This window comes from Populus euphratica, unplaced genomic scaffold, assembly GCF_000495115.2.
Source record: "Populus euphratica unplaced genomic scaffold, PopEup_1.0 scaffold11.1, whole genome shotgun sequence".
Lineage (NCBI taxonomy): Eukaryota > Viridiplantae > Streptophyta > Magnoliopsida > Malpighiales > Salicaceae > Populus > Populus euphratica.
In genome coordinates this window covers 490995-560087 of record NW_011499878.1, presented here as the reverse complement: position 1 = coordinate 560087, position 69093 = coordinate 490995, and the positions used below count along the sequence as shown (strand labels likewise).

General features: G+C 34.0%; 9 protein-coding genes and 1 long non-coding RNA gene across 22 annotated transcripts in view; 4 read left to right on the top strand and 6 right to left on the bottom strand.

The window, feature by feature from the left end:
• LOC105128741 (protein SCARECROW-like) overlaps nt 1-1489 on the bottom strand; it is a 1577-nt gene extending 88 nt beyond the window's left edge. The window contains exon 1 of the mRNA XM_011030538.1: nt 1-1489. This exon is cut by the window's left edge and continues 88 nt beyond it. Within this exon, the coding sequence (XP_011028840.1) occupies nt 1-1489 (1489 nt within the window).
• Nucleotides 1490-6451: 4962 nt separating this feature from the next.
• Nucleotides 6452-14066, bottom strand: LOC105128739 (serine/threonine-protein kinase 38-like). Of its 2 annotated transcripts, XR_842939.1 has the most exons (15): nt 13723-14066; nt 13352-13624; nt 13093-13267; nt 12427-12510; nt 12096-12337; nt 11753-11975; nt 11325-11404; nt 11059-11143; nt 10330-10461; nt 10121-10234; nt 9978-10025; nt 8525-8609; nt 7397-7453; nt 7008-7245; nt 6452-6888 (listed from the first exon to the last, which is right to left on the bottom strand). XR_842939.1 is itself a non-coding variant. In XM_011030537.1 (14 exons), the coding sequence occupies exons 2-14, from the start codon at nt 13573-13575 to the stop codon at nt 7109-7111; spliced, it is 1686 nt and encodes a 561-aa protein (XP_011028839.1). In that variant the 5' UTR covers nt 13576-13624; nt 13723-14066; the 3' UTR covers nt 6457-7108. The 2 variants fall into 2 exon arrangements, 1 of the variants encoding a protein (XP_011028839.1); XM_011030537.1 differs by having other exon boundaries at nt 6457-7245.
• Nucleotides 14067-15608: 1542 nt separating this feature from the next.
• On the bottom strand, nt 15609-18684 carry LOC105128738 (ABC transporter I family member 19-like). The gene is made up of 6 exons (XM_011030536.1): nt 18405-18684; nt 18166-18326; nt 17636-17687; nt 17361-17497; nt 16694-16780; nt 15609-16285 (listed from the first exon to the last, which is right to left on the bottom strand). The coding sequence occupies exons 1-6, from the start codon at nt 18577-18579 to the stop codon at nt 15998-16000; spliced, it is 900 nt and encodes a 299-aa protein (XP_011028838.1). The 5' UTR covers nt 18580-18684; the 3' UTR covers nt 15609-15997.
• A 3342-nt stretch (nt 18685-22026) lies between these two features.
• On the bottom strand, nt 22027-23805 carry LOC105128737 (uncharacterized protein At1g03900-like). The gene is made up of 3 exons (XM_011030535.1): nt 23144-23805; nt 22739-23026; nt 22027-22323 (listed from the first exon to the last, which is right to left on the bottom strand). The coding sequence occupies exons 1-3, from the start codon at nt 23630-23632 to the stop codon at nt 22258-22260; spliced, it is 843 nt and encodes a 280-aa protein (XP_011028837.1). The 5' UTR covers nt 23633-23805; the 3' UTR covers nt 22027-22257.
• Nucleotides 23806-23943: 138 nt separating this feature from the next.
• LOC105128736 (H/ACA ribonucleoprotein complex subunit 3-like protein) lies at nt 23944-25776 on the top strand. Of its 2 annotated transcripts, none has more exons than XM_011030533.1 (4): nt 23944-24049; nt 24182-24259; nt 24651-24693; nt 25358-25776. In XM_011030533.1, the coding sequence occupies exons 2-4, from the start codon at nt 24206-24208 to the stop codon at nt 25453-25455; spliced, it is 195 nt and encodes a 64-aa protein (XP_011028835.1). In that variant the 5' UTR covers nt 23944-24049; nt 24182-24205; the 3' UTR covers nt 25456-25776. The 2 variants fall into 2 exon arrangements, with proteins under 2 accessions (XP_011028835.1, XP_011028836.1); XM_011030534.1 differs by having other exon boundaries at nt 23965-24049; nt 24186-24259.
• Nucleotides 25777-26409: 633 nt separating this feature from the next.
• LOC105128734 (dolichyl-diphosphooligosaccharide--protein glycosyltransferase subunit 2-like) lies at nt 26410-34805 on the top strand. 2 transcript variants are annotated; one of them, XM_011030527.1, is made up of 19 exons: nt 26410-26762; nt 27119-27311; nt 27410-27499; nt 27827-27889; nt 28168-28237; nt 28610-28674; nt 29391-29445; nt 29860-29987; nt 30095-30210; nt 30722-30791; nt 31103-31207; nt 31344-31433; nt 31515-31657; nt 31859-31970; nt 32044-32127; nt 33217-33297; nt 33390-33614; nt 34179-34301; nt 34515-34805. In XM_011030527.1, the coding sequence occupies exons 1-19, from the start codon at nt 26611-26613 to the stop codon at nt 34629-34631; spliced, it is 2082 nt and encodes a 693-aa protein (XP_011028829.1). In that variant the 5' UTR covers nt 26410-26610; the 3' UTR covers nt 34632-34805. The 2 variants fall into 2 exon arrangements, with proteins under 2 accessions (XP_011028829.1, XP_011028828.1); XM_011030526.1 differs by having other exon boundaries at nt 26411-26762; nt 31515-31660.
• Nucleotides 34806-35610: 805 nt separating this feature from the next.
• Nucleotides 35611-40199, bottom strand: LOC105128735 (probable methyltransferase PMT3). Of its 4 annotated transcripts, none has more exons than XM_011030529.1 (8): nt 40024-40199; nt 38911-39354; nt 38623-38787; nt 38327-38509; nt 37574-38168; nt 37097-37209; nt 36795-37015; nt 35611-36202 (listed from the first exon to the last, which is right to left on the bottom strand). In XM_011030529.1, exons 2-8 carry the CDS (start codon nt 39154-39156, stop codon nt 35881-35883), a joined length of 1845 nt encoding a protein of 614 aa, XP_011028831.1. In that variant the 5' UTR covers nt 39157-39354; nt 40024-40199; the 3' UTR covers nt 35611-35880. The 4 variants fall into 4 exon arrangements, with proteins under 4 accessions (XP_011028831.1, XP_011028832.1, XP_011028833.1 ...); XM_011030530.1 differs by having other exon boundaries at nt 38911-39349; XM_011030531.1 differs by lacking the exon at nt 40024-40199 and adding an exon at nt 39776-39794.
• A 2187-nt stretch (nt 40200-42386) lies between these two features.
• Nucleotides 42387-46852, bottom strand: LOC105128733 (probable methyltransferase PMT8). Of its 2 annotated transcripts, none has more exons than XM_011030524.1 (8): nt 46721-46852; nt 45723-46161; nt 45436-45600; nt 45135-45317; nt 44384-44978; nt 43846-43958; nt 43551-43771; nt 42387-42942 (listed from the first exon to the last, which is right to left on the bottom strand). In XM_011030524.1, the coding sequence occupies exons 2-8, from the start codon at nt 45966-45968 to the stop codon at nt 42621-42623; spliced, it is 1845 nt and encodes a 614-aa protein (XP_011028826.1). In that variant the 5' UTR covers nt 45969-46161; nt 46721-46852; the 3' UTR covers nt 42387-42620. The 2 variants fall into 2 exon arrangements, with proteins under 2 accessions (XP_011028826.1, XP_011028827.1); XM_011030525.1 differs by lacking the exon at nt 46721-46852 and adding an exon at nt 46524-46692.
• Nucleotides 46853-50109: 3257 nt separating this feature from the next.
• On the top strand, nt 50110-54045 carry LOC105128732 (uncharacterized). Of its 6 annotated transcripts, XR_842938.1 has the most exons (9): nt 50110-50415; nt 50508-50570; nt 50804-50879; nt 51035-51051; nt 51601-51727; nt 51882-51977; nt 52243-52408; nt 52917-52975; nt 53658-54045. It is a non-coding gene; the product is annotated as an uncharacterized LOC105128732 (long non-coding RNA). The 6 variants fall into 6 exon arrangements; XR_842936.1 differs by lacking the exons at nt 51882-51977; nt 52243-52408 and having other exon boundaries at nt 50789-50879; nt 51601-51652; XR_842933.1 differs by lacking the exons at nt 51882-51977; nt 52243-52408 and having other exon boundaries at nt 50113-50415; nt 51601-51652.
• A 13088-nt stretch (nt 54046-67133) lies between these two features.
• The window catches only part of LOC105128731 (NAC domain-containing protein 21/22-like), a 3798-nt gene continuing 1838 nt past the window's right edge, over nt 67134-69093 (top strand). The window contains exon 1 of the mRNA XM_011030523.1: nt 67134-67551. Coding sequence (XP_011028825.1) covers nt 67383-67551 — 169 coding nt within the window. The 5' untranslated portion in view covers nt 67134-67382. The remainder of the gene's footprint in view (nt 67552-69093) is intronic.

Genomic DNA, 69093 nt, shown 5'->3' with positions numbered 1-69093 from the left:
TCCAACCCAGCCTCAAAGTTCCATCTCCTTGCACAAGGTTATAGCCATGAGCAGGAGGGAACATGTTCAATATAAGTTGTGCTTGAGCCATCGAGTTTCCACTCATTGCCAACTGCATAAAAGAGCTCTTAGCTAGCTCACTTCTCCAATGCCTGAACTTGTCCTCACCGCTTCGTGCAGGCCCTCCGATTGCCAATATATTGTTGATTTCTCTGTAGAGAAGGCAATGCTCTATCCTGTGCCTGCCTGGATCATCGCAAGGCAAATATGCACCAAGGGAATCAAACAGTGTTGAGTAGTAATGCAGAGAGCCCACGAAACGGTCCAAGAAAGATCCACCATGCGAGATGTCTTGCTCAACTAATGTGATAACTCTTGGGGCCAATGCTTCAAGAAGTCTCAATGTCTTCCAATCAGGTCCTGTGGCATCATAGAGGGAATGCTGTAGCCAATGCACGGCTAGTGTTTCACCCCTCCTGAGTGGCACCATTGACACGTCAATTTCTCCAAATTTCTTTGCAATTGGGTGGAACTCAAATGGCAGTCCAAGTCGCCTAGCGAAATTGGAAAGTTGTTTCCCTGTCTCCACCAAGACTTCCATTGATGAGCCCATGCCGGTCATTCGAACTTGGGGTGGACCCTCAATTCTGGTGGCCAGGATGTGAAATAAGGCCGGCCATTGCAAGCCTTGCATGATATCAAGGTCGATTATGTGAACGCAATCGCGGCGTTGAAAAGCTTCAAGGATTGCTTGGTTGGAGGTGAAGTGAGCAAATTTGATAAAAGGAGAGACATTGTTAAAGACTTGGAAGGAGCTATGAACGCTCTTGTGGTTGATTAATGGAGAACAAATACCTAACCACGAGTTTATAACCCTACTACCCATGGCCTTAGAAAAATAAGCCACAACCCTTTCAGCACTAGAAGGGCCGTAAGGAGAAGCCATCTGAGTCAGCTCAAGCAACATTCTGTGAGCTTCACCAAGATTATCAACTGATATAGCAACAGCACACTCCAACAGTAGGGTTATTAAGTTCAAACCGTTTTCATCTATCCTACTCATGCTTGATCTAGCACTCCCTTCTTTTTCAGAAATGTTTGCCTGGTGTACTCCAAGCTCATGGCTCCATTGGAGCTCTTCCCCATTTCCATCAAAATAGCTTCTCCTCATAGATTTCTTCGGCCTAAAGTGATCACCCAAGAGTGACGGGACAATACTGTTGTCCCCATAGACCATTCGTGTGCCTGTTTGCAAGCTGTCATGAGTTTCCGTATCCGGCAAGTCATCAATGAGCTGCTTTGTTACATGTTCTACCCACTCAGAGAGCTCATTCCTCTCCAAGTTCACGCAGCGATTTTCAATCACTGGCTTTGGGAAGGGGTTAGAAATTGGAGCTGGAAATCCTACAGAGGCACAGTGATCCCATATTGGTTCATGGGGCTGTATCAAATCAAGAGCCCCATGAGCCATTTCATAGGCTCCTTTCATCACTTTAGCCCCTATTTAAGTGTAAGCTTAAGCTATATGAACTACAGAGAAGGGGATCAGAGAGACAGTACTGGAGGTGGTGGGAGGGTGAAAAGGGGAGTTGAAGTCCATTTTTAAAGAGAAAGTGAAGGCAAAGGTGACCAAAGAAATGGTCTCTGATATAACATTTTTTTCTTTTTCTTTTTTTGCAGCCCTAGTTTAATACAACAGGAAGGCCGGCATAGTCGGCCATATAGATAAAGCTAAGTAATTAGATGCCAAAAACACGTCGGTTTGGTAGTGATTTCCTCATTTAATTTATCAGATTACGTATGTATTCTACAATTATCTTAAATTTAAGATCAGAATTTGTGGACATATATTGCAAATTATTTAGTGAAATAGCATCGGTACGAATAATTAAGAGGAGGGATTGAATAATACTATCTTGTGAGTGCAATTAAAAAGATTATGAATTAATTACTGTCAATTTAAAACAAAACCACATCATTTTAAGATATTAAAAAGTTAAAACCGAAGTAAAATCATGAATTAATCCATCATATGAACTCCTCTTCAATTTAATTTGAAACCTAACCTTAGAGTTTGCCAATCTTCAAATTAACTAATTATCAAGCTAGGAGCTAGGTTAGTTTCCACTGGATCTTAATATATATGGTTGATATTTTCCAGCTCTATTTAATCTTGATTATATGTAGAACTCGTAATTGGCTGCGTGTATATATGTATATTTGTGTGTGTGTGTAGAACTCGTAATTTTATACAGATTTGCAATAGAAAATACATGCATGTTGCAAATTGTTGTGCACATGACTTCAGATTTGAAACCCTTTATGTTGAAATTGGTTTCGAGACCCTTGATCAGTAAGGCTGTGTTTCTGAGTGAGTATTTTTTTTTTATGGATTTAATTTGTTCACATTAAAAATAAAAAGAAATTATTTTTATAAATTTTCAAATAAAATAATAATTTTTTTAAAATAATACTTTCAGGTTTGCACAAGCGGCAGGTATTAGCTCCATGGTGAAAGTTTTGCAGGAAATTATAAGATTTTTTTTTTTTTTTTCTGATAATGGAGAGACAGCCTTGTTTCTCTGACATTGATATGCATATGTGGTGGTCCAAATCAAGCTACGACACCATGAAACTACTTTGTTAAGCCACAATGACTGTCAATATAATTAATTAATTAATTAATTAATCTTGATTGATGATGCCTATTAGAAACAAAGGAAGGAGTCATCAAGCACCGCTGATCCAGTATTTTTAGTTAATTTCTACTGCTGCCCTAATTAAGTTTGAAAAAACAGGGAGAGAAGATACATGGTATTTAATTAATTCATTGTGTGTCCACACACACACACACACACGTGTGTGTGTGTGTGTTCGCATGTTAGGATTAATTACATACATGTGTGTGTGTGTCTTTCACTTTCAATCCAGACAATTATATCTGAACCTACGGATGTGCCCATAACTGGTTCCTGAATTCATACGTACTGCTTCTCACTAATTAACGTCATGGCTTCGCTGGCCATTTTTTTACGGAGTTTGATATATATACAGAAGGCTTGCATTGCTTAATTAGAGTTTGTTTAGAAGTACTGTGATGTTGTATTTTAAAGTTATTTTTATTTAAAAATATTTTAAAATAATATTTTTTAATTTTTTATATTAGTACATCAAAATAATTTAAAATCATTTAAAAATTAATTTGAAATAAAAAAATCAAGAATTTTTAAAATCACAATTATATTGCAATGCAAAATAGGGTTTTACTTAGTGAAGAATAAAAAATAGATATATACTATTAGCTTTCAAGTAAATTAATGAGATAGTTAATGATGTATGTCCATCCCCAGACATGATAGGCTCCCCAAGAATTATTGTCTTAGTGAAACCATATAGTAGATTTTGTTTTTTTAAAAGGCATTTGTTGAAAAGAGATGTGCATTTTCTACTTATAAGTTATTAAGGCTATTGTCTCTTAGTCGAGGTGAGATAATAATATTACTATAGCTTTCAGGTGAGGGACTTGGGTAGTCACACATGGCTAACATTTTCACATATGATATTAATAATGATGCGTGTCTATATTTATATATGTAGGCCTTTTCAAAAATATTGTTCAACTAAAACAACATAATAATAAAAAAATCAGCAAGATTTTATGATCAAATATGAGATTTAGAAAGATCATCAATAATATATTTAACGAGGCATGATGTGTAATTGAGTTATGTGATGTTGGGTTTAACAATTTACTAAATTCATATATAAGTAATTTTAGTATATACATAAGTCTATAATTATTAAATTTATATGTATATGGGTTCAATTGATAGCCAAGTTTATGGACAAGGACATTCACCTTGCCTGTGGTTAAAAAGATTTACTTGCTATATTAACTTATTAATTTCAGATTTTTGAGTCATCATTTAAAAAAATAATTCCGAATGCACCATAGAGTCATGCTATTAAAACCAATTTTTTTTAAGTGTTAATTATACATGAAACTGAATTAATGTATCGAACCAAAAACAAAAATTATTCTTAATCACTTAAATATATTTAATTCTGAATATTAAGGACTAAGACCTACTAAAATATCATACAATCTTCAGTTGATTATTATTGCCGGAAACCAACACCAACCTGTAGTTCAAATGGAATAATGTCAAAGGGGCCTGTCAAACCTTCAAAACTTGCTCTGATTAAAGGGCTGGTCAATCGGTATTGGCCTGCTATATGAGTTTTACAGTGAATTCATCTTTGCTTGAAACCCTAACACAAATTCCATTACTCTATAGCCACACTTTCACTCCGGGGCTTGGTGGCTTAACCTTGGAAGATCACCGGCATCGCATCCGAGCATGCTTGTTGTTATAACTATTTTTTAAAATATTTTTTATTTAAAAATTTATAAAAATAATATATTTTTATATTTTTAAAATATTTTTTTATATTAGCGTATTAAAATAATTTAAAAATACTAAAATAATATTAATTTAAAATAAAAAAATTAAATTTTTTAAAAAGTATTTTTGAAACCAAAAGCATATCAAATTATCCCAAATTTTGTCCACTTGCTTTGTCAATTAAACTAAAGTATATTGATAGAAACATGAAACAATAAATGTTTTTCCATGTTAAAAAAACATATTTAACGTTTTGTGGTCTCGGAATAATGATATTAATTTCTTAAATTTTCCTAATTCTAACCTGACCCTTCGCAAAGGCAAGTCCTTGTATGCTAACGTATGTAGTTGGCCTCTTGAATCTCCATCGACCCACACAGACATGCATCTCAGCGTCTTGTTGACACCAAGCTGGTAGAATTGAATCCAGTTTTGTTTATTTTCCCGTGGCTTGAACGGTCCTGATTTTTCTAAAAGAAAATACTGAGAAATTATCTGCCAGAATGGCCGATCAAAACGCTGAAAGTGTCTGCAAAAAAGATCGGTCAAAACGTCAATGTTGGTCAAGAATTAATTAATTATGCAAATTACAGGGCCAAGAGTGGATTAAAGTGGAGTAATTAGTATACTTAAAGCGATAGATGATGCGACATTCGATTCCAAATGGGCATAATATCGTGACAGATGGCACTCATGTGGTGTCTCTAGACCCACCACGGCGACGGAGGCAAGTCATAAGTAGGGGATTAATTATAAATTGACCTGATGACGCATAAATCGATATCCAAACTTTTTTTTAAAAAGGGGCCTGACAATCATATTGTCACCTAGCGGACGCTTTTGGAATTTACCTTTACGTCGTTCATTCCTATTTAAAATAAATTCTCAAAAAGTAAATTGTTTTTAGGTATTGAGAAATGTTATAAAAAATAAATTAAAAAATATTTTTTAATATTTAATTATATTATAAAAATAAATTAAAAATTAACTTATTAATATTTTTTCATCGAATTTATTAAAATAACAAGAAACAAATCTTACAAATTAAAAAATTAAAGGTGAATAAAGTTGAAAAAAGTTTAAATTCATAAATTATCTTAAATATAGTTGAAAAAAGTTTAAATTCATAAATTATTTTAAATATAATAAATAATAAAAAAAATTAAATCTATAAATAATAATAAAAATTAAATTTAATAAAAAAAATAAATAAAATATGATAAAATTAAAATAATAATAAGTAAAATTTCATAACTTATTTTAAATAAAACAAGTAATAATAAAAATAATAAAGATCGAATTTAATAGATAAAAAATGATAAAAGAAAAGCAAATAACAATAATAAAAATAGAAACTAAAGTTACTATAAAAATTAAATTAAAAAAAAAATTAAGGGATGAAATTAAAAAAAATTTAAATAAAATATATATCAATCAAAAGTTTGAGAGCTAAATTTGATATAATTAACAAATAATACAATATTTTTAAATTTTTTATAACATTTAGAAAGTATTTTCTGCTCAAAATAAAAGAAAAATATTTTTTTTAAAATCAAGTAATTTTTTTTATTGTAAAGTATTTTTTGTTGACTAACTTTTCTAATAACAAATAAATATAAAAAAAATTTAAAAATAATTTTTAAAAAACCACTTTCCAAGCAAATAAAAACTTTGTTAATGTGAGAATCTATTACTCCGCTTCTTACACCCTATGTTTTTTCTGATTAATATTTTTTTGTGTTTTAAAACTATTTTTTAAAATAATATTTTTTATTTTTTAAAATAATATATTTTTTATATTTTTAAATTATTTTTATATACTAATATAAAAATAACTTTTAAAAAATAATAAAAATAATATTTTAATATAATTCCAAACTAAAAATTCCACAACATCTCTGAACATCTTTTTGGAAAGTTGGCACCGTCATTATCATGTCCTCCTTTGGAGACTAATTTTGTTGCTCTCCATCCAGTTTCCAACAAACTCAGATTGATTGTCCTTGATTCACCGAGTGAAGAACACATGTAGGACCTGTTATATTGGACAAACAGCAATAAGATTAAGGCCCTTAAAGTAGAACAGAAAGTTATTCAATACATTCATTGTTGTTGTTCTTCCATGCATTCAGATTTTATGGCTCCTCAAATCTATATATACACTCGAGCCTTTGTAGCAAACAGCAGTTTCAAGGAAGTAGCCACTTGGGCTCTAACTACACTGGCAGCAACACTACTCGTTTAAAGGAGAGGTCACGGGTTTAACTCCTCCAAGAAGGCTCGGCCAACTCTTTAAAAAAGGGTTTCGAGGAAGCTCAGAGGCGAAAGTATAGCTTGAATCATTAAGAAGAGGAGCTGGAGCACATTCCAGGAAGGAATAAAGCAAATTTCTGCAACAACTGAGCACCCATCACTCATTATGCAGTGCAGCATCTCAGCAAATAGACTACACAGATGTTTTTTTTTTCTTCCTATTATCAACCTGAAGAACACATGTAAACATATACATGGTACGTGTTAGCGTGGATTTGTACGTCCTGCTATATACTGAGTGAATTCTTATTTACTATTTTTTTAACAAATAATTAAAAAAAAATGCACCGCTAATTGCCTAAGGAGAGCTAAAGCTGAAAGTTGCCTCAAAACCCAGCACTTCAACTTCAAATAACTGTCAACATCAACTGCGAATGCAGAAGGTACCATCAATGAAATCTAATAATGGTTTCATTCTGGTTTCGAGATACTTCTAGTCGTGGAGGCAAGAGGTTCAGAAAGCTCCCTCGAGAAGTCTCATCACCAGGGGCTGTAACTGATGATTCTATTGCCTCCGACTCGCCTTCTGAAAGAGTAGAGCCAAAAAGGTTGAACAAACAGCATTACAATTTACAATACACAAAATTATCTGACAGTCAGGCACATGAGAAGGGAAAATAAAGGGTGATCATGATGCATGTTTCCAAGAAATAGATTGGGAATAGGTATCAGCCTACCAAAAAGCGACTTGATAGATGGTCTCTTCAGCTTGGTGTCTTTCTTCTTCAAGTCAGCTATAGATGAGAACAAATTGAAATCAGTAGCCACTAGAAACAATAGAAGAACTGGAAAAGCAATCAAGCAAGATAGCTAAACTAAATTCCAGGCATCTTTTGTAGGAAAATTCCAGTCACTCGGTGCCCTTGCTGTCTCTAAGATGATATAATTTGAAATATAAGAGGCGCATCTTCAAGGCCAACCTATTTGCCTTGCCCTTACATCTGGCGCTGCAAAAATTATGCGCTGTGTGTGTCTGCGATTTGCTAAGCACTTTAAGATTAACTCAAGCATAGAGAGACGTGCAGAATCCTTGCAAAGTTTGGCTAACTTTTATTAAGAATAGAATAATGTAAAAAAAAAATTAAGAGATACTTTCTGAAATTCAAATCCCTTTATGAAGTTTGTGTTGCCAAATCACAAATTCTCTTAGTTGTCCTTGGATGCTTACTGATCCAGTGAGATCCCACACTTGAAATGAATCAGTTCACCAAGAAAGTCGGTTCTGCGTGCTTAAGAAATCGTGTTGCTGGTACTTTAGAAGTGCCATTAATGACTTGGCAAAGCTTCAAAAGATCCAGTTCAAGGCCAAGCAACAGTTGCATAATTTTTAATTTGCAGAACATGAAATGGATATAGGTACAAAATGAATGTGTACGTACCATTAACTTATCTAAGTTTAAAATCCCGTTCAAATAAAATCCCATTCTAACTTAATATTTCTTACCACATTTATGTACAGAACATATATGGCACCATTCCCTGAAAAGTTTAGTGCCTTTTTCCTCTTGCTAAGATAATGTTTGATATTGTGATTATGATTGTTTTTCAATTTATTTTTTTAATTAGAAATATATTAAAATAATATTTTATTATTATTTTTTAAAATTTATTTTTGACATTAGTATATCAAAACCATATAAAAAAAATCATTTGAAAAAAAAATCAATTTTTTTAAAAGCGCAACATACCGTATAAACAAACAAGATCTAAATAAAGTGTTAGTTTTCATGCACATAATTCAATAGATACCCAAATCAAAACCATAACCAAGTGTTGCAATGCAGTTGAAAATGTTAGAGAATTACCCATCCCCGGAACTTGATAGTCATTCACAATTTCGAAGTTCTTGTATGTATAGCCCACAAAATTGACGTCCTTAGATGAGAGCATCTGCAATATAGATGTCAAAAAGTGAGGGAAATATAGGTCATCTATGGTTGGGTAATTCATGATGGTTTAAATTAAATATCACTGGTTGAGAAATGAGAAGCACATGTGGTTCCAAATATAGATCATTTCTCTTGCACCAGTTGCTGCTTTAAATTAAAAGATTAGATCATGATGGTTTTAGCTGTCCTTCCCGATTTGCATTGCTGCCATAAACATGAACATCTCACTGCTTCTCTATGTATTTTTATACGACGGGTCCGATGTTGTCTAGTTTATTCGGTTCCCACTTTTAGTACCTACTATTGTGTGTATGTAATATGCATGCCAGTCTCAGGGAGAGAGAAAAAAAGAAGGAAACAATATGAAGGAAAAAAAAACAAAAAACCCCCCATCTCTTATATTTCTTTTGATTCCTCTTGGTGTGATGAACATATATAGTTGGAAATATTCTAGGCTTATGAGTTGCCAGTGGTTTTTTATGAAATATAATTTCTCTAAAGTTTTGTAGTTGTATAGTAATTAATTACGAGATAGGGATATAAATAAGATCTTTGAATTATCTGCCATTATCGTGCATGCTTGGTTTAGCATTAATTACTTGACATTGTCCAAAAGGACTGAGAGTTAAGAATTTAATGTCGTTTACACATTAAAAGTTATGCGTCCAAAATTCACAAATCCTATCCATTGATTCCATTCTTATATTTTAGACTCCAAACTTTTAACTTCTAGAAAAGCAACTTCAGTAACAGCTCCTAACTATGAAAAATAGTTCCCTTGCCCTACTATTAGCCTGGCACTCAAAGGACAAAGCTTGTGCATGCTGTCCTTTACCAATAACAGAAAGTCACAAAAGACTCAAGGAAAGACTAGGGAGCATTGCATTTTGATCCCCATCAAATCTTGCCTTCAATTTCTTGACAATCAGAAAGGCCTTCTTAAACAAATAAAAAGCCCAATGCAAAGATGGTAAAAATTAAAAAGCAACTAACTATGACAGATCTCCAAAAACATACCAGCAACTTAACTTGTCATTGCCCCACATTCAGATTCCAATGGGGAAAAGGAGAGAAAAAAACAGAGGAACCCTAGACACAATCACATGGACTACATGTGGCTAGAATTCTTCACCATAAGAACGCTAAGTTACCAAGAACAAAACTCATATGACACTTGGAGCAGAGAAAAATACAATGCCTTTGATTTTCTCTGCGTGTAAAAATGAAATTTTCTAATTTGCTGAAGAGGAAAACTTTTTCATATTCAAGAATCAACCACTTCACAGCTTGAAGCAACAAAAATAAATATACTGAGAGATAATGGCACTAATAATCCCATATGTAAATACTCTCGAAGACTTAATCTGACCTTTCTCCATGGACCAGTTTTTGATGTAGTTTGAGGTTGGTTCTCAGACTGCAGAGCCAAAAGCACGCAGAAAATATAAGTATACTGAGCAACAAGCACAGATAATTCACAAACCCTGATAAGAAATTAAGAGACGTCAATACCTCTTCAAATTTTTCAAAATTTTGGGTATCCAAATCATCCTTGACCTCAGGAATAAATGCAGCTTCCATCTGATAAAGCTTATCCCATTCCACACCATTAAACCATGGATGAGCCTGTAAAAGGAAGAGGCAGGAATGTAATTCTTTTTATTTGCAACTAGCTTACTTAACATATTCAAGTATTCAGAAAAGGACACAACATACAACACCTTTATTTCATCTGCGCCATTTGTTCCCAATCTGTGGTCGACATTACATAAGAGTTTGCTAGTAAGATCTTTTGCCGCTGGAGATAATTTTGCTTCTTCTGGAAATTTCAAATGTGTTCTCCAGTTTACTATCTGCATAAAAGGGAAACTTCACAGCATTAACTTATTACCGAATTGATATTTACTTACTATTCTTAAAACCCATAATATTAAGTATATATCAGTAGCGCCCCATTAGGATATTGATCCAATCAGGAAAGCACCCACAACCTATGTAGCGTAAAAAAACCTGCATTCATATTAACCAGATTTAAAAACAGAAAAATCATTGGCTACTTTAAATATGCTAATTAAACTATTCAAAAGGAAAAGAATGATTAATGGTCGAAGATGTCTATGCCCCAAACATAGATCAACTGTATCATGCAACCTAAAAGATTTACCCGAGTAAAACTATGGATCTTTATGATACAAATGAGATCCCAATGATAAACAAGTTGGGTCAGAAACAATAAAGTACAGCTATGGGTTCAGTTTAAAATTAACCAAAACTAACAGCAGAAATTCCTAATCTATTGCTGTGTGAAATTTATCTTCGAAGAAATAGTACAGGCAAGAGACTTAATAAGCATGATCTAGAAAGACATGCAAGAAAGAATTGTACAATCAAAGACAAGTAGATGCAAGGTTGAAAACAAAAACACCAATCACCAATATATCTCACTTTACCTTCCTACATGTTGACAATGGTTCATCTGAATAAAAAGGTGGATAACCCACAAGCATTTCATACATGATAGCACCAAGTGACCACCTGCAAATAATAACTGTAAGTCTCGTAGCCTAAACTACCTTGAAGAAAACTAGTGTATCTCCAGATATGCAGCAAGCGTTGGTAACAGTTGAAGGCTTAAGTTATTTCCCACCATGGAGTCATCAAAACTTTTTGTAAGTAATTTATTTCCATGCCCATCAGAATATACAGAACTACTAACCAATCACATTCCATCCCATAACCTTTCTTCAATAGCACTTCTGGAGCGATATAGTCAGGTGTACCGACAGTAGAAAAGGCCTGCAGGACCCAACAACAAAATTTAGACAAGGAAAAACAAAGCCATATCCTTTGATCTTCAAAAAACATGCTTAAAGCTCACACACCACTTTATAAAAGCCAAAATAAAGAAGCAAATTCTCTTCTAGAATTTTATTCCATAATCCACTCAGGATTCATATCTTAATTGAGCACAACTAACATTCTTTCATTTTTTAAAACATGTTCTTCAAATCACCAAGGAAGAGACAAGGCAAATCAGAGAGACTAAAGGATCCATTTAAGATTTTAAATTGATATGCCAAGTTGGAATAATCAGACACACATGCATAGATGGAGATTTCAGACATGCGATGGCAGAAAACTTACAAGCATCCTCCTATTCTTTTGCCAATGTTCCAATTGCTCTTGCTGTGTGCGCCTTGGAGCTGCTGGGCGTTCTTCATTCTGTGTAGTCCCATTACTATTGTTGTTTACTACTGAAAAGTCTCCTTCTTGGATGGTACTGCAGTCCAATGGTTTACACAGTCCAAAATCAGATAGCCTCAAGTGCCCATATCTATCAAGTAGCAGGTTGTCGGGCTTAATATCCCTATTACATGTGATGCAAAAACAAAAATAAAGTTAATCCACATTTAACTGGCCAATACATTCTCATTGGCCTAAAACACCCCAAGATAAAATTATTATTATTTGACATTTAATTACAAACCTATGGATGTAATTATGCTTATGGATAGATTCAATAGCCAAAACTGTTTCTCCAACATAAAATCTAGCTTCATCTTCTGTCAAGGTATCTTTTCTCATAAGTAAAGTCATCATATCTCCACCAGGTAAATATTCCATGATAAGGTAGAGAAACCCATCATCTTGAAAAGAACAGTACAGTTTGACAATGCAATTGCTGTCAACCTCAGTGAGCAGATTCCTTTCAGCTTTAACATGCTCAACCTAGAAAAGATTGTGATGCCAACTCGTAATAAACAAGGGTAATAAACCTTAGTCATATATATCATCAAGCAGGCCAGATAAATGTTTACCTGGCCCCTGCGCAACATCTCTGATTTCTTAAGCTTTTTCATAGCATACACTTGGCCTGTTGTTTTTTCTCTACAGATTCTGACCTGCCCAGGAAGCAAACTTTATATCAACCATAAGCTTATAGCAGAAAAGCAACTGGCACTTGTAGTAGTTCCTATAAAAACATGAGCAAATGGACGTAATAGTTAAGAGAATCACTCATTCTCAAAGCTTGGACACAAAAGAGAAAAGGAATTACACAGAATATATGACTTTCTATGTTCTTCTTGACTAACAAATCGCATTTACGAAACACAAGCATAACACGCAATCACAGCTAGGAAAGAAAAAAAGTAGCTATGGAAAGCCAAGAATTTCCACATCTTCGTCTAATTCATGAAAATGCCTAGTGTACATAACGGGACAATGTGATTATTCACAGAGCAGATTATATAAAATACAAAAATAACACAAAAAATGTTCATTTTCACAGAAAATCATACCGGCTACAGCTTTTGAAGCTCCACAAAGAGATGCCTCAGATATCATCACTATCCTAACATGCCAATGGCAAACACATAAAAATTCTAAATCTAACACTAAAAAATTCAGTACAAATAGTGCGAACACCCATTAGCAAACCCCTTGAGAAATTACGTATAAAAAAAGAATGGCAGTATGCATACCTCCCCAAACGCACCCTTGCCAATCATTGTCAACAATTCAAAATCATCAACACCCATTTTATGCCTCTGGAGGCGCATGTATTCAGTTTCCTTCTTCTCCAGGAATTTAAGTAAGTTGCTCTGATCTTCCTCAGACACATCAGCATCCGCCAACTTCTTTTCCAATGTCGTCCGTCTATTAAAACAAAAACACATTCAGAAATTAATCAACTACATCATCGCATCAATGTAAATCTTCAGTCAATCCATTGCATCATACCGTTCCTTCCTCTCTTGTAGATTCTTCATCTGCTCTTTGTAATGATTCTCAATATACCGCTTAGCCGCAGCAACTTTCTGCTTGGTGACATTGGAATGAGCTTCCTCATCCATTTCCAATATCGTCTCTTCATTATCCTCATCACCTCCCTCCTTCCTCCTCGAAGGAGTCCTAAACTTCTCTCTCGGTTGAAATTTTTGAAACCAACTCCGTGCTGAATCCATTTCACTTCTCTCTGCTACCAGTCATCCCGCAATTAAATTAAAAAAACATCTGCATCACAAATTTAAATTACAATCATTTCAGAGAGTTAACAATTCAATTTAAAGAGAAGATAAAAAAAAAAAAAAACAAGGCCGAGATCTATAGACCTTAAAGAATAGGAGTCGATCAATGGAAGAGAAAACGAAAACGATTTCTAGCAATTGTTCTGCAGAATTCTAGAAAGTACGGGGGAGAAAAAGAAGAGGGAAGAAACAGAGAAATCGGATTACAGCCAAATTTGAGAGATATGAGTGATCCGCCAAGGAGAAGAGCGGCATTTACGGTGTAGTAAAACTCTATTTATCGATCAATACATTTATTTGATCCTCTTGCTTTGCTTTGTATAGATAAATATTTTTCATAAATCTTGATTGCAATATTTTCTCTAGCTACTGTGAGCAGTTTCATTGCATTTGCAGCAGGCCAGGCCTCACCAGACCTTCCATTTTATATACCTTTCCTTATAATATGTTTATTTGTTTTTTTACACGGTTTTGTCAGGGCGTGTTGATGGGTTAGTGTTTTTTAATTAAAATTATGTTTTTTTTTTTTTTATAATTATTCATTTATTTTTAATTATAGTGCATTCAAATTACCAAAAAAAATTCTTAAAAATAAAATTTTAAAAACACTTTAAAAAACATAACCATAAAAAAAAAAAATTCTTAAAAATAAAATTTTAAAAACACTTTAAAAAACATAACCTATGATAAAAAGAATATAAAAAATAAAAACAAACGAATAAAACATAAAATAATAGAGACATTTTAGAACAAGCTTTTCTATATCAATGTTACATTAATTACTTTAATTAGATCAAATATAGGCTTTAATCAATGATGATGTCCAGCTATTATACTCATAATTGCCTTATTAATGCCTAGCTTTCCTCCCTTTAACTTCATGAAATGCTCATTATTATACTCATAATTGCGTCGTCTTCCTAACACGCACTCTCCACATGAGATGATGCGAAGTGAGTCGTAAACTAATACATTAAGCGGACATAACAGGCAGTTTCCCCCCCTTCTTTCAGCGGGTACATCGCTGTATTTAAAGGATATTCGAGGATATGATTATTTTTAAAAATATTTTTTATTTAAAAATATAATAAAATAATATATTTTTATTTTTTAAAAGTTATTTTTCATATTAATATATTAAAACAATTTTTAAAAAGTAAATTCAAAATGTAATCAATTAAACTATAACTATTAAAATTAAAAATAATTTTCTTGATATTGACTTGGTTGGATTTTGTGGCCGTGCAACCGCATCACTAAAACCCAGATTACTCAAGAATATTTGAGTATCCTAGAATTTTTGAGTCAACCCGTTAGCTTGACTGATATTAACAACTAAGTTAGGAAAGGATGAAACCGCAAGAAATAGAGAATATTCCGAACCTTAAGCTTAGTTTTGGAAAGTGTTGCTGTGGATGGGGTAGTTGGGTGGGGAGTTGGAGAAACATGGACATCAAAAATGACCGCGACCAATAATATGGCAGGAAAAAGGATAGCTCTCTCCTTTCCCGCCCCAACCTTTTTTCTGCAAGCATGCTTGCCAGAGCTTCAATCTTGATTCTTCGGCCCACCCTTGCTGCTCTCGCTCTCATTATGCCTTCTACTCCACAGCCTAGAAACAGGGATCCCACTTCAAGCTTGAAGTTTCACCTAAAGCACAACTACTACTACTACCAAACTCAAGACAACTAAACAATTGCAATGGCTGTCTGCATCATATTGAATCGACACCTACTCTTATTAAGATCTAATTTCCAGATATTCCATTGTTAATTTTAGGCAGTTCAAGATACAAATGAATTCATCTGGATCAAAGAAGTTCGTGAAACTGAGGGTGTCGAAGGGTCCCAAGCTGAGGCCAAGGAACATAGAGAGGTATAATTACCACCAAGATTTGTGTCCATAATCCCATCGTTACTGTCTCTACTAATTCCTTCAATTGAATAAAGCGATTACGTTACAACTATGTATTGGAACAAAATCAGGAACAGCAATTTCATAACTACATTGAATTGCAGTGGATAAATCTCAGCCGTTTAATTGAGAAGATGGCAACAGATTACAAACAACATTTTAGCCCGCATATTATGAGGCCTTTACGGTGCAGAGGGGGGGTGCAAACCAACAGGATGCCCTTCCTTTATCATCGTTAATACAGGGAGATACAAGGGAAAATTTATATTTCATGTAATCAATCAAGCAGTTTACAAGCATGTACCAAAAATAACCAGCTTAAATAGCTTTCACCACTTTCCTTGCGAGCTCATGGGCATCTCTAGCCTTTTCATTTATTTTCTTCTATATCCAGCTTTGAATTTGAATTTGAAAAAAACGACGGAAACAATTGATCTGGGAAGGATCAACGGTAGTATGCCATGTGTCTAGATGACATGAAAGGAGAACTACCAAGGGGAGAGGTCTTTTGATTTTGGGCAGGAGGGTTGGTGGGTTTCTTTTTCTCACTCTTGGTTTCATGACGGAGCCAAGACTCAACAACAGAAAGCAGATTGGCTGAGCTTTTCAACTCATGAACCTCCGTTAGCTTCTCAGCCCTCCTCAGCTCACCGTCTTGAATGTAAGCTAGATGAGTTGCCCAAGTCTCTAACCCATCAAAAATATGAGTAGCATATACAATTGTAGCTCCTCTCTGCACAAAAAAAGAAAAAAAGAAAAAAAAGGAGTCCCGTTATAATATGATGAACTTCCCTCGGGGACCCTAACCATATTGATGCGCATGTCAAGAGAATCATAAAAGTTGACCCTTACACTTTCTAAGCACTCCATATCTTCAAAAACAGACAACAGATGTGATTCCATGCAAAATGATTTTCACTCAAGAAATCAGAAAAAATAGCCACAGTGATGCAGAAGGATCCAAAATCTAATAATCAAAATTCACATGGTGGTGATGATTCCCTTTCAGATAATACAAGCAGGGACCCCTTGTTCTGTGCCCTGCTACATTATGCAAATCCACTGTTTCTAATTTTTTAGATCATCATTCGATCAGATCTGTTAGTGTGCATGTGAATTCAATTAAAAAAGGGAGTCATACCTGATCACACTCTTCCTTGAAGAACTCAAGCAAATCCATCCTGGCAACAACATCTAGATCGACTGTAACTTCATCAAGTAAAAGAACCTGCATTTAAAATTTTTGGATCCTACTCAATAAGGAAGTTTAGATATATATGGTCTTTCAGCAACATCATCCTAAACAACCGAAATGCAAAATGATAGCCATATTGCCACCTCCCAATCCCTAAATCCCCACCCCTCCCAGGGATTGAACCAAGATCTTCAAACAAAAATCCCAAGTTCCAACTGATGGGGTGTGCCCGTGAAGCAAATTGATAGCCCGTTAAAGAAGGAAAATGGGCAACTTTGCCAGGTTTGGGTTATTTTAGTAGAATGGATGCCCACGATGAATCGATCTCTCAAGTAGGTGGCCCAAGACTTGCATGTTGAACCCTTTGGCTTAGATTACTAGCCAGACCAGTAAGAAAATACAAATAGTATCTCATAGATGCAAGCATCTCTTAACAAAGAACAATTTTGCACAATATAAAAGAAAAGCTACAGAATAAAATGTTCCAATGAGAAATGCGTGTTCTCCTAGATGACTTTGCTTTGCTAAATTTATAAAAACTGACTCTGATACATTCCAACACGCCCCATTCTTATAGGTGGTCACTGACCAAGGCTTCATAGCTTCATCATACCTTGAATGGATGGAGAAGACCCATGCAAATCTGGACTCTTCGCCGCTGCCCATCAGATACCTTGTGCATTCGCCATTGCAAATCAATGTCAAGCAGGTCAATCAACTTTTCTCTTCTAACAGGATCAGTCCCTTCAACTGCCAGTAATACAAAGAACAGAGTGCAATCTCAATTCTATTAAATCTTAACAAGAAATCATTGACAACGAAAGAGCACACAACACCTTCACACAAAATAAAAGAAAAAGAAACAACTCTTAAGAGGTCATTAGTTACCTCCAAATATCATATGTTCCGCAGAGAAGTCTCCCTGTAGTGGAATCTCTCCCTGAAAAACCACAAGGCAATATTCATCCAGAGTGAATTTCTTTACAGTTCGTAAAAATGCACTCATCGGGAACAAAAAAAGAGCAAACCCTAACATCATCTGAAAATTAGATCCAAAAACTTTTACTGTAATTATGGTACTCAAGCTGTAACTACCAATACTCACAAGAAAGAGACAGAGACATGAGAGAAAAATTATTATCACATTTTTGTGAGATCGGATGGGATTTTTCTCCCCTTCCTGTGTCTATTTTTCTTTTAATGCTGTAATTATTGGAAATTATAACTTGAGCATGAGTCAACCCAATGCATAGTAATTTATTCGATAATTAAGCTAATTAATCACTTCTAATCACTTGAATTTAAGCACAAACCCTAGACATGAAAATGTAACCACGCAATGCTATGACCAAAAACGCAAATATAATAACAAATAAAATTACCATACAAATATAGCTTTAACAAGAAACAAAACTCACAGCAGATCCAACAGTTTTACTCCAAGAACCTCCTAAATAAGCCAAGTCACCACTACAAACCAATTGAGTATCATGAAAAGCCGAACCATTTATCACTCGCACCACATCTCTTCCTCCTACCATATGCTTCCCTGCCATTATTTTCAGCAAAGTGGTCTTCCCTGTACTACAAAAAGGTAATGAGCTTAGAATATATTATCACTAGTAATGCTTCAAAATCAACGAAAAAATTGATTTACCAGATCCGTTAGCGCCAACGAGAAGGCAACGAGATCCGGGAGAGATGTTGAGATTGAAATCGTAGAAGAGTGGATGTTGTCCTGCGTATGCGAATTGCATTCCCCATATACTGATACTGTTTGCCTTCTCATTTTCTCCTCCCTTTTCTATTGATTGAGAAGCTTTCTCCGCCATTTTTACTTTTTTTTGCTCTGCAAATTGAGGTGGTTGTACGGAGATATTGTGTTGTCGTCGGTGATTCTATTATACACGCCTTTCTCTTGTTGGTTTGGTTTGTTTCGCGGCCGCGAGCTAGTCAGCGGGTTTGATGGCCGTCACGTTGGATGCACCAATTTTTTACACGTGGTCATTTTTTGGTGCGTCACGTCTCTTGTTAAAAGAACCCGTGTATTGGTTTACCACCACAAAAACAAACAGCCTAAATAAAACAATTTTTCATGTTAACCACGTCGGTTTTAGATTATTTTATTTTTCATTTTTTCCACTGGAAAATCCGTTTATTCTTGTTAAAGAAGGCATTTTTAGCAAAATTGTCAAACCTGCTTTGAAAATTTATCTAATTAATGAGTTGATTCCTGAGTTAAAAAATTGATTTGGGTAAATTTAAAATAAAATAAAATAAATATTTAAAATTTTAATATTTTATATGAAAAATTAAAAAATAATCTATATAAATATAAATTAGATATTTTATCAACAATAAAATTTAAAAAAGTATTTAAAAATAATTTTTATTTCATGTTAAAAAAATATATAAAGGAATATATATGATAAAAAATTTCAAGTTTCATATTTAAAAAATATTTTTTTATGAACATAAAATATATATACGCTCTAAATCTCATATTAAAAAAAATTAAAAATTATTCTAGTATTTTTATAAATAATTTTTTTTAAAAAAAGATTAATAATCAATTAAAAAATATATATATAAATGATTTATGGTTAAGATGGAAAAACATATTTTAAAAAAAATCTTTACAAAGTTTTGTTAGGTTGCTTAGATTACAAGTTGAACTGGAAAGTCAAACATGTTTTGTTAGGTTTTTGCTTAGTTTGATCTTAGTTATTTAGTTGATCAGGTTTTCAATCATTTTATTTAACTAAACTAGATTTAATAATTATAATTTTTAGTTGGGTAATTGATATGAAAAAAAAAACCAAACTATTATCAAACAATTATTTATTATTCATTATCAAGTCAGTTTATGTAGATATTTTTTATTAAATAAGATCCCTTTATTTTTTTTTTAAAAAAAAACAGTATCGGTGTTAATCCGAATTTATTTATTTATTTTAAAAAAAAAAAAACAGTATCGGTGTTAATCCGGTTAATCTGTACTGGGCGCTAAAATTTGATATAATTGATTAAATTTTAATAAAAAATGATATTTTGATTCAATTTATAACTAAACCCACAAGTATGATTTCAAAAGTTTGTTTTATAAAGCATCAAGTGGCATTGAAAGAAAGGGAATCACCAGCCACCTCCTGTAGAAACATCCACTCTTTAGACAAGACTCCCTCTCGAACTAGAGAATGAGTCACGAAGTTCTCTCTCTTCAGGGAATTATTTTTTTTTCCCTTTTTCTTTTGAGGATGAATTCTCTCTTCAGATTTGGGGCCTCTTTCACTCCGTTACATTGGAGATCATAATCCTGGCTGCGCTTGGCATGAAAGTGCAGCTGAGAGCCATCGTGCAGACCTGCAGGGGATTTTAATACGAGCCCAGCCAGTCCAGTGGTCCAGGATTTCAGGTCTTGTTCTGCGAAAGGGCAATTAAGCTTCTCTAGCTGTGAATGGGAACATTGGAAATCCAGTATTGTCCCCCAAGCGCAAACAAGGAATCTTATGCGGTGCCAAGTAGCTGCGTGGGAGGTAAAAAGCGTCTATAAATTGACTTCTAAGGGAGTAGAAGGTGGTTGAAGATTGAAGTGTTAAGTTTGGTAAGTTTGCTCCCTTAGAAAGTGGTTGAAGATTGAGGTGTTCAGTCTTTATGATGTTTGGCGAATGATGTTCGAGTTTGAGAAGTCTGTAATGGTGAAATAAAAAAGTAATTAAAAACTAATTGAGATAAACATGAAACACTTTTTTTCTTTCTTTCTATTCCCAACATGTTTGGCAAATAATTCAGAAAATATATAAGTAAGTGAAGTCAACTAAAGAAAGAAAGAAAATTTAACGACAAATTTGTTGATAAAAAAAATATAATTAAAATATTATATTACGGTGAACTTAATACTTTGCATGTGTGAAATGAATTCATGGCTCCTCTTTTCTATCTTGGCTCATAAGAAAATGCCAAACCCTATTGTATTTAAAACTCAAACTCTACTAGATTCTCTAAATACAACACCCCCAAAGGTTCAGTGGGTGACCATCAAAGTTGCTGGGTCCTAGTTTTTATTAGTCAGTCTCAATCAACTTGAATAATTCAAATCAATGGTATCAATTTAATTTTTTTTTTAAATTATTTTTTATGGGAGAGTCTAAATTTTTTTAAAATAATTTTTTAATATTTCATATAAAAAATCCATATAAATATAAATTATATATTATAAAAAATAATATTTTAAATAATATTTTAAATTTTTTTTATCTCACATTAAAATGATATTATATTAAACTTTTAAGTTAAAATATTTAAACTAAAATTTTTTTTTATCCTATATTAAAAAAAAATAATTTTTTTTTGAAATATAAAGTATATATACTAAAAAATTTCAAATTTCACATTAAAAAAATATAATTTTTTTTGAAATATGAAGTATATATACTAAAAAATTTCAAATTTCACATTAAAAAAATATAATTTTTTTAATAGAACATATAGTATATATCCAAAAAGGCTTCAAATTTCTAATTGAAAAGATATTATGTTATCATTTTAAATTGAAGTATTTAAACCCATAGCTTTTTTATCTCATATTAAAAAAATATAATTTTTTTATTAAAAACATGAAATATATATACTAATAAGTTTCAAAACTCATGTTGAAAAAACATATCTTTTTTTTATAGAAACATAAAAGTATATATACAAAAAAATTTTAAATCTTCTATTAAAAAATTATCATACTATCTTTTAAGTTAAAGTGTTTAAACTAAAAAGTTTTTTATCATATATTAAAAAAATATGATTTTTTTATTAAAAACATAAAATATATTCACAAATAAATTTTAAATTATATTGAATAAATATAATTTTTTTATATAAATATAAAATATACATGTAAAATAGCTTCAAATTCTAAATTAAAAATAATATTATATTATCTTTTTTAATTGGAATATTTAAATTAAAAGCTTTTTTTATTTCGTATTACAAAAATATAATTTTTTTTATAAAAAAACTAAACTAGGTTGCCTATAGGTTTTCCTAGATCATTAGGGCTATCATTCCAGACCAGTTTAGCCACCAAATCAATTTACCAGCAATTCCCTGTTCATCACCATTTACTTTTTTAAGTTTTCAACGAATCAACTTGTTAACCCTAGCTGCCGAAAGCTCCTTTGCGAAACAGTTGCGGATTATGAGCTTTTTTTTCGTCGTTCTCATGGGTCAGGGGCAGGAGCATGACAGAAGAACCATATTTGGTAAAGGGCACGCATCAGGAAACAAGAACAATAAAGACACCATTCTTTTTCTCTATCGTGTAGAAAAAAGAACTCAGTTCACTTAAGAATAAAAAAAGCATTTGATACATTTCATATAACATTATTTTTCACACATGGTCGTATTTGATAGCTCATGGTTGCTTACATTTCTCGATTTCCTCAACTTTTTTCATCTTTTCCAAAGAACAAGTAAAACAAATGCCTCAAATCATGCTCAATAAATCCGCAACACAATTAGAATGCAGCCCATCCCGATGCAGCTGTCTTGGTTGATCCTGTTGTTGTTGAAGGAAGATTTCTCTGCAGATGCAGGACAGCAAGGGAAGTAAATAACACACAGTCACATATGCATCTACTAACTTAGGCAATATACATTTAGTTGAAGTGCAGAAAAATATATTGCAGAAAAATCCCCTCGTTCCCCTTAAGAATACACCAGGATCTCCGAAAGGAAATTGTAATCAGTTTATCCCCATTATGACATTACTATCCTAGCATACAGTCAAGTCCACTCTATTCACACATCACATTACCAACAATCAACGAGGGAACATAACAAGTCCATGGCCTTACCAAAACACAAATCTTCAGGGCATAATGTGCGGTGTTTTCACATTTCTAAAGAACACATCGATTGAACTAAGCTAGCATAACATTTCAAACACACAATACCACCATCAAGAACACAAACAGGATATACAGAAACCAGACATACCTCAAGTGGAGACAGGTCCGATAAAGAATCAGTAGATCGCGGTGTACACTCCCTGGGTGGTGCTTTTAGACCAATGCCAACGTTATTCACAGCCGTCTTTCGAGCAGCAGCCGGATCATTGGGAGGCGGTGGAAGTGGGGACCTTGGTTTCCCCGCCCCAGTTGGAGGAGGGGCAATGACTAAAGTTTTAGGCTTTCCAGTTGCCGAACCAGACAGCCCTGCAGCTGATAGCATTCCAGCTCCACTCGTTGGCTTAGGCTTCACATTAATTCTTATAGTTTCCCCTTCCTATAATTCAAAATTATGGATCTTTAATCTCATAAAAATTCAATGATCACATCTAACTAACTTAACTAAACACCATCAATCAACCAAAATAAAGCGATCAACTTTTAAGCTAACTACCTTTAATCTGTGATTAACAGCAGGATGAATATCAATGTGAGCGTCACTCTCACTCGTCTCGCCACTCTCTTTCTCATTTTCTCGTCTGACATACTTCTCGTGATCCGATAACGCCACATTAAAATCAAACGCTTCATTTCTCTCTGTAAACCCTAGACCAACAAACGCGTGCTTACCTCTCCCGTCCTCGATTTTAAGTACGAAATACCGGGACGAGTCGAGGACTGTCTCGACGGAGTTCTCGCGCTGTCCAGGGTTAAAGAAACAAGCAGCAAATAGCTCACCAGAGTTCGGATCTTCTAATCGGATCTCGCACCGTTCTTTGCAGGACACAACTCGAAGCCTTCCAGACCAGATCTTGTCGGATTGTAACCATTCTCCGCATTTGTAGCCGCCGGAAGTGGAGCGAGGAGGGATTTTGTAGACCGAGACTTCGCGAACCACCAAAAGAGTGTGCTCGAACGACTCGTCGTCTTCCTCGAATGACATTTTAGTTGGCGTCCTTTAGGCAATGAGTAGGTTTTTAGAGAGTCTGTTAACTGTAAGCCCAATGCGGAGAGATTTTAAGCTTTGAAAGGTAAAAGATAAGGTCTCTCAGAGAGAGAGAGAGAGAGAGACGTGGATTCGAAGAGTGATTGATTGGTCAACTGTAATGAGAGAGAAAGAATGATGACCTAATTGCTGATTTGCCCTTTGTCTCCTTGTCAATGGCTTTACGCGTTTTCTAAAAGTCTTGCCGGCCTGATTGGATGAGCCCAATGGTTCCATCCAATGTGGGCCTGGTCCGTAACTTTATTTAAAAAAGGGATCATAAACCCTAGTAGCTCTCGTTCAACAATTATCTCTTTTGAAGCGAAGCGAGCGCTGTTTCCAGTTTCTAGTCCCTTGCAAGAAGAGCCGAGAGAGGTACCGTCATCACTAGGGTTTCTTTATTTTTTACTCTTCTGTGGTCTTTTTCATGCTTTTTTAGCTTTTAATTATGCTATGTGGATTTTTGCAAAGATGGGCTCCTTGTGATTTTGACTTTGCTGTTTGTAGGAAGGTTAACAAGGAGCTGGAACGATGTATCTTCAGTTTTACATAAACGATAATGGTGACAAAGTCTACACTACCAAGGTATGTTATTTTGAGACTGACTTCTTATATCTTATTGATTACTTGGTGTTCTAGGTTTTGTGTTTCAGCTGTCTTTCTAGGTTTTGCATATCCTTGTTTCAGATGCCATCTTTTGTTGGGGAATGATTTTTTTAGAGATTTAAATGGTGAGATAAGCAGGATCAGGCTTCTCTAAGTATATGTCCTAGGAAATTTTATGTATTGTCAAGATTTACTTTTGTTGTATTTGAAAGTAATGGAAACTGTCTTTATTGTTTGAAGATTTTGCTAGGCATGCTTCTTGAGATGAGATTTTGAGAAAACTACTGTTTTTTCAATACTTCTGAATATCTTTATTTTCTGCTTCTGTTGTTTATTATATTTTTGTTGAGTTGCCTTTTCTTTTTTGCAGAAAGAATCACCATTGGGCTTGCCCACTCAATCTGCTCACCCAGGTATATTTTCATTATCATGCTGCAATACGTTTTTTTTATTTTGATTATGAAATTCGCAACAGGGAATTTGTTAGGTTGCCGTAATCATTGGCTTTCATCCAGACAATAAATTCTCATGATCAGTGATCCTTCTCCTCTGTCATTGTCTTACATTTCTGTAATACCAGAAGTAACATTTAATATCACTGGACTAAGCTATGGGGGTTGATTGTTTTATGCAATCCAAAATTATATTTTCAGATGTGCTGTTTTGAAAACCTTTTCCTACATTCAATTGTACTGTTGTTTTTGCGATTTGAATAATTTTTACAGTGTCACAAGTGGTTGGACTCTTGATAAAATTTCTTTAAAGGTTTATGTTTGCATGTATCAAATGATTCTGGATTTGACCTTTGCTTTTGGTTGATTTGTGATTAGATAAATTGGTTTAAACATGCATTTGGTGATCCAGCCATTTGACTTCATTCAAATTCTTCATTGCCTCACAAATCTGAACTGTTATGGCATGTTTGCATGAGCTAAATATGATTTCTCTTGGGATTTTCCAGAGAGAGACTACACGCATATTGAGCTTTGCCATCACTCCTGAGTGTCCATCTCTGATCAATGTTTAGTGCTTCAGATGCAGATTTCTTATTGATTTTTTCCCATTTTCAAATTGCAGCCCGCTTCTCCCCCGATGACAAATATTCAAGGCAAAGAGTTCTCTTAAAGAAGCGGTTTGGATTGTTGCCAACCCAACAGTCACCTCTGAAGTACTGAGATCATTATGGCTGTCTAGTTTTTCATCTTCAAGTGTCTGAATGGGGTCTTTTCATGTTGAAGAGTGTTGTGTCTTTTCATCTTTGGTTGCTGAATGTAGTGCATCAGCCACCCCCGTTGTAGCCCAGATAGTTGTAGACTATTTCCTGGATGGGAAAAAACAAAAAATCCTACAAATGGATCTTTTATGAAAACTATGAAGTGTTCATCGGTGTAAAGCTTGTTGGCAAACTGAACACCATTGTGTCATCTAAGTTTTCATGGTTAATGTCAAAGAACTATTTTAAGTAAGATTTTAAGATGTAATTTCTATTATTCTCTGAAAATCTAGATTTATTTCAAGATATTGTTTTTTTAAACTAAGTTAATGACGAGCTTGTTTTCTCCTTAAGCTTGTGTCATTTGCGGTCTTTTGAGTGAAAGATGATAAACCTAGCCGGGTTTTTATTTGGGATTAATCTAAATCTATCATTTTTTTTAAAGCTTTTTTTTTAAAAAAAAAACTATTTTTCACTGGAACAGGTTTGACTGGGTCATCACTTGGGATTTGTCGGGTCACCTGAAAGAATGAGATGGGTTTAATACCAATGTCTCAAAACGGTGCATTTCCTCCTAAATTAATTTAAGATTATTTTACGCTTAATCAAGACTATCTGATCCAGTTCAAGACTTTTTACACTTTTCACGAGTTCAGACGCTCCCAAGCCTTTATTTCCTTGGGCTCAATAGAAAATCTCGATCTCTGTTTACCTAGGCTCAAGAATGGGCTCTATTCCAGAAAGGCTTCCCAAAAAGGCCCAAAGATGATCCACCAAGGGTCAGACTGCGTCATCTTGCCACCAGATGGCAACACTTGATAGGGCACGTCAACTCACACCTGTGTATATAACGGGTATTTATGGAATACTTATGGGCATTTTCGGGATCAAAAAATAAAAATAGAAAACCCCCGCTTCCTCTTAACAAGAGTCCAGACTACAGTGTGAGAGTGAGTCCAGACTCGAGAAGGGAGAGGAGAGGGCAACGACTTTTATAGTCATCGGATCCGCATACTCGCACTGCGAACGATTTGCACATACTTGAATGTTGATGACTCTGTGACATAACTTATTTCTGTTAAGTACTTGCTGCGGTTATTTAATTTTATTGCACAAAATGGCCGGAAGTCTGGAAGGATTTCTGGTGCTGATCATTGCGGCATTGATCTGCTCATCTTCCTTTGCTTCTTCTATCTTTCAACCGATCTCCGATTCTCATCGATCCGCTGCTTTAGAGCTCTTCACGCCGCGCGACGGATCCTTTTTCAGGTTTTCAAAAACCCTAATTAAACCCTTCTAATTGACATCTAATCTCTCAATTTATTATTTTCTAAGTGAATTAGATGAATTTGATTTAATCCTTATGCGATGCCAAATTTTACTAATCACTGAAATTAAAATTGCCTTTGTAAATTTACCGTATGAGATCTGGCTATTCTGTAGAAATGAAATTGGCTGTTACCTCTGTTTGGATACTATGAAAATGATAAATTTTGTGTCTTGTGGTAATTTTTTTGTTGGTGTTTACCCATGCCTGTGCTTGTTTCATTTTTTTTAGCTAATTTGTAGTGGTGTCTGCATAAACTAGAAAGAGTGATCTGACTAGATGTTGTGTGTGCCACCAGCTTAGAAGAAACATACGAGGCACTTAGAACGTTTGAGGTGCTTGGCATTGATAAAAAGTCTGATATCAACACAGCTGCTTGCCAATCTGTGTTGGAAATTCTGGGGTCACCATCTTCTGCTTTGAAGGATTTATTTTATGCCTTAAAAGTCAACGGAATATTAAAATGTGACATAGAAAAGGATGTCTTTGAGGTATTGTTCTGCTCTATGTTGTTTTTGGTCGGAAGGGTATATACTCTATGTTACAAAAAATTGCAGACAATGTGTGATAATGGGTCTCTCTCTTAAAGGGTGTTGCTTCAAGACTACAAGTTACTGTCAGTGGCGCAGGTGCTTTGCTTGATTTCTACTATTCAGTGGGAGGTTTGGTACTTGTCAAGGTAATCCATACAACAAAAACTTTTAGGTGTTATGGATTTCAAGTTTGATTCTCCTTATTTCAGCATTTGCTAATTTGGGTAATCTTCTAATCATTCTATAATGCAAGGGAGAGGTAATTTGTCATGGGTTTTAGGTTGACATTTTTGTAAGCAAAGGAATGTATCTGAAATCATGAAGATAAGATTTCACCAGTATTAATGTTTTGCTAGGGATCTATTGACTCAACTACTTATTGGAGAACACAACTTTCAAGCTGTGGCCACATAGCATAAGCCTTGCCAATTTTGTACTAAAGCTTGTGGCTGAATTTTATTTTTTTAATGCAGGATCAAACTTCTAAAGGTGATCTGTATCTTGCTGATGCTGAAGGAGTTTTTGGTTCCATCAAGGTTGGTATTTGCATTGCTTGGAATTTTATTAGAGTGAGGATATAAGCTTGGCACTGCACTGTTCTGTGAGGGGTAAAAAAGATTTCAATAGTGACCACCCTTGCCTGGAACTCTCTCTCTTTGATTAGGGCCCTTGTGGAACTAGTTGCTGGTGTATTGAGAGTTGGTCTGCTTAGAAGTTTATTCCACAATGTTTAGGTTGATGCTTGGCTTTAAATTTACTTTCTTCAAACACAATTCTCTGCGCATGTTTTAGTTAACTTACAAATTATTGGCAGGCTCTAAGCCAGAGTGATGGAAGATGGCGCTATAATTCTAATAATCCCGAGTCCAGTACCTTTGCTGCTGGTATGTTCTATAAGTATTCTGTATACCATGATGAATTCTTTAGCAACTTATATATTCAATGCTTCTCTTTTAAGAGAATATGCAATTATTGCTTTAACATTTATTGGTAACCACAAAAACGCTACTTTGTTTTTATCATTATTTTAGTATAATTTTGTAGACTCAACAAAAAGCATTTGCTTAGAAATAGTAATGGAAATGTAATTTGGAACATCTCAGAAAAAGGGAAGAAAAGATCTGGATGGAGACTCTGGCATATTTAACATTCAATGCATAAATTATGTTGTATTGCTGAAATTAGAACTGGATGCCATGGTAATTCTTCTGCTTAAAGTGGCTCCTCCTAATTTGCTTGATCATGTTTCTTTTCAGGTCTAGCACTTGAAGCACTTTCTGGTGTTGTCTCTTTATCATCTTCTGAGATCGATCAATCTCTGGTAATTTGGAAGATTTGCTTACTTTGCCTCAATAGAACTTTTAGTTTTTTCATGAGCCCAACATTTCTCTTATGTTTTTAATAAAGACACTACCTGTTAATTTTCTTATCAGCATCAAACTTGTTGGCATCCAATGATATATGTTACTTTGTAATTAGTGATTGTAGGTGAAATAGGTTATATTATTATTGTTTTAAGGAATTTATGGTACTTTGTAATTTGTGATTGTAGTTGAAATAGGTCATATGGTTGTTGTTTTCCTTATCATTTTCTTTAAAGCATAAGCTTATTAGTGATTTCTGGTGCGCATTCTTTCCACAGCAAAATTTTTGCTCTAAATTTTCGTTTCAAAGTGGTTCATAGTCTGTGTTCAGTAGTGATTCCTACTGTTTTGCTTATGTAATGGATTTATGTCTGCTATATATCCCATATTCTCAGAACAAATCCAGAGCTTAACGTATCCAAATTTTTAGAATGGCATGTCCTTTTAGAAATGTAGCTACAATCATTGCCTAACTCACTTTTATGCTATGTAATCTACTGTTTCCTTGTGGGTCGATCTATTTTGTATAAACTTGTATTAGTAATTTCCTAGGTACGGTGAGGGTTTTTGTTTCTATTGTATGAATTGTATTGTATCTTCTAATATACTTGCTGCTGCTGTCTTCTGTGTTCATTGCAATATCTTATTTCTTACATTTGCTTACCATTTGCAGATTGGTACAACTAAAAATGATATATTGAAGCTGTTTGACAGCATTGAGAAATATGGTATGTCAATATTTTTTTCTCTTCTTTTCTTGTAAATCATAATAATTTTTGGCAGTTGTGCTGCCAAAGCATTTCTTATTATGGTGCAACTGAGCTTATATTCTCTAAACTTTCATGGGTATTTCTACTCTCCTCTTCATATTACTTTTCTTGCTTATGCCAGAACCCTAATTCTGCTGATTTTAAGCTAAGTTTCCATGACACAGTTTGGCAATCTATTTTGTCTTAGATTTGACTTGGCAAATTAAGCCCTCATTCTGACATCAAGGATCTTCACCCCAGTTTTAAAGTCAGGCCATGCTTCATTCACCTAATCATCAGTTTTAACCTTTTTCCCAAAAAAACCCTAGATGTCAGCTGCTATTTATGTGTTATTCCATAATGTACTTAGTAAGCTAAAAAATTTTATTGTAGATGATGGAGCTTTTTACTTTGATGAGAAACTGGTTGATGCACATGAACATCAAGGTCCTCTTTCAACCACATCCTCTGTTGTTAGAGGGTTGACAGCGTTTGCGGCTGTGACTTTAGGAAGCTTGAATGTGAGTTAGGTTTGTTGTTGTTGCTGGTCTTTATTCTGGTATTTTTCTAGTGCAGAAAGTTTTTAATGCTATTTTCTTTGCTTTCTTTCTCCCTATTTGATTCTCAGCTTCCAAGTGGCAAGGTATTGGGTCTGGCAAGATTTTTACTTGGCATTGGAATTCCAGGTGATGCCAAAGACTTGTTCAACCAAATAGATTCCTTGGCTTCCCTAGAGAGCAACTCGTAAGTGTGCTCTTAACTTAGTTCTTTAACTTAGTTCTCTGTGATTGTCAGCATTTTATGTGTATGTTATGTAGAACTCGTTCTGATAATTGCTTGCCTGATATAAGGAAATCTGTAATATGTGATTGGTCCATTAAAAGAACACAAATTTCAGTGACTGCAGTTTCAATGCTTCAAGAACATGTGCTGTTTCTGTGAAAAGAAATTCAAATATGTTTTATGAGCTGCGTGCTGTCTTTTGCAAATCTAAGAGCAAAAGTTTGTCTTTAAAGCAAAAATTTAAACACTTATTTATATACTTGAACATTATATATATATATATTTTTGCTATATGCTTGAATGTTAATTTTCCTCAGTTTTATGTATTTTGATTTGTCCTTTTCTTGGTTGAGAAAAGCCACAAGTAGGATAACATGATGTGGCTAGCTGTTCTAATATGGAGTGCTAGATTTACTGAAACGTTTGCAAATAACTTCGTTATTCAAGTATGATTTTTTTTTCCGTGGTGCAGGGTTTCCATTCCACTGATTCTATCGCTTCCAGTTACAGTTCTTTCATTGACTAAGAAGGACACCCTAAAGGTGTGTTGCTGTGTGCATGCTAATCATTTTTTGTGTGTTTGTCTGTCTGTCTATATGTGTGTGTGGGCGCGCGCTAGCTCATGGGCTTTTCCTGGTTATCATGCTTGGCCATTATTATTTTATTCTTCCTGTTTCTTAAATGTATTCTGGATATTTTGGAATTTGCAAAAATTATAATTGATATCTTTCTTATTCTATACATTTTTTCAGATTTGCAAAACCTTCAGTTTTTATAAAGTTTTTGCATAAACTTGACCTCCTTCCTTTTACACACATTTATTGAAATTGACGTTCAATATAATTGTAACCAGGTTAAGGTGAATACTGTGCTTGGTTCAAATGCACCTCCTTTGACAGTGAAACTTGTCGGGGTTTTTAGATCTGGTTCAAAGGACAATTCATTAATTGAGGGTCAGGTACAGTTTATTTCCCAACTTTAACCATGTTGAATCCATTTCAGTTCCTTTGTCTAGCTTTCGTGTGGTGTTGTCTGCCCGGTCAAAGTGGTGATCTGCTGGATGGTCAGCACTAATTGTTGTTGGTGTGATATAGGAACTCAAATTCAACCCTGAAAGCGCGGTCTATGCCTTGGATATTTTGCCAAAGAGTATTGATGTTGGAAAATACACTTTTGTTTTTGAGGTATCCTTGTTTTCTTTGATGCATAAAGGCTTCTTTTAATCTGCCTTTACATCCGTATTTGACAAGCTCAAACTTTTGCAGATGGTGCTTCATGATCCAGACCACTTAAACTTGTATGCCACTGGAGGCCAAACTCGGATTCCAATATTTGTGACTGGAGTTGTCAAAGTTGACAGTGCAGAAATCTCAGTGCTTGATAGTGATCTTGGGAGCACAGAAACCAAGAAGTATTTTTTTTACATTTCCCAGTTACAAAACAGAGTGCTTACTAACTGTCACTGATTGTGATGTTGGATGCTTGTCATTTTGACCTTTTGGGATTTGTTAAATTTTTATCTACAATCCTTTATTCAGCTCTGCTTTTGACTGAATTTGAACTACATGGCTTTAGTTAGAGTATAATTCTAGTTCTTGGATCTATGCAGGATAGATTTAGCTGGGGAAAATACTGTATCATTATCTGCAAACCATCTTCAGAAGCTGCGCCTCTCTTTCCAATTGTCTACTCCTCATGGTCATGCTTTTAAGCCACATCAGGTTAGTATTAAGCCTGTCTTTCTCTAGAATTGTTGTCTCTGTGATTAGTTGTTCAGAGTTTCTTGGCTTGCAGGCAATTCTTAAGTTGACACATGAGACTAAGGTTGAGCATAGTTTTGTGGTGGGGAGCTCTGGAAAACAGTTTGAGATCAATCTAGTAAGTTCCCTCTGCAATGTTCTGCTCCCTTTTGTCCCTCCGTATTACGTGATCATTGACATGTTTTTGCAACTTTCTAGCTTAGGAACAAAATCTATCAAATGCATATGAATGTTGGCTTTTGGGTTTCTCATTGATATAAATTTGAATTGTTGGCTATTGCCAACAATCACCTTACTTTGTTCCTAGCAATTTGATTCCAATTGTAAATTAGTGCAATGCTAACCAATTTCCCTCGTACCTGAAATGAAGTTGATTTTCTTTTCACATGGTAATTATAGACTAATGAAAGTAAGATTTATGAAGAAGATAATCTTGAATGCATGTCCAGGTTTAGTGGCATATTTTACCCCTACACTATTTGGGTTGTGGCAAAATGAGGGCTGAACCATCAATTTAGTCTATTATATCCTCAAACTACTATTTAGTGGGAAAATTAAGGTCTTCCATCAAATTTGACCCTTAAGACTAACTTTCAAAGTTTGACCATTATTCTAAATGTTATAAATAATATTGTTTTGGAGCAATTTGAATTTTTTTTACAGTTCATCGTTTTACTTTTTGTAATTATTTTTACCAATAAAAAAATTGAATAGCTTCAAAACGGTGTCATTTATAGCATTTAGATTAACAATCAAATTTTACAGTCAAAAACATTTGCTCAGTAAATAGTAGTTTGAGGATACAAAAGACCAAATTGGTAGTTGAGGCCTTGTTTTTCCACAACCCCAATGGTTAAGAGGTAAAATATGCCCAATCAAACCCATGTCCAGAGACTTTGAACACTTTTAAATCATACATTGTCTTAAGGTGCTTAGTGACAATGGCTCTTTTTGCTATGGCAAATCAATACACCTTTAGCGGAAGTAATTTGAGTGCAAGTGAGTTTTAAGCCTTTATTGCTTGATAGCATAACACCTTTGCACGTGCCGAGATTCATTACCACTTCCCTTCCAAATACTGCTAGTGTGCACCAGTATCGATTGCTTGGAAACAGATTCACACACAATAACAAACCATTCAACCATCCATATTCTGTCTCTTTCAAAGTTTTGTTTTTTTTCTTATATTTGGCAATATGTCTTGCAGGATTTCCTTGGACTGGTTGAGAAATTTTTCTATTTATCAGGGAAATATAATGTTCAGCTCACTGTGGGTGATGCTGTTATGGTAAGCTTGATTTTTCTTACGAGGTTTTTATATTTGTATGGATTATTATATGACATGAGCATGATATAATTTGTTTTGTTTATCTTTTTCAGGAAAATTCTTTCTTGAAGGCTATTGGTCACCTTGACCTAGATCTACCAGAACCGCCTGAGAAGGCACCACAGCCACCGCCACTACCTCTTGATCAGAACTTGAGATATGGTCCTAAAGCAGAGATAACTCACATCTTCAGGGTTCCTGAAAAGCTTCCACCTAAGGAGCTTTCTCTTGCTTTCTTGGGTCTTACACTTTTTCCATTACTTGGGTTCTTAGTTGGGGTGAGTATTATATTATCTGACAGAGATTCTGGACACTTGAGCATTAACATAGATTTACTCCCTTCTGAGTGTAATTGATTGAATCTTCCTAGTTACTTCTGTAATTCATTGGTTCTATCTAAATTGTCCCAACTTATGATGCCCCATATAGTGCTTCCAGTATGACCTTGGCCTAGGAATTTGAATGCTTATGTTGGAAAGATCTTTGGATTGCTGTGTGTTTATGCAGACACCTGTTGATTTGGATGTGTTTAATTGTAATTCTGATTGAAAATACTCAGTTGAACCTGTTGGTTTAAATGTTATTGCTAGAACATGCTAGATGACATCAGGTGAGCATCAGGAGTTTAGCGTACCCCTTTCTATTAGGACAGAGAAGGTATTGCACATTAATTTCATTGACATTCTGGTCTGGAAAAGGAGTCGGGATTTCAAGTGTGCATTGTTATTTTTTTCTGCCCAGTTTTCTCTTACTTGTCATCTTCTCTTCCCAATAAATATGGACAAGGTACATAGGGGATGTGAATGAGTGGCATATGTTAACATGCCTTCTCCTCTTGACAGTTATTGCGTTTAGGGGTGAACCTGAAGAACTTCCCTTCCTCATCTGTTCCTGCCATGTTTGCTGTCCTCTTCCATCTCGGCATTGCAGCAGTTTTGTTGCTCTATGCACTTTTCTGGCTGAAGGTCAGTTTCGCACTTAATGCTTTTTATGTGCTCCTATTTGACGATCAACTTGTGATTCCTGCAAGGTTTCTAGTGCTTGTATTCACTGATGTGTGTTTGATATGCAACTTTTGACTGTTTGCTGGGTATTAGTGATATTTTTCTTCTACTAGTGGTGTTAGAAGCATTTTGAAATTCACCCTTCTTTCTTTTTTATTTTTTTTTCCTGAGCAGTGGGATCTATTCACAACACTGAAAGCTCTTGGTTTCTTGGGAGCTTTTCTGATGTTTGTTGGGCACAGAATCCTTTCACACCTGGCCTCTATTTCATCGAAGTTAAAGTCAGCCTGAGGACGAGAGTTTGTTGCCAAAGTGACTGGAAACAGGAAATTTTCCTCGTAGTAAAACAGTTTGACATGTTGACTCAATTTTGTAGGGGATGTAAACTATCAATTATGTTATACCTGTTAAGATTTTGGGCACGAAATGAAAACGGGTTCATCTATGTTATGGGGTTTTTTCCCTGACACCGTTTAGATTTCCCCTTGGCTTTTCTATGTGTCCATGTGGGTTACGGGGTGTACCCTAGTGTGGGGGTGAGGGGATGGATCAATCTTGCTGTAGGATGTGGGCTAGTTTAGTCTTAGGACACACTTGCCGTGTGAAGAAAAGAATAAAGTGAAACTGTTTCTACCTCACATAATATTAATGGGTGGATGATGCTGCTGGCCGGGTGGCTTGCATGCATCGAGGGCTTGAGTAGGGTTTTTTTTTTTTTAATGTGTAGTCTTCTGTCCGCATGGTTTCTTTCGGAAGTTAGCTGGTGGTTAAATAAACTCACACGGTTAGCTGGGAATATTACCAAGATAAAAGATTTGCGAGAGTTTCCTAGTGATGGGATGAAGAAATAAAGTCCCGTTGCTTGTCCTCTGGTAATTGGATAAAAGAACGTCGGTGTCCATGCTGGTGAGCAGTAACATTTGCTATAATTCTGCTGGAATCATGCAGTAATTTCCTGTACTCTATGATTCCGTGATGTTAATTTTCCTGTGGCCATGGTTCCGTTGAAAAACATTTATTGATGTATCAATGACTCCAGGCATCTTCTAGAAGTATGCTAGGAATGCCCTTGTTGGACTCGGATGGATTCTGTACAGGCAATGGAGGTGTCGAGCCCCTGGCCCATACATTCTTAGAAGGGATTTAACAAATAATGAACTGTGCATGATTCAAAACCTGTGTACATAGTCATGGCTGAAATAGTTCTTAATGATAATGAGCTCAGCAGGCATCAACGACTTTTGATGCAATCAAGCAAAGCAACTGCCAGTTTCTTTTAACGTGCTATTTCTTTATTTCCTACTGTAGTCCATGGTTGAAAAAAACCAAAAATAAAATAAAATTACAGCAGTTTTGACTTTTGAGTTGACGAAGAATAAAAATACAATACAAATGGCTTGTAACAAATGAACTAAATAAATGATCATCAAATGCTACAAAATCATATAAACTACCTGCTCTGCTTGGGCACCTTAAGCCCTGCAACGCAGTGGTTGTTTCAGGTGAAAGGCCAAGACTCTGGATGACAAGGTTAGCTGTTTTACTCTGTTTCCCTGAAACTCTCCCATGTTAGCCACAGCTTCTTTTGAATGACGAATACCATATCATCCTCATCTTGCTCAGACTCCCCCTCAGCCTCAGCTGTTGCCACTGCTTCCCAATGTAGTGCTGATAAATGTTTCTTTACGAACTCCACCACTGGTCGTTTATCTCGGATAATGATGAAGCCTGTCGGTCTCAGGATGCGGTCCATCTCAATTAACAGATCCACAGCACTGCAACCTTTCTTTTCAATGTCGGAGAAAACCATCCAAGCATGGAGTAGATCATAAGTCCGTGGATAGGTCGAAAAGGATTCGCACCTGTCAATAGAAAACCAAAATTATTTTCCCAAAAGATACCGAGAGAGAAAATAATCAGCACTTCTACTATGCTTCCAAATCCAACTTCTTGGAAGCAACATGGTTATCCGTGCAATCTAGCATCAAAAGAGTTTTCCTGATAGAGGTTTCAAAGCCTTTAATGTTTATAAGACAAGTTCCCCTGTGGAGTGAGACTGTCCAAAACCCCTCAGGTTTTAGAGTAAATGGCGACTCGGGGTACACTATGCAGATACATGAATGAGGTTAGCATCACAGCTTCTCCTGCGCTATTTCAAACTTTTTTTTCTCTTTCAAATATAATAGCAGAGTAAGAAAATTACTCCCATCATACCAAATTGGTGAATCATTGATTTTTTTTGGAATTGAATGCTAATATTTTACAACAAGAGAACTCAAAGGATCAATTTCCCTTTAGAAATCTATATATTTCATAGGCATACACTCCCTGCGCAGTGTTTGCTTTCTGAAGAGCAATTTTTTTTTAATCTTTACCAAAATCCACAAATTTGGTTTCCTTTTCACTTATTTTTACCATTCAAATATAATCTCGTCAATAACATTTCCAACATACCAGCTGTGCACAGTGCCTATCAGGCCTCTGTCATATATTATTTTGAGAGTGTTGGGTCCGTCTTCAGGCACGACATTCATAACCCAGACATCTTTGCTCTTCAGAGCAGCTGCAAATGACCCTAGGTTTGCCTTCATATCCATCACATTCCTCAGTGTATCAGGCCTAATCTTCGGGCTTAAAAGATTCCAATAATTCTCTACTCTCTGCTGCCAAACCTCCTGCAACATATCAAAACTGTTTTAAACCAGCTACTTGCATTTACACAGATGTAAACTTACTGCAACTTTTGGATAGATTACCATGTCCTTTTCAAACATTTCATTAGAATAGCCAAAGTCAGCGAGACGGGGAGGTAGAGCAGTCAACCGAGCAGGCCAAGGAGCTAATCCACTCCCTCTTTCTTTATGATTATCTGGTGGGATCATCACAATATTTAGTTAGTGCATTTCTAACCGCCCAGTACAAGTTCCATGCAGGTAAAAAAGCAGTTAATAACATAGCAGATGAAAGTGTTAAAACATCAAAAGACAAGCAATCTTGATAAGGTACCTAGGTGACAAGCATGCAACACGTGAACAACAAAGGATCAAATATGTAAACAAGAACATATGGCCATGTTTAATTTATTAATAACATGATCACATTCCTAATGATGTTTCTATTTCAAGTGACATACTAGCACTATTTTGAAGTTCTCGATAAAAATTAAAAGGTTTTTGGTTTTTTCCATTTCTATGAGATTGGACCACTGTAGAAATGGCAATTACAGTACTCACGGTCAGAGTAAGGAGTGATGCAAGCTTCCATTGGCACACCCCATACTGCATCTGGGTCGTCATCAGATTTGCAGAGAGGAGGCTGGGTACCGGGTTCTCTTTCCATGTAACAGTCATTTGTCAGAGGCTTGACCCAGATAACTGTTTGATTCCTTTTCACAGCTATCTTCCAACACATCTGTTCGACAAGGGCACTCATTTCTTTCCAGATTCTCAGATCCTCTTCATCTTGTGCATAGGCTTCAGGGGATGAGTATGCAAAGTAGCCTCCAGGTCTAAGCAACCTATCTAGCTCAAGAAGAAGGATTCCATTTCTTTGAAGCCAATCAATCCTACAACGAGAACAATGTGCAAGTTCAAAAGATCTGCTTGGGTAAGGAAGTCTCTTTGTCCCTAAAACACCAAGGTATGCAGGGATTCCTCTTTCCAAGGCAAACTGGATCTGGTTTTGATGAACATCATTTGGTGCCAATGACATTGCAATGATATTAGAAGAAAGAAGATATCCACCAAAACTCGCAACTCCACAACCAACATCAAGGACTGTCCGGAGTCTTCCTCCATTGTTTAAAATGTTTTTTGGAAAGTTCAGCATCTGCCGACCAGAAATATAAACAAAATAAAAAAACTGGGACTGTTTGGAGATAGCATGTGCAGTCAAACATAATATTGCATCACCAGGATTTCAATGAAACGCAATTGATTGAAGCTTGAGAGTCACACACATTTACATGAGAAAAATTATTAACTTACATTTGCAATTGCAGCTATATACTTATCAGCCCCGTAATGGAAGTGTGTGCCACCTCCAGGAAATTCAATCTTGTCACCTTTGACAACCATCCAGTTCTGATCAGACTTTTCACTTGCGAGGTGGGTGTGAGGTATATTTTCTTTCCACACCACATCTCTGCTTTTGGGCCACTTGATCGGGACCTGCAACCATCAAGGATAGGAAACACATAAAACTTTAAGCTGGTTCATTCAATTGGCCAAAACAATACTTCCCTACAAACTAGCCACTACAAAATACTTCTGAAAAACTTTACCTTGTAACCTGGTGGAGGAGGAATCAAGCAATTGAAGTGCCTTTCTGAAGCTGGGCAATGTCTTTCATAGTGCTCCATCAAAGACAAATCCAGCTTCAATCTTGTCTGGTATATAAGGTTTCTATCTAGACAAGGAATCAGCTCCGATTGCCCATCATCACAAACCTACAACATTGAAAATAATTACAAGAGAAGTATAGCTTATATCAGTGCAACTGATTCCAAAATAGAGAAACGTGAACCCAAGTGCAAGTGAACATAAAATTTGCTCATCTTGAAATTGCTTACAGGAATGCTTTTAAGCATAACGCCATCCTGTAGATCTTCACCGAATTTGTTTGAAGCTTCATCACCGTTGTCCTCCCCACCCAAATAAGAAGAACCTAACTTCCTTAGAGATTTACTGCCATATTCAAGAGCAGATGTTCCACCTTTTCGAGAATACATGTAAAGACAACCGCAAACAATAGCCAATACCACTATCCAAGTTACCAGCCGCTTCTTCTGTTCCCCGTCACCTCTTCCCCTTGCCATCTTTTGCAACCAGTAATAAAAATACAAAATCTCCCTCTTCCACTGTAACCTCAATATACAGAAGACAAATCAGAACTTCATTTCTCTCTCCAATCGATTAGTGATTAGTGATTAGTGATTAGTGATGAATGACCACCCAATGCAAATTCGCTATTGAATTCCCTTCATCATGGCATCAAATTTCTTGTCACCACTAGCCTTGATTCCAAAAATAAATCAAGTTAGGACTAAAGCATCCATAACACAAGGCACAATAGTCTAACAAATCACAGAACAAACCCTAAATTCAAACATCCAACTCATACAACCCAATGTCAAAAACATTAACAAAAAGTGAAATCACACCTTTATGAGGCCAATCATTCATACAGAAGAAGATCACTACTCAGAGATTAAAAAGAAGATAGCAAATGTAACAAAACAAACAAAAGAACTACATTCCATCTACGAGAATGTGGCATGCTATTGCACTTAGATGAGATTAGCAAGAACAGTAGATCTAAGAAAAACTTTGAAATGAAATAACCAAATCAAATCTACCCAGCTGAATGAAGCAGCAGCATGATCTTGTCAGATAAAAAAAGGGCAATAACGAAAAAAGGGAAAAAAAGAAGAGTACAGTATATCACACGAAAAGCACCGACAAGTTGCTGGTTGCCAGTTATAATGTGATACAGTTAAGCAGTGGAAGAGATTGATTAAGAAGACCCAGATCACAAAAATTTCAACACTTCGAATACTTTGTGTCTTTAGTAACGGCATCATCGAACCCATGTCAAAAACATATGTCGGCAATGTTTCAAACCATACAGAAAGTAACAAACTTTAAGACTGTTGCATAATGGTATTAGTACAGTATAAACTCACACGTAGAAACATGAAAATGACAACGATGCTCTCTTCCTCCCTCTCTTTCTCTCTATTTGCAAGGAGAAAATTCACAGGCTTGGATCTTGAACTGCAAGAAAAGAAATTGATGGATGATGTCAGGTACCTGGATGGGCTAAATGTGTAGTAGAGAAAGGGGGATGCTAAGCCACTACATAAATTAAACAATGGCATTTTTTATTGAGAAAAAACATCTTTTCAACCCCTTACATAAATAATATGGCTAATTTAATTCAGGTGAATTAAAAATTTTAAAATCAAATTAATATTTTTAAAAATAATTCATTGATTTTATATCGTATTTTACAAGCGTCACAGATCAATCCTAATTTATTTTTTTATTTAAATTAATAAATCGATAAAATCTCAAATTAACTCACTGAAGGATCCGAATTTTATAACTATAAAAAAATTCCTGGGATGCAATCAAGTTTGAAGTTTTCTCATTGTATTTTACAGCTGTTAGTTATAGAATTTACGAGGGATGGGGGTTAGGTTTTGGTCAAGAGTCAAACCAGGAGGAATCTAGTTGTCTGCTCCTATCTATCGTATGGTCAACTTTCTATTTTCTAGCCAGCTAAATTATGTTGTTTTTATTTCTTCAAAAGAAGATTGTGAATTGATTTGAATAATTAATATAAAATAATTTTTAGAATATTCCTTAAGCTTATAGATTCGGTCAAATTGAGTTCAAACCCTTAATTAATGATCACCTAATGGCGAGGAGTTAAAACCAAATAATTTTATTCTTCTTTGATTAATTTGAAACAATTTATCTGATAATTACTTGGTCATTTTAAGATTTTGGATGGATATATTTCCTTGACAAGTTATGTATAATTAATTTAAATTAAATTAAATTCATCACTTAGCAATTTAATATTTTAAATTAAAATATTTTTTTCAATAAATTTGTCCTAACTCCTAGCTCAGGATAATGAACATACTCTAAAAAGAAAGGGAATATAGTGTATTTGGACTGTGTTTGGTTAATATTTTGAACAAAAAAAATATAAGTAGAAAAGATAAAAATATAATTGATTAAAAAATTGGACATATTAAATAAATTTATGTTTAAAACAATTTTAAAGTGAATTCTTAATATTTTAAAATAAAAGATATAAAAAAAATATGTCCACAATATCTCAATCTTTTATATCTCATAAAAAAGGAACGAGTGGTGGTAAAGTTTGATGAGGTAATAATATTTTTCTTAGTTATTTTTTTTTATAATGTATTAGTATGCTTTTCTAGTTTTTTTTTTCTTATTTGAAGATGATAGTTTTTCTATTTTTTTTTTATCTAGTATTAGTAGGGTTTTATAGTTTTTTACAAAAAAAAAATTGTAATAACATTTTGGCAAGTAAAGACATTAATTAATAAAATTGAGTATTTTAGAATTCTCCCTATAATTATAGTATTTCTAGTCTTTGAAGTCTAGACTTATAACAAACCACATTATCATTCATTCTTAGTTGTGTCAATAAATATTAAAATCCAATAATTTCTAAAGAATTTTGTTATATTATCAAATCATAATGATTGAAGATTGTAAAAGATGTCTACCAAAACTCAACAATTTCAAGTGATTAATGATTGCATGTTGTTAAATAATCATTTTTAGAAAAGAATTGTGGAACAAGAGGTACTTGTATAAAAGGATGAGAAGAACCCCTCTCATGAAAGAGATGTTCCGAAAATAAATTGTTGTTTTTGTTTGTATTAGATGTTACTATTGAAAATCTTAATGGTGAAATTTTTGATGAAGTAGCTTATATAAGGTGTAGTGTTAGAAATTTATGATATTATAACCTATATAAAAATGTTTTATCAGGGCTTTATAAAATGCTGATCTACATACAGATATTAGGACTCAACAATAAAAAAAGTCCACACAAAAGATGTTCATATTGAATGATAATTTCTAACCGAGAGTCTAATGCATCAAAAAAAAAAAATTATAAAATAAATATTTTCTTTCGCTAATTTTTTTTTCCTACTTTTCTTTTCCAATCATGTATTATCATGCTCTTCTAGTTTTTTTTACTTGAAAAGAATAGTTTTTTATTTAATATTATTTGAGTTTTTCTTTTTCTTTTTATATAAAGAATTATAATAATCTTTTAACAAAGTAAATATATATATATATATATATATTAAAAATCTCGCTCTCGTTACAATATTCTCCTGATATTTGAAGGTTCTCACTCCTTCGCTCCAGAGTCGGCGAAAAAAATTGTGGAGATAATAAAGCTCGGTCAAAAAATTGAAAGTGCATGACCAACAAGAAGACTCCTGTAAAATGAAAGCTTCAATTTCCGTACTTCCTCTAACAGCATTGATTTAATTTAATCAATAGTCAGCGATTAAATTAACAATTTGAATTTATAATGAATAATAGAACATAAATAACCTGGATAAAAAAATCTGCTTTCATATAAGATTAAGGAGAAGAAATAAACTAAAACATCAGATGCTACAAAATCATATAAACCACCGGGCACGAGATGGGCTACCTTCAGCCCCTGCAATGTTCAGGTGAAAGGGCAAGAGTCTGGAAATCATGGTTGGCTGTTTTATTCAGTGACACTGAAGCTGGTGCTTGTTAGCCACATCTTCTTTTGGATGATGAACACCACCTCATCCTCACCTTGCTCGGTGTCCTGCTCAGCATCACCTGTAGCCACTGCTTCCCAATGCAGTGCTGACAAATGTTTCTTTACGAATTCCACCACTGATGGCTTATCGCGGATAATAATGAAGCCTGTGGGTCTCAAAATGCGGTCCATCTCGATTAACAGATCCTCGGCACCACAATCTTTCTTTTCGATGTCTGAGAAGACAGTCCAAGCATGGAGTAGATCATAAGTCCGTGGATAGGTTGAAAACGATTCACACCTGTCAATAGGAAACAAAAATCATTTTAGACCACATGATAGTCTGATTAAGAGATATAACTGGCAGTTCCATGATGTTTTTGTTTCCCTCTCCTAGGAAGTACCATGGCAGGAATTTTCCTGATAAGAGAGCTAACAGAACCAACCTTCTCATGTGTTTGCAAGAGAAGAATATTATGTGGAGTCAGACTAGAAGGAAAACCTCATATGCTACAATGAAATGGTTTCTCAGAGACGAGTTTGTATTACAGTTTCTGCTGTATCATATCTTCCTATACTTTTCTTTTTCTTTTTTCTGGAAAAAAGAAATCAAATTTACCCATCAAGCAAACTGGCATGTGGTTATAACAATGGTATTGGCTACAAACTTTCTACAATCTGATGAAAACACGTCGGAAGGATTTCTGATAGAAACCTAAATAACCTTAGAGTAGACACAAGCCCTAATGATGCTTATGTTTTCTGATAAAATGTATTAATAAAATAAATATCTAGAATTTTTACTAACACGACAGATAGGTTTGATTATTTATTTTTTTCAGAAATTTAATCCCCAACAAATTTGAATATTTTCCAAATGTCAAATATTAGAAAATTTTTGGAACTCACCAGTTGTGTGCAGAGCCTATCAGGCCTCTATCATATATTATTTTGAGAGTGTTGGGTCCATCTTCAGGCACCACATTCATAACCCAAACGTCTTTGCTCTTTAGGGCAGCTGCAAATGACCCTAGGTTAGCCTTCATGTCCATCAAATTCCTCAGGGTATCAGGCTGAATCTTTGGGCTCAAAAGATTCCAATAATCCTCAGCCCTGTGCTGCCAAACTTCCTGCAACATATCAATCCTGTTACAAACCAGCCTCTTCCAAACATTTAACAGACTGGAAAATTTTGATAGATTACCGTGTCCTTTTCAAACATTTCAGCAGAATAGCCAAAGTCAGCTAGACGGGGAGGTGGTGTGGTCAACCGAGCAGGCCAAGGGGCCAATCCACTCCCTTTTGCTTTATGTTGTTCTGATGGGATCATTAAAATACTCAATGCATTTCTTACTTCCAACACAAATTCTATGCAGCTAAAAAAGCACCTTATAAAAATCAAACAAAAGCATGGCAAGGAGGATCTAACTACACCAATGATTTTTTTTATTTCCTCAGTAGCAATATATGAACAGTAAAAGATCAAACATTTAAAAAAACACAAATTGGCATGTTAACTGTATGTGCTGCTAAAAGCTCACAAGCTCAAAAGGGGTAGGTAAAGCATTGTTTACTGCATGAGCATTTTATTGATGTAAAGTAAAATATGCAATTTCCTGTTCTACCTTCCAAAATTAATTTGCTTCTATTGAAAGGTCATGCTTGAAAAAAAATCATAATGAGACTACTAACACTAATCTTGAAAGTCAAAAAGAAATTTAAAGGGCTGATGTGGTACTCACGATCAGTGTAAGGAGTGATGCAAGCTTTCATTGGCACATCCCAAACTGCATCTGGATCATCATCAGATTTGCAGAGAGGAGGCTGAGTACCAGGTTCTCTTTCCATGTAACAGTCATTTGTCAGAGGCTTGACCCAGATAACTGTTTGATTCCTTTTCACAGCTATCTTCCAACACATCCGTTCGACAAGGGCGCTCATTTCTTTCCAGATTCTCAGATCCTCTTCATCTTGTGCATAGGCCTCAGGGGATGAGTATGCAAAGTAGCCTCCAGGTCGAAGCAACCTATCCAGCTCAAGAAGAAGGATTCCATTTCTTTGAAGCCAATCAATCCTACAACGAGAACAATGTGCAAGTTCAAAAGATCTGCTTGGGTAAGGAAGTCTCTTTGTCCCTAAAACACCAAGGTATGCAGGGATTCCTCTTTCCAAGGCAAACTGGATCTGGTTTTGATGAACATCATTTGGTGCTAATGACATTGCAATCATATCAGAAGAAAGCATATATCCCCCAAAACTTGCAACTCCACAACCAACATCAAGGACAGTCCTGAGCCTTCCTTCATTGTTTAAAATGTCATTTGAAAAGTTTAGCATCTGCCAGCGAGAAACATAAATAGTATTAAAAACCAGGATAGTTTGGAAAACCAAGTATAAAGTAAAACGCAAAAATTATCACAGCACCAGGATTCCAAAGATGAGATTAAATGGAGAATCTGAGAATCACATATTTACATGAGAAGTACTACTCACATTTGCAATTGCAGCTATGTACTTATCAGCTCCATAATGGAAGTGTGTTCCTCCTCCAGGAAATTCAATCTTGTCACCTTTGACAACCATCCAGTTCTGATCAGACTTTTCACTTGCGAGGTGGGTGTGAGGTATATTTTCTTTCCACACCACATCTCTGCTTTTGGGCCACTTGATCGGGACCTGCAACCATCAAGGATAGGAAACACATACAACTTTAAGCTGGTTCATTCAATTCACATGGCCAAAACATTACTTCCCTGCAAACTAGCTACTATAAAATACTTTTGAAATACCTTACCTTGTAACCTGGTGGAGGAGGAATCAAGCAATTGAAGCGCCTTTCTGGAACTGGGCAGTGCCTTTCATAGTGCTCCATCAAAGACAAATACAGCTTCAATCTTGTCTGGTATATAAGATTTCGGTCTAGACAAGGAATCAGCTCTGAGTGTCGATCATCACAAACCTACAGCATTGAAAATAATCATAAAAGAAATATAGCTTGTGTCAGTGCAATTCATACCAACATGAAGATCTAGACCTGAAAGCAAGTAAATAAAAAGGTTAATTCAACTTAAAATTTCTCACAGGAATGCTTTTAAGCATAACATCATCCTGTAGATCTTCGCCAGGTTTGTTGGAAGCACCGTCACCATCATCTTCTCCACCCAGATAAGAAGAACCTAACTTCCTTAGAGATTTACTGCCATATTCCAAAGCAGATGTTCCACTGTCTCGAGAATATATGTAAAGACAACCACAGATGATAGCTATTACCACTATCCAGGTTACCAACCGCTTCTTCAGATCCCCGTCACCTCTTCCCCTCGACATCTTTCGCAACCAGGATCAGAAAATGAAAATTTCCCTTCTACTTTCACTTCAAGTTAAAATCAGAACCTCATTTCCCTCTCCAAGAGATCACGATAGGTAATGGATATCCAGACCAAAACTTCAACACCAAATTCAGTACTCAGGTTGTTTAATTCGCTTCAGTGATTGCCTGGAGCTCCTTATCACCGCCAACCTTGATTCCAAAAATAATTCACGTCAGGACTTAACCATCCATGAAAGAAAGCAAAGATTTATTATATATAGATCCCGATAAACAAATAAACTAATAGAAAGATCCTATAATCCAAAAATCTAAATATGGAATCTATGTAAAAACATCAGCTAAAACAAAATCCCATGATTGGTGGCCATTAATTTAATCATAAAAAGGAAAGAAGATGGTATTAACTAGAGATAGATATGAAACAAACTTAAAAATTAGAGCTAGGTAATCAAGAAAACCCATTTCAATCCAGGATCATTGATTACATCATGGCAATAGTAGTAATATTAATTATAAGAGAAAATGAAAAGGCACCGACAACGTCAACTTGCCAGCTATAATTGGATACAGCTAAGAAATCCTGATCGCTAACAAAATCTCAGGACTAGAAAGTTACAATCCTGGCAAACATCAGACCCAGAAAAAAACAATGCGGCCAATGTTGCAAATCAAGAAGAAAGCTGCAAACTTCATAGCTTTTTTGGTTTAGGATGGAGAAAAATAACAAGCTACAAGAAAGCAACCTCACCTCCTGAAATTAAGATGGGGAATTGAGGATGAGAATGGTGCTCTGAGGAGAAGAAAATGGCGCAGATTAGATCTTGAGATGCAAGCAAGGAAGTCAATAAATGATGATGATGATGTGAGTGGATCTGAAAACAGAGTTTGAGTCTCACTAATATTAATTTTAGTTCGTCTTGTTTTTTACACAGTATGTCCCTGTACTTTTTCAATTGGTGCTTTCGGTCCCTTATTCTCTTTCTCGTATTTCTCTAACAATTTAGTCCCTTCTATCAACCCCACCACATACACCAATTTGGATAAGCATCACAGTAACGGCCTGTTTAGGCATGCTTCCGCTTCTTATTTTTAGATGTTTTTTTTTAAATATATTTAAATAAAATTTTAAAATTAATATTTTTTATTTTAAATGATTTATATTTTTTTATTTTAAATTATTTTAATATGAAAATGTTAAAAATAAATTTTTTAAGAAATAAAATAATATTTCAATATATTTATAAATGAAAATACACTTTAAAACATCAAATATTACTTTAATATTTTTTACACGAGCCTCACTTAAAAAAAGTAAAAATAAAAGCGTCCAAGAAGCACTTAGAATATTTTTATTATAGATATTTGAAAATAAAAATTATTTAATAAAAAATAATAAATATCACTACACATGTTTTTCCATCATGCTAAAAATATCATATGTTTGAAGCTATAAATTATACGACAAAAAAACAAATACGAGATAATAACCATCACTGCAAGTGTTTTTACCATCTTAGGAGATTTTTCTAGATTTTTTATTATTTTAAAATAATTATGTTAAATAATGAATTCTTATTGTTTAGTAAACTGCGCTCTTAGTTTCAAAACAGAAAAGAAAAGATAGAATTTTTGTGATTTGAAAAATAAAGATGAAGAGTGTGGTGGTTAGACGCAGGGAAAGAAATGAGAGGACCGACTTCATTTGACAGGCTAAGTGCAGGGATCATACACGTGCCCGGAATTATAATATTTCAGCAGTAAGTTACGTGCTTGGAGTGGAGAAATCCAGCGGTTATCGTGTTACCCCGAGGAGGGAGAGTTTGTGAGATGCGAGGTCCGTGACGAGTTTAAAAAATAGCAAGCGAATCTCTGAATCACGTCTGGCACTTCCATAGGAAACCAGAGTCTTAAAGCGGTGTTTTTGAGTTTTTAAATGGTTTTTTTTAATAGTTTTTATTTAGTAATTTATTAAAATAATATTTTATTATTATTATTTAAAATTTATTTTTAATATTCACACATACAAAATAATATAAAAAAATAATTTTGAATGAAATAAAATTAAGTTTTTACCTGTCTTTATTTATATTACAATCTTAAATGAGTGTTTAAATCTGCCTGGTTTTTGTAATTTATTTTAAGGTTAAGTAATTTTAGTTTTTTAATTTTTAAAAATAAAATAATATCATTTTAAAATATTATAAAAATAAATTAAATTTTTTTCTGAATGTTGATCTAGTAATATTGGAAACATGTTTAAAAGTTGAGTTTTAAAAGAATATTGCATCTATATCAACATGCAGGCAAAATCATCTTCCATGACTTGTTAAGAAACAATTCCCGTGCATGGCTTGACACAACTTTGAGTATCCATACATAGTTAATTATTTAATTATATTGTTATAATATTGATTTTTTAGTAGTTGTTGTGGTTGTTATTGTTATTATTTATATTTAAATAATAAAGATAATAGATTTATATATGTGAAAAATATTTTAACAAATAATAAAGATAATAGATTTATATATGTTAAAAACAGAATTTTATAATTTTGTAGTATTGATTTTTTAATCTGGTATCACTGTTTAATTTTATACAGATTAAAACTTAATTTAAAAATTCTTTGTCCTAAAAGTAAAATCAAAAGGTAATGAAAAGTTTTAAAATGCATCATATTGTTTTTCTTACTTTCAAATTTTAAAATAAATATCACTGTATTGCTTGATTTCACGATTTTATTAAGAAAAGGGTTATAGTAAAAAATTAATAAGAATTCAAATAATACATTATTAAATAAACTTCAAACAATTGAAAAAGACCTTGTCGTGGATTTGATTGAATATAATATGTAGTTTTCTTGAATTTCTTGCTCTCGTGCCGAAAAAACACCAATATGCATCTTAAATTAAAAAGTTTATGATATAAGCTTTCAGTTTATTCAAGTTAAAATATTACATGGCTTAACTTGTTAAATATATAATTTAGGGTTATAATCTTTAATGAATTTAATGATATTTTTTTATTTTAATTATTCAATAAAAAATAATTTAAAATCAATTTAATATAAAAAATAATTTTTTTATTAAAATTTCAATGTTAAAAGTTTTTTTTTAAAAAAAAAATTAGGCCAGACAATGAATATAAATAGCCTAACATGCCAATGCTAAAAAAACTGGGGGGGCGGGGGGGCATATGGGTTTGGGCATACTGGATGCATGGGTTAAATCTATTTACATTCTTTGAATTCAGTGATTTTACTATAATTACGATAATAATCTCATAAAATTAGATTGCTAAAGAATTTAATTAAAAATATATTTTTTGAAAAATTAATAAAAAAAGGTAAAGAAGTAGCGAAGCTCCATAAGCTTCCACGAATCTTTTAAATATATCATTTAATTTAGATTTAGCTCTAAGTACATCCATTATACATCTTAAAATATAATTATTTTTATACTATATTTGAAAAAGTGGTTAAAATTATATACTTTTAAAATATATTTTTTGTTAAAAATAATTTTTTTGATTTTTTTAGATCATTTTGATATATTGATTTTAAAAATATTTTTTTTAAATAAAAAATATTATTTTAAATAAAAAATTCTTTAAACCATAACTATTATACCAATCTCCAACAACTCTTTAATCTAGTAATATAAATATTATGTAAGATCATGCTTATTTCATTAACATGTTAAAAACTTAAAACTTGTTATGGATGTCATTGTTTTTCGGTCGGTGCAGATTTTTATTGTGTAACTGTTTAAGTATTTAGTCATTATTTAGTATTAATCGTGTTTTTTAATTTGTTTTTTTTTTTTAAATTAATAATTTTTTTATCTTTTTAATATATTAATATTAAAATTAAAAATATTATTTTAATATATTAAAAAAAACCAATTTAAAAATAACTTTCACTCCCCCGAACATGCTTTTTTTACGCGCACCACGACTAATCCCCACGGCCCACTGAACACCCTGCAAACCCAGCAGGCAGGTAAGGTAGCGCGGGGCTGACATACATGCAACTCCAAAGCTCGAACCCGTGACAACAGAAAGCGCAAGGCGCCATTCCACCGCTGGGCAGTTGCCTTGGATACATCTTATTAATATCCGTTGTCTTGTGACATGCACAGCGCTACCATGAAGATGGACTGTCGTTTGGTTAATTTTGGTTTTTTTTTTTTTTTCTTAAAGGCTCGAAGGAATAGATAGAATCAGTAAAACGACGGCGCTGAATGACAAGGGATTTCCACTTCTCCATTCATGCAAAGCTCAATCGTTGATTTCAAAAATCTCAACCTTCCAAGCCCCAAACATAGCGTAGAAAACAAGGAAAAAAAAGAAAGATTCCATTGCAGAATCATATGAAAAAGGAAGTAGAAAACACCTTCGAGAAGAGGAAGAGGAAGAGATCGAAGCTGAAGAAACTCCCTCACTCGGTAAATAATCAACTCTTAATTTATAGCTTCATCAATTTCCCCTTCGAAATTATATTGGACGTCCCGAGTTTTGTAAATTTCTATTTATCAAGTGGACAGTCCCGCGTTCACCGACACAGTGGTGAGTGCGAGCTCAGTTTCGACACATCGACAGGGTCAATCGCCCTCACTCTCCTCTTACTCGTCTTTTTTTTTTATTTAATATTAAGCAGGTTATTAGTTTTCGACCTTGTTGAGGTCAATTTACTCTTATTCGAACTTTTGGCTTGTCGCGTAATCTATTTTTGTTACCGTGCTTGGATTTGGCTCTGTAACTCAGTTAATAGCCATGCTCTCTGTAGTGTTTTTTATTTTTTACTTTGTTGACATGCAGAAATTTTGATTTCAGGTGCTGATTCAGCCTTTCATTTTACATTCACAACTATATAGCAGTGAACAGAACGCTAGTTGATAGAGAATTAGAGGTTAATTTAGTTGATAATACCTTACTCCAATGGTTACAATATTGATAGCGTTGTCTTTTTTAAAGAAAATTGAGATAGGCAATTTTTTTATTTGTTTTGAATGAATTGTGTGTTTACAAGTTTGGCGGTAACTCTTTTTTTTCCCCCCGAACTAGATGCTTTTTACAATGTGATCATAGAGTGTAATTGGGATTGGATCTGGTGGTATTGGCTTGAGTCAAGGTAGCTGGCGGGCATGGCTTGGAGCCATCAATGTAGCCAAGAAGGTCATAGCCAATGAATAAGGTTTGGAACTGCAGTTTCCAAGAGAGGTAATTGGTAGAGGTGAGTTTGAGAGGGGCCTGAGGCTCTGAGCTGCAACATTGATGCTGATGAGAGTTTGGCGTGATTCATTGGTGTTGAGAATGGTTGCTGGGTTAGACTCTGTAGCCATGAGTGCTAATGAAAAGGGGGGAAACCAGAAAAAAATAAAATGGATCGGTTTAGTGCTCCCATACCATGAGAGAATGATGAAATCAATTCTGTCTTTCATATACATTTTGCAGCAGTTAAACACACATACAGGATAACAGACATTTGTTTTGAAATCCTAAAATATACAGCAGTTCAAAACTGCTTCCTAACTTTAAGGGTTGTTGCAATCTGTACAACTTATTTGAATAATTCAAAACAGAGAAACTACGGGGTTGTTACAATCTGTTGCAATCCATTGAGTTGTGACATGTACGGATGATGTGATATGATATGTTATGCAGACGTTGAGGAGAGAGAAGGTATTGTGTGTTTTCAAACTTAATACTGGACAAGATGATCATGCTATAATGTTTTCGGATGATCATTCAACCGAGGTTGGTTGCTTGTATTTTGGTTGTAGTTTTTCAACTTTTATTGTTGGAAATGGATGTGCATGAAATTTTTGTTTCAAGGTTTCACAGCTTTTGAATGATGATTGAGTCCACCACTCTGTTGATTTATTTTCCTTTTTCTTCATTATATGTGCAGATACACTTTGTTGTGAAAAGGATGGAAGTTTTTGAGTGGTTTAAAACACATGTTATTGATAAAAAGCCGGATCCTAGCATTGACCATCGTGAGCTTGTAAGTGTTACTGATATCATTCTACTTGTGCATGTTATGTTTGCCGGTGAAAAAAAGAAAAGAAAAGAAATCCAGAATGCAATTATGGAAAGAGATGTCTTCCTTCATATTTTAGCATGATGATGATAATTTTATTTTCATTGTGTCATGTATTTCAGTATTTGCATTATATTTGATAGTGAAGTTGGTAACTAACAACCAATGAATCATTGAATTCTATTCACTCAACACGGACCATAATTCCCACTGTCTTTGGGGTTGGTAGCTGTAGATATCTTATAGAGCATTGGTTATGCATGTGGGATGGGTATGTGTGCGTGCGAGCACACGGGTCTCACAACTTTGAAACCCTTCGAAGTGGTGCTTACTCTTATCACCTGGTGGAAGGCTGAAGGATGAGACATCTTCCCATAATCAATGCTGGTCTTTTTGTAAGCAACCTCTGAATTTTCATAATCTGCTCTACTGTGCAATTGCTTGAATTAATGGATAACTATGCTAAGACATGCCCACTATGGTTAAGGATTGTGCCGACTATTCCATGAACATGTTATTCTACCTTTAGAAACCTCTCACCTCCTATTCGTGAACTGATCCTAGTCAAAGTATGTTTATTGTGGAGGAGTTTTTCGTGTAAATGAAAGAAGTGTGAACCAGTCCAGTTGGGGAAAATTTGGAGCTGCTGGTTGGCAGGTTGGTACATGTGCAGCAAAAACCTTTAAGATTCACCCAAAAAAATGCCAATTCCCATACTTGATAAAACATCATTAAAGATCCCTATGAATTTTTGTTATCATTAGTTTTTGAGTGAGAATATTGCGTGGCTGTGTCTCTGAATGACATGTATTGAATTTACTAAATCAAAATGGTAGCTTCTAGTTTCCTTCCAATAGGGTCTTCGTATGTTGAGTTTTGATGATTTCTTCTCTGGGATTCCAGGTTCAAATAGAATCAATGGGATTGTAGTAGCACTACCAATTGACATGTCCTCCAGTAAGGTATGTAAGGCATAGTTGGTGGGTAAAAACATAAAATTTCAGAGTTCAGAAGAAAATGTGTGGAAGGTAATTGGGAGTTGTACTGTTATGACAAATTGGTGGACAAAGGCTTTTGGACATATCATTCACTTGACATATTAATTGTCACAATTTTATTGGATCTTGGCTTCAAGATTGTTCTAACCAAAATATTAATTTATTGGCCAATTGAGAATATACAAGCTAGAACTTTTTTTTTCTCTTCTGGGAGTTTTCCTGATAAAATTAGTTTCCTCCAGATAAGCAGTCCTGAGAAAATGTGATTTTGAATACAATTCCAAAACTTTTAAACTTCTCATTTTTCCTTGGTGGTTTTAAAATTGGCATTTTTTTTGTTACCTTCTGCTTGGATATTGTTACACAAATTTAAAGTTTGTTATTAATCTACTTTTGGAACTTTATCCAACACATCTCTAACTTCTTTTCTTTTAACTGCAATACATTAGTAATTTTACTACAAAAATTTCTCCCCTCTTGATCATTTCTCCCCTGCAGAGAAAATTATTTCTGTTTCTCCATGACCCATATTTTTTCATGGGTAATACATGAAATTAAAATTGAGCAGCCATCCACTTCTCTTAGTTCTTTGATCATTATCGATTGCTTTTCTAAGAAAATTTCATGTCTGATGCTTCCCTTTCAGAGTGACAGCTAAACGAGGATTGGGCGATCACATGCTCAATTTTAAATGAATGCCAGATGATGTGAGTGTCTTCTCTACTAGGTCTTACTTGTTCTCTGTCATTCTGCATCTGTTTTGTTATTGATGGCGTAACTTTTCCATGATTAATTGAATCAAATTGCTACAATATAATTTCAAGCAGTAGCATGGGTATCTTCAAGGTTTACCTATCATCTATTTAACGAAGTGCTGACAGCGTCGTCTTCATTACATTTTTCATGCTGAAAATCAGATGAACAGCTATAAACTACTGTTGCATTCTAATATATGAGAGAGAGAAAGAGTTGTTTGAATAATTATTATCTGAATCCCACAACTTTATATACCAAATTTTATTAGTTCTGCATAATTTAGCACTCCTCTTTAAACTCAATGTTCTCAGACTGCTGTCATATCATCAACACGGTTTTGTTGCTGCTGCCATGTTGCATGCACGTATCCCTCTCTAGTTACATACTGGTTCGCAATGATAGATGTGTGGATGGAGCCATAAGTTCATCCGTGGCGAGCTGGTTTCCTGACTTCGCACAAAATGTTAAAAATTTTCTTTCCTTTTGGACCATGTTGAAAAGCTCATCCCATAACCGGTTTAATTTAGTAGCAAGTAAAGGATATACTGTGTGGTCCTATAAGAAGCATAGGATTTGTTGAATGGTTGACAAATCAGTAGTTCATCATTTTTAATTATTCGACTAAATCCTCGAGCTTAAAACGTTTCCTCATAGAAAATAAGGTTCCCAAGTAAATGCCCATGTCGTCACTTGAATGGTTCGGAGATAAATTTGTTGTTGAAAGCAGGGTTGCGTTTAGACAGCTTAAAATTTAGGAGTCGGCCCATAGCCAAGAGGGTGGCTCACTGCTGGCAATCCTTTTGACATGTGTGCCTATGCTGTTGTTCTCTGCGCTGAAACATTTGCACCTGCTGGATGTCACCATCACAAAGGGACCATCGTTCTGTTCAGTGCTTATCTGTGCACTCATTTGAAGGCCTAGCTGGCCTTTTATGTATGTGAAGGACCGTAACCATATTCTTCTGAAATTTACCTATGCACTGGCCGTGCCCAAAAGTCTAGTTTGTCTTTTATTTGGAGCATACTGGTCTGAAAGTGCCTAGGATCAACTCATGTATCAATTATTTTTTATGAAAACTGTATTATTATTTTTTTTTAATATTTTTTTTTAATTTTTTGTTCAACTTGAAACTGACCCTGAGATAAGCTTTGAATAGCGGGGGGTTTCTCGGATCAACTGGCTAAGTTGAATATGGTTTGAATAAGTGAAAGCAATCTTGAAGATTAACGGAGTTTGTTCCACGCTTATTGTCTCGTCCAAAAAAAGAAATGTCTATAGCTGTTCTTGTGTCGGTGGATTTGGAACTTGGTATTTTGGACTGCACAAATTTAACGTTCTGCGTCTCTTTGATCAGAATAAAAAATGTGGTCATATCTAAGTGAAGGAAATACCAAAATAATGGTGATTTTGTGTGCTGTGAAATACGGAGTCGCCAAGGTATTCTGTTTTTCTAGTTATAAAAAACTTGGTATTGTCATATTGTTGCCCGCACACATTAAAAAAAAAAAAAGGAAGAAGAAGGAAGGGAAAAGAAGGGCACATTTTGTTCATGAAACCAAATGGAAGCCGGGGCCACTGACCTAAAAGTTGTCAAAGATGAAGAAAAATACCACAGGTTCTGTATGGTACAAGAAGTTTTTTTTCAAACATATGGGGGCAAGTGGGGGCAGTGGCTTTGCTTCTGTCCCCCACTAACTCGCATAAGAAGCTCAAAATTGCTGGGATAGAAGTTAGAAGGGTCTACAAGGATGAAATCTAGCTGTTTTTTAATCTAAATTTTGAGCTTAGTAGATGCTATTTTAGTTTCTCTAGTTCTATATTATATAGATACTTAGCATCTTCACATGCATTTGTGAAAGCGAAGAAAAAACCAGAATGACAGGACATGCCAAAGAGAATAATTTACATAAAAATCATCTTATGGGACTTCTTAATCGTGTGGTGGAGGAAACTAAAGTAGAAAGTAAAGAAAAAGTGCAAGATTATCCATCAAAGGGTAGAGGGAGTCTTTGAGTGGAACAACTAGAAAGCCTCGAGTAGCCATTCAACTAGAATGACAGGACATGCATGTGACCCTTTTTTGAATGATTGAGAATTTAATAAAACAAGAGACTTCACATCATAGATATTCTGCATAATCTTCTATTGTAGTTAATTATATATAGTTCTTCGAGGGTTTAAAAAATAATTTGGAATGCATCGCAATCAATTGTATTAATAAGGGATGAATTCATTACAACAGCACAGTTATATCTGCAAGTTTCCTACGATGATAATATGTATCAATACATCCATGTCTGTATAATCATATGATTTGATATCAAGCTTCTTATTTAATTGCATAGTTTGTCATGCAAGAAAAATTCCGTTTTGTCCTGGAAGAATATTGAATCGGATATGCCATACCAGACAACAGATTTAGCGGTGGATCGATATACAATAATTAGTTGATAGATAAAGCCATGTTAGTGACATGCTAATTTTTGTTGTATTCTTTTATATTTCTTGTTTGCAAAGCTTGCATTGTGCTTCAAATATTATGTTAATGGCTTGGAAATGCAACTGATATCATGTTATTTTATTCCATAATCTTTCATGCATATTTGCAAGGCATTGATAAAAGCACTTAATTTATTAACTAGACTCCAAAATAGAGCAGCCTTGTACATTTGGCATGCGCTTACCTCTCTAAGCAAATGATGTTAAGGCCCTAATTTTGGATCTACCATCTTGTCCTGTTAAGGTTTCTTTACCTTGTGGAAGATTAAAAACTAGACAAAAAATCTTCACATGTTCTGTTAAAGTGAAGCAGACCGACATCAGCTATTAACCATTCTAATTTGATGCAGGGACGTTATAGTTTGTACTTTTCCTTTGGAAACGGGCTCATGAAAGCTCTCAAACAAGGCATCCTGACATGATCCTTCATGTGAGTGTTTATTGGAAACTATATAACCCCATTTTTATTTTATTTTTTTACCAGAGGAATGCTATATTTTCAGTTACTAGTACTAGATCATTCATGCATTTCTTGCATGCGCTATATGGAAATGGAACCCCTTTGTTTCACAAAAGTTTCCTATTTCACAGCACTCGTAGCAGTCTGTAATGTTCATCTCTTACTAGCGAGAAGGGCATGGATTTATTAGGTTAAGTGCCTGCCGGTAAATTAAGTTTTTTTAGGGTTTGAACTTGACTAGGGTGGCCGGTCTCTGGGGTCGTGGCGCAGGCGCGTTTGCGTACATAGGAATATAAAAGCGTCGATCCCACAAGATTAGATAAAATACTTAATAAATAATACAGAAAAAAGGATTAGTATAATGACTTTAATCACATTCTAACATGTAATCATATATTCTGGAGACATGGAGAGAGTTTCTTTACCCAGCCAGAGACGGCAGTACAAGGCGATATCTGATGCTACCTACCCCTTCACATATACCGTGTCACATAAAATTTCGTGTCAAATAATTTGGTTTGGATTAGAGCATGTGGATCCCAGTAGCCAAATCAATAATCCAATCAAAAGCCCTGCAAGTTCTATTATGAGCAAGATAATGCCACCTCTAGTTCCAAAATACTTTAGATTAATCATGGTGTATGGTAGGCCAACGCACATAGAATCTCAGATTGACAAGAAAGATGGATGCAGCCTCTGAAATAGTATATTGTTCTTTGTCATTTCTTGTCGACAGCCAAACAATCCTAGACACGCGTCTCTTTTTCTCAAAACCTGTAAAAAATGGCAAGATTTAAGTGTCTTTCTAAATTAAACATTTAGAATATCTTATGATTACTGGGGTGTGAGAGCTGAAGAACTCATTGAGATTTCTTTTATGCTTGAAGATCACGGTATCTGGTGAGAGCAACCTTGATCAAGCTCTCTGCATTATTGGAATAGTCGAGGGGGATTTCGAGTAGATGGAGGAAAATGGGAGGGTAGGAAACAAACAAACAAATCAGGCTCATTGAACACCAAAAATGGTACGAGAGAGTAAATATCATTTGACACTGATAATAACAGCATGAGAAAAGGGGGAGCTGTTTGTTGGAAGATAGCTTTCAAGAACTAGTCCAGAGAAGGTCAGGCACTACCCTTGAAAGCCATATAGGGTTCACAGGGGGCTAATAAAATCTGACTCTTCAGGAAAATAATGGATGGAGCATTCAGCATCCACGTAAATGCCGAGTTGTGTGTTATCGTCTCTATATGATGATGTAACGGTTTATGATGGAGGTCTTGAAATAATTTTGCCTAGATATTTGTCATTCTGTACGGATTTTGGTTAATGTAGCGACACAGACCCTTCACCACCAAGTTTTATATTCAAATATTTTCATTATTTTTAAAACATCAATTTAACTTCAAAGTTTAAAATTTAATAAACTATCATCCATTTTAAAATCTAAGTTTTTTTATTTTTTATTTTTTATTTTTCTATGAAACCTAAATCCAATAATCAAAATTCTATATGGTGTAAGAGCCTCAGATATAATTGATAATTCAGTAAAGAATGCATTAATTTAAAACCCAACTTATCATAAATGTTAAGTCTTTTGAATGGAATCTAAATATTTCAATTATCAAAAATCTATAAGTTGTTAAGATAAGTACAATGAATGGTTTTATATTATCTTTTGAAACACTTTATCAAAAGATAGACTATAAATAGAGAGGTGTTTTATCCAGAGAAGAATTAGATAGCGAATAGTCTAGCCAAATATAAAGTGTTTTTAGATATATGTAACTTTTATTCTGTTTTAGTTTTCATGTCTTTGATTACATGCTATTTGTTTTGTTTGTAAGTTGCCTCACTTTACAGCTATTTGTATTTTTTTCTGTGAAGCAATGTTTGTGTTTTTTATGTTTAGCACTGTTTTTAATGGCTATAACGTGTGCTTAATAGATCATTCGTAATTCATAAAAAAGAAAAGAAAAGTGGAGAGGTGTTACTGAACATATCCCATATTAAATAAATAATTCTAAAAGTATAATATATAAATTGAAGAATAAACCAAATATTAATTCTTTTTGAAGAAACCCAAATTCAAGATCAATTTAATTAAAAAAAATTGATAGTAGTGCGATTTAAGGTCATAAACACTTATTCTGTCGAGTAAAGCTTACTGATGCAATATTAATATAAAATATGATTCTTTAAATACTATTATAATTTTTATTTTTTTTTACAAGTGTTTGGTTTCAAAAACATCTCTTTTCATCTGGGATATATTTTTAAAAACTGATTTACTCCCTCGTATATTTTCGTGTAAGATATCGATCATGTGATTACGGTCACGGGCATGGATGGATTAATTTTGTTTAACCATAGATATCTCTGTGCGTGTGAGCTCGCTCGCTGTGGCTGCATGTGGGCTCCCTTGCCTTTGCGGCGCAAATCAAAAGGCTGGCATGGCGAAGACATCTCTCTCTTAATCACTACTGACTGATCTCAAACCTGCAAGACACGTTTTCTGATCTGGAATCAGAAAGCTAGCTAGCCTTCATAGCCACATACTTAGCCAGCTGCCGACACATGTCAGCATCTTCCTTACGTTACATGTATTATTATCGTATATGGCATTGTTTGGGGTTTGGTTGTACCGTAATTTTTCTTCAAATTTCTAAATATCATACTAATATTAAAAATATAATTTTTTTTACTTAAAAAATTATTTGCCTCATAATCTCAACGATAACCGACAAGAAATTATTTGTGTGTCATGTTTTCTGCCACTGTTAGCATATTTTGACGTGCGTGCTAATTTGTAAACTATATTGTTGACATTATTAAATTATGTTAAAGAATTGTTGATCATGGCTGGAGTATTTTGTTAGTTACAAGTGGAATCTCATAATGGTTGCCAATATACGGTATATCCGTATATGTATATGTGTTTGTTAAGAACTTGTAATGTTATATTGTACGGACACACACATATAATCATACTTATAATTAAAACCTTGATCTGATTAGTTAATCAAGAATTGTATTTTATCTTGAACAAGTTTTATTTTATTAAAAAGATTCTATTTCAAGGTGTTCTTTTAATTATTTTTTTTAAATCACAACTTGAATTAACATGACTACAAGAGAATTAGTCCATAATCTCGGTATTAGATGTGTGATTGTATTATAATATTATTTGGCAAAAGAAAACTCATCGGAATTCTTTTTTTTTTTTTTTTTAAGGCTATCCAGCTTGGTAATCTTGGTTGGTAAATTTATTTGGAGTAATAAATGGAAAAATTGGTAGATAAGCTCGGTCTATCAATTTTCATCATGACTTGATATGCAAATAATATTAAACGAATGTATCCCTTTCAATAATATATATATGAAGTCGAATCCGTTAACCCGTTATATCACACTATTATTCTAGTGTATAGGTAAAAGTTATTATATTATATTATATCATATTATATACTTAATAATTTTTCATCATATTGAGTGTGATAGAGACCTGGGAAATGAAAGAGAAATATTGCTATTTGTCTCAAACAAACTATATGGAATTTATTAGAGGTCTTTTGTGGAATTCATCGTGAGGTTCACGTACTCCATCAAGATTTATTCCGTAGGCTTTCTTGTTATACCATTACTCATGGCATGATTTAACCTTACAACTATGCATTCCCAACAGAGGGTAGGCCTCTGTTTTTTTTTTTACAAGGTAGGTAGTTGATTTTTTAATTTATTTTCGTGAGCTATAAAAAGAATAAAAAAACATTTATAGAATTACATTTAGATTATTTTTTATTTTTAATTAGAATGTTAATTAATGTGCATTAATTATAGATACCCTTGCACTTTCTTATATTTACTTTTTGTAGTACTGAAAGATAAATTGAGTTGAACCACACTGCGTGCGTACAAACAAATAATTTTGTGTATGAAATTAAACAAATCCAAAAAAATGAAAAATAATTAACAATTTTGATTATTATAATTGCGGGTGCAATCATTCTTGAATAACCCTTAAAAGATTATTTTATTCTTTTTTTTTTGGATAATATACTTTATTCTTTCTTTGAAATTGATTTTGCTAAGACCTGAATTCTTCGTAAATACAAGTCAGGATTTGTCAAGATTTTATACGTGTACTGCATTATGAGATTTAAAGATTTGGAGTATGTATTGAAAACACCTTTGATTGGTCCTCATAATGTTGTAGATGAAGATCTACGTACAGGGCACTAACATTTAATTCGGAATTTAAATTTGACTTTTTATTCATAAAAAAAAAAATCTATATTTAATTCGGTAGAGTCTTATTGCTTGAGAGAACTTCAAGCTAGATAGAGGTACCTTGCAAGTTAATTTCAGAGCTTTTATGCCTGAAGACTTTTGGTTACTTTTTATTTGAAAATATCTTGAATTAATGACATATAATCTTTCATTAATAATACATAATTAATTTTTTGTTATTTCTCTTTATATGTTAGCCAATGAGCTTTATTGAAACCATATTAATATCACACCATCTATTTATTTTATTTTCATAGAATAAAATAAGTAAACAGGATTTTATTATGGCATGTGGCTATTTTAATTGGCCAAAGCTTTTTTGTTTTTACTAACATAATTTCTTTTATTTTTTTAATTTCCTTTATTTTATCTCTTTTTCTAAACATGCTATCACTTATGTTTCAATCCCATACCAAGTTTGGATTGTCAAAGAAAAAACTTAATTCAAAAACTTAAATAAGATATTAAAATATAATTTATATTTTTTTTTTATATATTTTTTAAGTAAAAACTCTTTCAACTTAAAACTTGTATTTATTCACACTATCTTGTGTTATTAAAAGAATAGGAGGATGATATTTGAACCACGATAGCTTGGTAAATAAGGCTATGATATAATTGTTTTAAGATAAAGTTTTAAATATGAATAATTTCGGAAGAATGGTTGAAGCATGGAGCAACATGAATTGCATGACTTTCCATCTTTTCACACACATGATATCTCCCTTCCTCCCTCTCTCCATGGTTTAACACTGCTCTCTTGGATATTATTGCACCATTTATTTTTATTTTATTTTTTTTAAAATATATAAAACAGTTTCTTTTAAACTATACTCGTTCCCCCGATAAAAACCATCCTCTCTGGCAATTATTGTTGCGGTAACACGAGTTGAAATCTCGTATGCTTGTTAGAAATCGAGAGGGTGGGTAGCTTCTACAAAGAGAAGAACACGACGAGGGAGATAAACATGAAATAGAACTTGTATTTTAGGTTCCAGTACGTACAAGTTCAAACATAGACTTTACGTATGCTTATGGCATACTATTTATAGTAAGCTGCAACCCATAGAGAATCCTATAGCTTGCTGATGAATTTTCAATTAAGCGGTGAAGCTTGAACTTAATGATCTGTATAATCTTCTCGGCTGGTAATGCTTGCATTTACTTTATGATCATAATCACTTAGTTAGGGAGGCCAACATGATCAAGGGATGCTTATGCTTGTAGTTAACGATTTCCCTCGTTTTCAAGCTATTAACCGAATCTTTTTCTGTGGTCACATTAGCAAGAAACAATATTTAAAAAAAAAAAAAAACTGAAAAGGACATAAAGCTTTAAATTTAGACACTGTCTGACCACTCTCCTTTATCCACTGAGTGCGCCATTTTATTCCAAAACCAGCTTCGAATGCACTGAAATTTCCTTTTATGGTGTAATTGGATATGTCTACAGTTGATCTAGATTAGTTATATCCTACATTAGCTTTGTTGACAAAAGGGTGTCTAGCTACCTATTCTGAAGGATCTTGTGAATAAAAAGCAAGCTTCAAAAGCATATGCATCCTATACTTTTTAGATCTTCATGACAACACTCGACAATTACACCAGAACTTGAACGCCAGGTGTTCTTCTACTGTAATCGGGGAAATGATGGCGTTTGGAATCTCAACAAGAGTCCAATTCACATATGATTTTTCTTTTTATCTCAGATAACAGGATTTTCAATCCCTTCCGCTACCGATATCAAATAATTAATATCCAGCATGGTCAATCGCTAGCAGTACTCACTATATATGCAAATTAACTGCTGGATATTCATGAAAGTCGCATAATTTTGTAAGGTTGATGCTTCTTTTTCCTGAGATTGATACTATTAAAAAATAATATAATTTTTAGGATCAAAATAATTCTCTACATAATATTGAAATCTCAGTTAAAAAATTATATTAAAAATCTAGCTTTAGGTAATTAATAACATAACTCTTAAATAACAATTTTATTAATTTTGCATGCAATCATATGTACAATATATCTTCAAGTCCAAGACAACAAGATGTCTAACAGGAAGAATTTAGAAATTCTTTATTTGAATATTATAAATTTTAGAATCATTAAATGGTTATTAATTTTAGAGTCTTAAAAAATTAGTCAGTATACATGGAAGATATCCTAAATACCCCTAATTACCCAAAAAAAAGTACAACAAGATCATGCATTTATATATTTTGATTACATGGATCTAAAATAAGCTAAAGCATCCAAGATTATTATTGTGCATGGTGATTAATTATGGGGCTTGATATTTTTATTTTTGTTTTTTACTATACATTGATTTGATAACGGCGGTGAGTCATCTACGATCGATCTCACCACACACCCGGTTTTCAAAAGTTTGAGATAATTATTTTTTTTTTCCGAAAAGGGTTCATGGAATCAAAGTGAAACAAGGATAAAAAGAAGAAGAAGAAAGGAGATGGAAAGTCATAGAAATTAAATCGTCACGTAAAGTGGAGCATTATTTTCAAAGATCCACCTTTACATGCCGCATCTCAGGAAGCAGTCACCGGCATTTTCTTCTTTCATTGCTGTTTATTAATTTTATATCAACTGAAAGTTTAACTCCCCGATCATGGCTTTCCGAACGATATTTTTCTTGTTATTTAATCATAATTATAATGGTTTTTCGTTGAATATATTATGAAATAAACATAAAGTGCCATCTGGGGACTTGCTTTTCAATGATTCTTTTCGTGTTGTAATTAGTTTCCATTGACATTTTAATTTGTTCAAGAAATTAAGTATACATATACTCCTCTCCCTCGATCGATCACTAGCTATTTATCTCTCTGCGCAGATAGAGAGAAAGATTAAACAAAAGAAGGGAGGTTATATATTCCTCTCTGGTGCTCCAGTTGTTGACTCAAATGTCAATAACATAGTAAAAAAAAAAAAAAACAGAACATAATAATTATGAGAAGAAAACTGTTCTTTTTGATGACGTCTTAAAATCATTCTTGTCAGCTATGTCTATAAACTATATGATAACAAATCTTAGGATAATCATTGAGATAATAAATGCATTAGTTAATATACTTATATATATGTATGTATTTATAGGTAATATGAATTTGTATAGGGGGCTGTTGTGTCGGCCAAAGAGGAATGATTTCGATCTTTGACAACATCCCCAATAAGAACAAGCTTCCAAGGAGGACTAAACAATGCCACGTTGGCTTGAAGTGGTACTTAGTTGGCAGGATTTCATAGGTCAGAAGGCATGTTTTCGTGGGACCACGCTGTCATTTACAAGTCATCACAGTGCATGTGATTGCTAGGAATGGTATTGTGTGTGACACCCAAATTATATGTCCCATATAGAAAGAGCCCGTAACTTATGCAAGAGAGCTAAGTACAAGGACACCATGAAAGGAGGCTGAGCGATGAAATTATTGGTCTCTGAGGAGGAATATCAAGCCGTCACTCTTTGTATAAACATCATCCACACACCTAACAAAAAACAATTCCCACCTTGGCAAGAACCCTAACCCTACTACTCACCAATCATTTGTATCTTTGCCTTTGCTTTGGATTGTCATGATTTTTAATTTTAGAATGATCTCTACGCACGTCACCATTCCTATGACGTGTACCTTAAAACGCAGTCTAAACGCGTTCAACTCCCGTTGATTTAGGGTTTATGATTCAACAAAATAATCAATAGAGTTGCTAGTGATAAGTTTCCATGCGGTAATTATATATAATACCCTTATCATTGTACTTGATTGTTCCCTTAATTACACATAGAACTCGGCCTTTTCATTTTATGTTCCCATTAATTAGTTTCTAATCTTAACTGAAAAAATCAACATCGCCGGTTTCATCCCATCAAGTCGATGATCAGTGTGTGGATATACATGCATGGTGTTCATTTATTGTTCTTGTTTTGATCGGTGATCAATCAGCTAACAAAATCAGTTAATCTCTTAACAATGTTCTCATGATCATTTGACATAAACATATCCAGTTCCCTGAGTAAATTGCATGTTAATTTTAATTAATCTTGCGTTAATCAATCCTGTGCTTTTCCCGACAGGACCTCAACTAGCCTAATTAATCACTTAATTTTGTTTCTCTTTGAGCTTCCATATATGTTTCCATCCGGCAATGTATGCTTGTAATAATCTCATATATATCATTTACATAGTGGTGAAAATGACCCTCCATCGTCTAAGGACACCTTGGCATGTATTCATTTCTTAGCATGTCGTACAAGCATTCCTCCTTCGATTTGAAAGGATATTCTTTACTTCGTGTGTCTTGACATGTTCATGTGTTGTTGGTCTTTTAAATAGTTACATGGTCGAGATCAAAGTTACTTGTTTTTGTATCCATTTTATTTTAAAAGAATAAAAATTAAAGAGATTTATTTTAATAATCATTTTTTTTTCTCCGATTAAATACATTTTCATTTCTTATTATATATCCCTTTTTATCTTGGAACATTAATCGAACAAAAGTTGATGTGTGTAGTGAATTAAAAATGAGGTCTCTATTATTTCAATGGCATGCTAAGCCCTCGTGACCCCAGTCTTGTCATGATGCACAGCATGCCATCCCTTTAATTATTATCATTAAATATTACATGCCGTGACAAATATCCTTTTGTCCTCATTTCCATTATCATCTAGAAAACAAAATTCATACCAAATTAATTATATAAATTCACCATGTATGTGCGTATATATGCATTGATATATGGGCCTGATATCCTTCATCATTAGTGGGCCCTGAATTTCATGCAACTCTTGCATCAATCCAAAAAAAAATAAAAATGATGAATTAAAAAAAAATTGAACAGATCGGGCTCTCATATGCATATGAAGGAGTTCATGATTAACAATATTAATCTCTCAGAATTTCCAGCTATTTAATTTGATTTTTTTTCCCGAGCTGTCCATGTTTATATATAGGTCTAAGATCAATCAAATGGTTCACGTGCTTGGGACAGTTTGTTTGTGGGCATTTTATCGAACCAATTAATGGACCCACTTATCATAGATTAATCCTGCCGATTAATTATTTAATAAAACACTCTCAGCATCGTTTAGTCAATCATGACCTTTGATTTAATCAATTAATTGACAACCTGATTAATTTCAATCAATCATAATACAGCTTAATTATAACCCCCAAAATACCTAAAACACCGTGGGCGTGATAAAATACGGCTAATCTATTCTATATATACACAATTGTAGTTCAAAAAAAAAAATTATTCTAAAAAATATTCGTCACCTAATTTTCGTGTAACTTGAGTATATTATATGCGTTGATCTAGTTGTGCAATAATAAAAAAGTAATATCATTATTATTATTTATTATTATTTTTTTATTATTTAATTCTCAATTCCATGCAATTATTATCATTTAACAATTTAGAAAGCTTAATTAGGGTTTAAAAAAATTCAGCTAATAATTGGTCAAATAACCATCTCAATCTAATAAAAATTTAAAATTTTAAGTGAAGTTTAAGATGTAATTTATATAATTTTTTAATATAATTAATCTTTACGTTTTGAATTCAACATTTTAAACAAAGTAGTGATGATAGCTGAGAGGAATCAATTACATGATATTTATAGAAATATCCAAATGCACACGTTGTGTGTACATAAATATATGAGGATTCATGTAACCCATCTTCGTAAGTAATTGGAAAATGGTCAGCAAGAAAAAAGAAAGAAAGCACATAATCCAGGAAAAAAAAAGAGAATATACACATTGGATGGATATAATATAGTATATATGTTAATAATGAGCTCTTGATCATCATATTATTTTTATTTTTCAGTAATTATATTGGCTAAGCCAGCACGTATAGGGCGCGCACGTGAAATTAAGTTCATATGTTCATATCACCCTTTGTTTTTTGTTGCCTATAAAGAGTGTATTATGAAGATAGATAATATTCATATATATAATGTAGATGAATTAATGTAGATAAGAAATATTTATATTATAATTAAAAAAGGGGTGTTTTGGAAGGTTTCTCTAATAAAAAGCTATGGATTTTTGTCAATATATGTCGAATCCAATTGATCTAATTAATTTCAGAACAATCTCCCAGAAAAAGATTTCTTGTAGCTTTGGTTTTGCTTGAAACTTCCCACTTTAACTAACTAGCTGCGCAAGCATGGCCTGCTACTAGAATATTATAAGAAATTCTATCTGGCAAAGGCACTTGTCATCCTAACCATGTATATAAACACACAAATACCAACCTTTCTCCCACATATCTAAATCTTGCTTCCTGTTTTAAACTTGGCATATTATACTCTAGATTTTCCTTTCAAAAGACAATCATCATGGGACTAAGAGACATTGGAGCAACTCTGCCTCCAGGGTTTAGGTTTTATCCTAATGATGAAGAGCTTGTCTGCCATTACCTCTACAAAAAGATCACAAATGAAGAAGTCCTGAAGGGAACTCTGGTAGAAATTGACTTGCATACTTGCGAGCCATGGCAACTTCCTGGTAGGTCTCCTCCCTTTATAACCACTGATTGATTTCCACTTCTTAGTTTCTTCTTCTCAATTTTCCCAGCACCTTCTAATCTCCTTGAGCTTTCATTACAACTGGTAGAAGATATATTAGTTCTTGCATGACTCGTGAATATCATCAACTATATATAAATGCATTGTTTGATTAGTTAATGATGAAATTCAAGAAAACGGATGGTCCATGCTCGCTGTTCTTTGTGCTTTAGCTCTGCTGAAGACATACATATTATGAAAAAACGATTTGATATTTCGGCCCTGTACAAGCCAGACAAATTAGACAGACAGACATGTTTGGTTTAGTACCTGTTGCGCGCGCGCGCACATGCATAGCGAGAAAGATCCACAGAGAGAGAGGCTGAGAGGGGGCAAGGCTCTTAGCTATAAACTCTGAATGATAATTACTGCCAAACTTCTTAATTAATGTAAACTCACCATTGATGAGTGCGAAGTTGAATAGCATTTGGCCAGGTTATCGGACCTCTTGTGTGGTAATTTGTGATTTTAACCGTTTTTATTGTTTTACTTTGTTTTGGTAATTAAGTTGGAAGTCACAACAAGGATATAGAGGTCATAATAAATATAATGGCTTTCAGTCTTGTCAATGTCTTCTCAGAACCAGCAGACAAAATATTTATGAATAGTAAACTGCAAGGAGCTTCTCACCAGTTGGGATTCATTGTCGTACAATAATTTTGTCTTCCATTTTCCATTTTTTACTAGAAATATTTCTTAAGTACTTGTATACATGCATGTGTGTTTGTGTGTGATCATTAAGCATTTGGATTAAGCCTATACTTCTTAATAAATAAGAAGATTTAAGAGAGACTGGCTTTCATGTGGCTACTTTATAAACTTATCAGGTCATGTTAAAGCCATTTTTTTCTGGATGCTTTACCACCACCAGAAAAATGATATATCTCCTTTTCGAAAGTAGAATTCTTGCCTTCCTATACATATATAATTTCCTAGAAGTACTGTAGGCAAGCACTTAGTACATGGACGTGGCCGTGCAATTAGTTAGCATGTCTTATTCAAATTTTTTTTTTTTTTTACAATATATGGGAGCAATTTGTTGGTGATCATGTGAAACTATGATGTCCTGAATCATATCCCCTGATATCTGCTAAAAATCACTTGCTGCATGTCCTGGCAAGTGTTACTGGTTGACAGTACATATATATTGGTTCATGATGTACTTGTCTTAAGCTACACAAGGGATAAAATTATATTCTTCTTTTAATTCATCCCATCTCGTAATTTCTGTGTTTTTTTTTGTATTGTTCTTACCTCTTACAAGGGATTGCCTAATAATGAAGGGGCGGTTCTGTGTATAAGGATAAGATTTTCTAGATATGATCAGGAATCCATGCATGTTATAGTCCAAAAACTTAAATGATTTTGGCTTTTACTACCTTAAGGTGCAAGGGATCGATCGCTTGTTGTTTATCTGTGAGGCTTCAGGAGTCAAACAACAAGCCAATGCGTGATTTCCAACTATTATATTCTACTGTAATTA

Coding starts and splice junctions, on each gene's coding strand:
- LOC105128733 (XM_011030524.1), bottom strand. CDS start 45,968: ATGTCGAGGGGAAGAGGTGACGGGGATCTGAAGAAGCGGTTGGTAACC. Junction 45,601..45,722: donor TTATGCTTAAAAGCATTCCT/GTGAGAAATTTT, acceptor TCAATGCTGTAG/GTTTGTGATGATCGACACTC. Junction 43,959..44,383: donor CATCACTCCTTACACTGATC/GTGAGTACCACA, acceptor TGATCCCATCAG/AACAACATAAAGCAAAAGGG.
- LOC105128736 (XM_011030533.1), top strand. CDS start 24,206: ATGTATCTTCAGTTTTACATAAACGATAATGGTGACAAAGTCTACACT. Junction 24,260..24,650: donor ACAAAGTCTACACTACCAAG/GTATGTTATTTT, acceptor TCTTTTTTGCAG/AAAGAATCACCATTGGGCTT. Junction 24,694..25,357: donor CACTCAATCTGCTCACCCAG/GTATATTTTCAT, acceptor TTCAAATTGCAG/CCCGCTTCTCCCCCGATGAC.
- LOC105128735 (XM_011030529.1), bottom strand. CDS start 39,156: ATGGCAAGGGGAAGAGGTGACGGGGAACAGAAGAAGCGGCTGGTAACT. Junction 38,510..38,622: donor CTCCTCCACCAGGTTACAAG/GTAAAGTTTTTC, acceptor TGATGGTTGCAG/GTCCCGATCAAGTGGCCCAA. Junction 37,016..37,096: donor AAATGTTTGAAAAGGACATG/GTAATCTATCCA, acceptor GATATGTTGCAG/GAGGTTTGGCAGCAGAGAGT.
- LOC105128737 (XM_011030535.1), bottom strand. CDS start 23,632: ATGTCATTCGAGGAAGACGACGAGTCGTTCGAGCACACTCTTTTGGTG. Junction 23,027..23,143: donor CTGTTAATCACAGATTAAAG/GTAGTTAGCTTA, acceptor TTTGAATTATAG/GAAGGGGAAACTATAAGAAT. Junction 22,324..22,738: donor CGGACCTGTCTCCACTTGAG/GTATGTCTGGTT, acceptor CTGCATCTGCAG/AGAAATCTTCCTTCAACAAC.
- LOC105128739 (XM_011030537.1), bottom strand. CDS start 13,575: ATGGATTCAGCACGGAGTTGGTTTCAAAAATTTCAACCGAGAGAGAAG. Junction 13,268..13,351: donor CTACAAGAGAGGAAGGAACG/GTATGATGCAAT, acceptor TTGTTTTAATAG/ACGGACGACATTGGAAAAGA. Junction 11,405..11,752: donor AAAAGAATAGGAGGATGCTT/GTAAGTTTTCTG, acceptor TGGGTCCTGCAG/GCCTTTTCTACTGTCGGTAC.
- LOC105128738 (XM_011030536.1), bottom strand. CDS start 18,579: ATGGCGGAGAAAGCTTCTCAATCAATAGAAAAGGGAGGAGAAAATGAG. Junction 17,688..18,165: donor GTAAAACTGTTGGATCTGCT/GTGAGTTTTGTT, acceptor GTGGTTTTTCAG/GGAGAGATTCCACTACAGGG. Junction 16,781..17,360: donor GTCTTCTCCATCCATTCAAG/GTATGATGAAGC, acceptor TTTTAAATGCAG/GTTCTTTTACTTGATGAAGT.
- LOC105128734 (XM_011030526.1), top strand. CDS start 26,611: ATGGCCGGAAGTCTGGAAGGATTTCTGGTGCTGATCATTGCGGCATTG. Junction 28,238..28,609: donor GTCCAGTACCTTTGCTGCTG/GTATGTTCTATA, acceptor GTTTCTTTTCAG/GTCTAGCACTTGAAGCACTT. Junction 31,208..31,343: donor ATTCATTAATTGAGGGTCAG/GTACAGTTTATT, acceptor GGTGTGATATAG/GAACTCAAATTCAACCCTGA.